The sequence below is a fragment of the Pan troglodytes genome, chromosome 5 (assembly GCF_028858775.2).
Source record: "Pan troglodytes isolate AG18354 chromosome 5, NHGRI_mPanTro3-v2.0_pri, whole genome shotgun sequence".
NCBI classification, from domain to species: Eukaryota; Metazoa; Chordata; class Mammalia; order Primates; family Hominidae; genus Pan; species Pan troglodytes.
In genome coordinates, this window is record NC_072403.2 from 35,751,275 (window position 1) to 35,813,414 (window position 62,140).

The 62,140-nt window shown below is 45.6% G+C and overlaps 1 protein-coding gene, 1 long non-coding RNA gene and 1 pseudogene across 5 annotated transcripts; 2 read left to right on the forward strand and 1 right to left on the reverse strand.

Annotated features, from left to right (window-relative positions):
• The first annotated feature begins 370 nt into the window (after nucleotides 1-370).
• On the forward strand, nucleotides 371-4,571 carry PATR-G (MHC class Ib). Of its 3 annotated transcripts, XM_016954739.4 has the most exons (8): nucleotides 371-469; nucleotides 1,261-1,342; nucleotides 1,472-1,741; nucleotides 1,967-2,242; nucleotides 2,842-3,117; nucleotides 3,240-3,356; nucleotides 3,802-3,834; nucleotides 4,192-4,571. In XM_016954739.4, the coding sequence occupies exons 1-7, from the start codon at nucleotides 464-466 to the stop codon at nucleotides 3,804-3,806; spliced, it is 1,032 nt and encodes a 343-aa protein (XP_016810228.2). In that variant the 5' UTR covers nucleotides 371-463; the 3' UTR covers nucleotides 3,807-3,834; nucleotides 4,192-4,571.
• A 31,846-nt stretch (nucleotides 4,572-36,417) lies between these two features.
• On the reverse strand, nucleotides 36,418-44,311 carry LOC129144397 (uncharacterized). The gene is made up of 2 exons (XR_008548800.2): nucleotides 38,518-44,311; nucleotides 36,418-37,913 (listed from the first exon to the last, which is right to left on the reverse strand). It is a non-coding gene; the product is annotated as an uncharacterized LOC129144397 (long non-coding RNA).
• Nucleotides 44,312-48,422: 4,111 nt separating this feature from the next.
• PATR-H (major histocompatibility complex, class I, H (pseudogene)) lies at nucleotides 48,423-51,329 on the forward strand (annotated as a pseudogene). The gene is made up of 8 exons (NR_024036.1): nucleotides 48,423-48,488; nucleotides 48,613-48,882; nucleotides 49,125-49,400; nucleotides 49,986-50,261; nucleotides 50,364-50,480; nucleotides 50,921-50,953; nucleotides 51,096-51,142; nucleotides 51,310-51,329. The product of NR_024036.1 is annotated as a major histocompatibility complex, class I, H (pseudogene) (transcript).
• The last annotated feature ends 10,811 nt before the right edge of the window (nucleotides 51,330-62,140 follow it).

The following is a 62,140-nucleotide window of genomic DNA, read 5'->3' on the forward strand; positions in this document are numbered from 1 at the left end:
AGAAGAGGGCCTGAGGGATGAGAGGGATGGAGGGAAGGGCTGGAGGAGCAGGAGGTGAGGAAAAGGAGCAGAGGAAAAAATTCCAAAACAGCGGAACTCTTAGGTTTAAACACATTGTTTTATAGATTTTAATACATCCATCTACAGAGCCTCGCTGGGTGTTCTTTGCAGTTGGCCTTTAATATCTTATGTGGGTCTGCCTAGAAACTAATTTTTTTTATGTTAATCAGGTTTAAAAAATACTAAGTATTCCTAAAAAAATACACTCCACTCACATGTGGATACTTCCTAAAAACAGGCAGTGCATGAGCACTAGTGAGGGGCATTGTGACTGCACTGAACACTTACAACTGTGAGGTGAATAAAGTTTGTGCTGGCTCCTGGTTGCAACATATAGTAACATAGTGTGGTACTTTGTCTTGAGGAGATGTCCTGGACTCACACGGAAACTTAGGGCTACGGAATGAAGGTAAATTTAAAATAAAACAAGCGGGAGTCACAGATACATTGTCTGGGAAAGTGAAACTTAAGAGCTTTGTGAGTCCTGTTGTAATGCTTTTAGATGCATTTATATACCAACGGGCCAAAGTCACATTTTTTACCGATTAGATTCCTGATCATTCAGGGGTTACCAAGATTATGCTACCCACTATAGTTAATAAACAAAAAGCAAACTGGTCTCTATTCTATCTCATGCACTCAGGCACAACTTTTCCAGATTTAAGGGGGAAAAAAACCCCTGTCTTTACACCTACAATCCCAGGGCGAGCTCACTCTCTGGCACCAAGCTCCGTGGGGTGATTTTTCTTCTAGAAGAGTACAGGAGGACAGGCAAGGAGTGGGAGGCAGGGAGTCCAGTTCAGGGACAGGGATTCCGGGATGAAAAGTGAAGGGAGAGGGCCAGGGACCTTGCTGAGGGTTTCTCCCTGGTTTCTCAGACAGCTCCTGGGCCAAGACTCAGGGAGACACTGAGACAGAACGCTTGGCACAAGAGTAGCGGGGTCAGGGCGAAGTCCCAGGGCCTCAAGCGTGGCTCTCAGGGTCTCAGGCCCCACAGGCGGTGTATGGATTGGGGAGGCCCCGCGTTGGGGATTCTCTCCTCCTTCTCCTAACCTGTGTCGGGTCCTTCTTCCTGGATACTCACCGGGCGGCCCCAGTTCTCACTCCCATTAGGTGACAGGTTTTTAGAGAAGCCAATCAGCGTCGCCGCGGTCCTGGTTCTAAAGTCCTCGCTCACCCACCCGGACTCATTCTCCCCAGACGCCAAGGATGGTGGTCATGGCGCCCCGAACCCTCTTCCTGCTGCTCTCGGGGGCCCTGACCCTGACCGAGACCTGGGCGGGTGAGTGCGGGGTCAGGAGGGAAACGGCCCCTGCGCGGAGGAGGGAGGGGCCGGCCCGGCGGGGGCGCAGGACCCGGCAGCCGCGCCGGGAGGAGGGTCGGGCGGGTCTCAACCCCTCCTCGCCCCCAGGCTCCCACTCCATGAGGTATTTCAGCGCCGCCGTGTCCCGGCCCGGCCGCGGGGAGCCCCGCTTCATCGCCATGGGCTACGTGGACGACACGCAGTTCGTGTGGTTCGACAGCGACTCGGCGTGTCCGAGGATGGAGCCGCGGGCGCCGTGGGTGGAGCAGGAGGGGCCGGAGTATTGGGAAGAGGAGACACGGAACACCAAGGCCCACGCACAGACTGACAGAATAAACCTGCAGACCCTGCGCGGCTACTACAACCAGAGCGAGGCCAGTGAGTAACCCCGGCCCAGGGCGCAGATCACGACCCCCACCTCCATGCCCCACGGACGGCCCGGGTACTCCCGAGTCTCCGGGTCTGGGATCCACCCCGAGGCCGCGGGACCCGCCCAGACCCTCTACCTGGGAGAACCCCAGGCGCCTTTACCAAAATCCCTGCGGGTGGGTCCGGGCGAGGGCGAGGCTCGGTGGGCGGGGCTGACCGAGGGGGTGGGGCCAGGTTCTCACACCCTCCAGTGGATGATTGGCTGCGACCTGGGGTCCGACGGACGCCTCCTCCGCGGGTATGAACAGTATGCCTACGATGGCAAGGATTACCTCGCCCTGAACGAGGACCTGCGCTCCTGGACCGCAGCGGACACTGCGGCTCAGATCTCCAAGCGCAAGTGTGAGGCGGCCAATGCGGCTGAACAAAGGAGAGCCTACCTGGAGGGCACGTGCGTGGAGTGGCTCCACAGATACCTGGAGAACGGGAAGGAGATGCTGCAGCGCGCGGGTACCAGGGGCAGTGGGGCGCCTCCCTGATCTCCTGTAGACCTCCCAGCCTGGCCTAGCACAAGGAGAGGAGGAAAATGGGACCAACACTAGAATATCGCCCTCCCTCTGGTCCTGAGGGAGAGGAATCCTCCTGGGTTTCCAGATCCTGTACCAGAGAGTGATTCTGAGGGCCCGTCCTGCTCTCTGGGACAATTAAGGGATGAAGTCTCTGAGGGAGTGGAGTGGAAGACAATTCCTGGAAGACTGATCAGGGGTTCCCTTTGACCCCACAGCAGCCTTGGCACCAGGACTTTTCCCCTCAGGCCTTGTTCTCTGCCTCACACTCAATGTGTGTGGGGGTCTGACTCCAGCTCCTCTGAGTCCCTTGGCCTCCACTCAGGTCAGAACCGGAGGTCCCTGCTCCCACGCTCAGAGACTAGAACTTTCCAAGGAATAGGAGATTATCCCAGGTGCCCGTGTCCAGGCTGGTGTCTGGGTTCTGTGCTCCCTTCCCCACCCCAGGTATCTGGTTCATTCTTAGGATGGTCACATCCAGGTGCTGCTGGAGTGTCCCATGAGAGATGCAAAGTGCTTGAGTTTTCTGACTCTTCCTTTCAGACCCCCCCAAGACACACGTGACCCACCACCCTGTCTTTGACTATGAGGCCACCCTGAGGTGCTGGGCCCTGGGCTTCTACCCTGCGGAGATCATACTGACCTGGCAGCGGGATGGGGAGGACCAGACCCAGGACGTGGAGCTCGTGGAGACCAGGCCTGCAGGGGATGGAACCTTCCAGAAGTGGGCAGCTGTGGTGGTGCCTTCTGGAGAGGAGCAGAGATACACGTGCCATGTGCAGCATGAGGGGCTGCCGGAGCCCCTCATGCTGAGATGGAGTAAGGAGGGAGATGGAGGCATCATGTCTGTTAGGGAAAGCAGGAGCCTCTCTGAAGACCTTTAACAGGGTTGGTGGTGAGGCCTGGGGGTCAGAGACCCTCACCTTCACCTCCTTTCCCAGAGCAGTCTTCCCTGCCCACCATCCCCATCATGGGTATCGTTGCTGGCCTGGTTGTCCTTGCAGCTGTAGTCACTGGAGCTGCGGTCGCTGCTGTGCTGTGGAGGAAGAAGAGCTCAGGTAAGGAAGGGGTGACAAGTGGGGTCTGAGTTTTCTTGTCCCACTGGGGGTTTCAAGCCCCAGGTGGAAGTGTGCCCTGCCTGGTTACTGGGAAGCACCATCCACACTCATGGGCCTACCCAGCCTGGGCCCTGTGTGCCAGCACCTTCTCTTTTGTAAAGCACCTGTGACAATGAAGGACAGATTTATTACCTTGATGATTGTAGTGATGGGGACCTGATCCCAGTAATCACAGGTCAGGGGAAGGTCCCTGGCTAAGGACAGACCTTAGAAGGGCAGTTGGTCGAGGACCCACATCTGCTTTCCTTGTTTTTCCTGATCCCGCCCTGGGTCTGCAGTCACACATTTCTGGAAACTTCTCGAGGGTCCAAGACTAGGAGGTTCCTCTAGGACCTCATGGCCCTGCCACCTTTCTGGCCTCTCACAGGACGTTTTCTTCCCACAGATTGAAAAGGAGGGAGCTACTCTCAGGCTGCAAGTAAGTATGAAGGAGGCTGATCCCTGAGATCCTTGGGATCTTGTGTTTGGGAGCCCATGGGGGAGCTCACCCACCCCACAATTCCTCCTCTAGCCACATCTCCTGTGGTCTCTGACCAGGTGCTGTTTTTGTTCTACTCCAGGCAGTGACAGTGCCCAGGGCTCTAATGTGTCTCTCACAGCTTGTAAATGTGACACCCCGGGGGGCCTGATGTGTGTGGGTTGTTGAGGGGAACAGTGGACATAGCTGTGCTATGAGGTTTCTTTGACTTGAATGTATTGAGCATGTGATGGGCTGTTTAAAGTGTCACCCCTCACTGTGACTGATATGAATTTGTTCATGAATATTTTTCTGTAGTGTGAAACAGCTGCCCTGTGTGGGACTGAGTGGCAAGATTTGTTCATGCCTTCCCTTTGTGACTTCAAGAACCCTGACTTCTCTTTCCGCAGAGACCAGCCCACCCCTGTGTCCACCATGACCCTCTTCCTCATGCTGAACTGCATTCCTTCCCCAATCACCTTTCCTGTTCCAGAAAAGGGGCTGGGATGTCTCCGTCTCTGTCTCAAATTTGTGGTGCACTGAGCTATAACTTCTTACTTCTGTATTAAAATTAGAATCTGAGTATAAATTTACTTTTTCAAATTATTTCCAAGAGAGATTGATGGGTTAATTAAAGGAGAAGATTCCTGAAATTTGAGAGACAAAATAAATGGAAGACATGAGAACTTTCCACAGTACACGTGTTTCTTGTGCTGATTTGTTGCAGGAGAGGAGAGTAGATGGGGCTGTGCCCAGTGGGTGCTCAGGCCACCATGAACTTTATGTGGTCACTGCTCAGCTGGGTCATCTTTGCTGCTTCATTGTCCTTGGCCCTTCAGTAGAACCTTGTCCCACCAGGACCTGTGATCACATAGACTTGGATATCACCTAGGGTGGTCCCTACACGTAGAAGTTCCTGTGTTATCAGAAGAAAAATTTTCAGACCCCTACACCTCTTCCCCTCCTTCCAGGTCTCTTTCAATTGTATTTTCCATCTTTTTTTTTTTTTTTTTTTTTTTTTTGAGATGGAGTCTCACTCAGGCTGGAGTGCAGTGGTGCAATCTCGACTCATTGCAACCTCCACCTCCCGGGTTCAAGCAATTCTCCTGTCTCAGCCTCCCTAGTAACTGGGAGTACAGGCACATGCCACAATACCCAGCTAATTTTTTGTATTTTTAGTAAAGACGGGATTTCACCATGTTAGCCAGGATGGTCTTGATCTCCTGACCTTGTGATCTGCCCGTCTCTGCCTCCCAAAGTGCTGGGATTACAGGTGTAAGCCACCATGCCTGGCTTCCCCAACCTTCTTAAAGGAAGCAGATTCTGAAACTTCCCGAGAGGAGAGGTCCCAGAGTTTTTCATTGTAGTTTACTTTCTGTTGGAACTCCTCTTCTGCTCTCTCTCCTACTCTTCTTCCTGCCCTGAGTTGTAGTAATCCTATTGCTGGCTCCAAACCAAACTCATGGATTTGTAAAGCAGAGTCTAATTTAGATTCATATGTGGTTGGATAATTGGAGCCATAAGCCTTGGGTTATCATTCCTGAAGAGACAAATATGGTTGTGTGCTGCAGTGTGCAGGAGGATTGGTGTGGGAGGAGGGAGGGAGGGAGGACACAAAAGCAGCCCTGGTGAGAAAAGCACTGGTGCATTTATATCCACATGAGATAATATTGTTCCACAGCGGCTACAAAATGACATTTGGCCTGAGTCTACATTAATAAAGATATTGCCTTTAGAATAGGGGGGTGCACTACAGTAATCATCCATTCAAGTGGCATTTGTTGTCTGCTAGGTATTTGACTGTTTTTGCATTTAGAAAACATCATTAAAGTAAAAACAGAAAAATTTCTGGCCTTGTGGTGTATACATTCTAGATGCAAGCTTGTCCAACCTGCAGCTCTCGGGATGCATGTGGCCCAGGACAGCTTTAGAATGTGACGATTTTTTTGCTTATCTGTAGTGGCAGATATCATGAAAATTATCCATGCTTTTTTTTTCTTTTTTCTATTTTTTTCTGCTCATCAGCTGTCATTAGTGTATTTTTTGTGTGGCTCAAGACAATTCTTCTTCCTATGTGACCCAGGGAAGCCAAAAGATTGGACACCTCTGCAGGCAGATGATATAGTATAAGCAGAGTAGGAACAGAAAATGCTTGAGTTAGAAGGTGGCAAGTGCTGTGTGGCAGGTGATCCAGAGGGTGGGCTGTGGGTACAGGGAGGTGGCTGTTGTGCTGGGTGGTCAGCATGGGCCTTGTTGCAAATGTGACCTTGGAGTAAAGATTTGAGGGATGTGAGGAGTTGTCTACACGGATGTCTCAGAAAGTTCTTTTCAGGCAGGGAAACCTTCAGTGCAGATGCACTAGGGCAGGAAATTGTCTGTGTTCCCGGAAGGAGGAAGAGGCCAGAAGTGTTGAACAGAGAGAAACTGAAATGAAGTCAGAGGTGTGCCCAGAGCAGGTTGCCCTGGAGGGTGTGGGAAGGATGTTGACCTTTGCTCTGAATGACATGGGGAGTTAGAGGACAGTTTTGGAAAGTGGGACATGGTAGGACTTATCCTTTGAAAGCTTCTCTCTGGCTGCTGTGCTGAGAACAGAATTGAGAGGTGGGGGACTAGTGAGGCAGTGGGGAAAACAGTGGGAAAGGAGTGCAGTATTCCAGGATGGAGACGTCGCTTACCTTGACTGGGGTGTGAGCAGGGGAAATAGTGGGAAGTGATGGGATTCTGGATGAATTCACAGCACTTGCTAATGGATTTATCTGTGGTGTGAGAAAGAAGAATCAAGGACACCCACAGTATTGGACTGAGTGAGCAGAAGGGTGGAGCTGCTGTCAGTGGAGATGGGGAGACTCTGGCAGGAGCATACAGAGGAGAGGGCATTGCAGGCATCCAGTGGAGGTGACATCTACGAGGAATGAAGGTGAGGGGCCCAGATGCCTCTGCAGCTACAGATTCATCATCCAATCACTATCCTACTTCCACCACCCCTGTGTCTCAGAGCCAGAGCATTGATTCTCTCCTGTGCTGTGTGCACAGGTAGGTGAAAGTCAGGGAAGTTATGGTCTGCTGTGGGTTATAATAAGTCACAGATTATTGTGCTTTCTCAGATAATTAAAGAAATAATAAGAGAATTTGTAACTAGAACACTTACTGAGAAGACCACAATAATGCAAAGTTTTTTATTCATCTAAAGAAGGCAACAGAAGAAAAATAGTTGAGCAAGAAAGATAATATTAGAAGGCAGTAAATGAAAATGGACAGACTTAAACCCAACGAGGTCAACAATGACATTAAACGTAATGGACTTAGACACTCCAATTACAAGACAAATAGTGCAGAGGGATAAAAATAAATAAGTAAATAAATAAATAACCGTAGGCTATTTACAAAAGCCATAATTTCAGTAGAAGGTACAGAAAAGTTGAAAGTAAAAAGATAGAAAAGAAATACCAGACAAACATTCATGAAAGACCACATGGAGATGCCGTTTAGAAAAATTACAGCACATGAGTCTCCTGAGACATAGAGTACATGTAGACAGCTCACAGTGTCTTTTTCCTTTTTTTCAGAGACAGGGTCTGTTGCCCAGGTTGAAATGCAATGGTGATATCAGACCTTACTGTAACCTCAAACTCCTGGGCTGAAGCAATTCTCCTGCCTCAGCCTTCTGAGTAGCTAGGACGAGAAGCCTGTGCCGCCACACCTGGCTATAATGTCTCATTTTCTCATTTGCTGTGGTGTGAACAAGGAAACAATACCATGCCATGTATTTGACTTGCAGCAGGTACACAACAAATGTCAGGTGAATGAAGAAATAAAACCACTTAGTAATCCAAGCCATATCCACATTTACATTTTACAGGTGAGGAGCAACATCCCAGACAAGTAAAGTAAAATAAATTGATTTACATCATCCAGAGCAGAATCGAGAACACATTCCCTGTGCTAAAGGAATCAGAGCTCTACTAGGGGTCATAGCAGATATCATGCAAGTCACATATGTTAATTACTAGAACTGGAGTTGATACATTTTGAGATATACTAAACCAAGGGTTTGGAAGGATTAACTGAATGCAGAAATAAAGGAAGAAAATAGATTTGTTTAAAAGATGGTTAGAATCTTTAAAGAAACAACATCTTTTTAAAGTGGCCTTATGTGGACCAAAGCAGAGATGAGCTCAAATGTCAGGTGGGAAAATGCTTGACTAAATGCAGCTCTAGACCCAAGGGAGACCTAAAAATCCTGGGACATTTTCGGTTGTCACGTGGGGATTGGTGGGAGGGGGTGAGTGGGGTGCTGCTGGCAAACCTCCCACAATGCACAGGACAGACCACAAGGGATTCTCTGTCCCAAATTCTTAATAGGGCTACTGTTGAGAAACCCGCCTGAGAGGTAAGTGCTGTAATGTCCTCACCATTTCACAGATTAAGAAACTGAGGCACCAGGAAGAAAAGTGTCAGTAGGACCAGAGCTGAAGGTTGAATCCAGGCCACCTGGCTGCAGGGTCTTGGCTTCCCTGGTTAAGTCAGGGACCCAGGAGCCCACCACAAACAATCCCAGCTGTGCGGTGCCTTCATGGTCTGTGGACGCCCCCTGGTGTTGACACTGGGCCTGTGGCCAAATGAGGCTTGAGGGAAAAGGAAAACGGGTTTAGGTAGCGGGATCTCCTTCAGGCTCTCCAGATTTCAAGCCATGACTTACACTCAGGAAAAATAATGTTCACCTTAATTATCTCCCCAACCCTGTTTTTCCCAGTTCCGGCCAGTTCCCTCCCTCGACTCCATCAACATCAGTACCTGCCAGATGCCCAGCACCCACCATGTGAGGAGTGAAAATGCCCCAGGACTAAAGGACAAGATGACGTTCCACCCCAGCCATCCCGCCCCTCCTAGAGCTCTAGCTCTGTGCCTTTAGTGCTTAGGCTTTTAACCTGGGGTCCGCGAACCCACTTTCCCATGACACTGCGTGCAGAAGTGATGTTACATGCACACATGACTTCATTACAGGACATTGGATATTAATATTCATCCGATCAACTGGGGGCCCAAGATACCACTCTTCCCCCAACAGTTTGTGATCCTCTGAATTAAAGAAAGGGCAGAGATTGAGGGAGGCCCTAACTCCAAATCTTCTACCACTTCTAGGGAAGTGCTGAAAAGAAGTGCAAGGTACCCAACCCGCTCTGGGGATACAGCAGGAAAGCAGAGTGTTCATGGATTTCGAATTCCATCCAAGAAATACAACTTTGGCAAAATATCCAAGTCACTTTTCTAAGCCCCAGGCAGCAGCTCAAAACAAACAACATCAAAAACAAAACAAAATCTCGGCCCAGGTGAAATCATTGAAGACATAAAACTTTGTGAGACCTGTATTTAGAGCAAAGGACAATTCAATTTAGGGCTGCAGCGGAAAACCCCTACATCATATTGGGTTTTTCCTCATCATGAAGGTCTCCTGGAGGGACCTTCTCCCTTCAGCAGTGCATAGTGAGGCCATTTCTGTGTAAAAAGATAGAATCTCCTTGGATTCCTGATGTTTACATTTACTACTCACTTCTTTGACTTTGTAGATGCCAACTTCACATTCAACATCTTTCAATTATTTTCTTTACTTTGTCTAAGCAGAGAATTTAAACTTGTTTCTGAAGCAGAAAACCAGGGACTGGTTATTTGAGCTATCACCCCACTCTGTGGCTCTCTTATGCAATAAGCATAAGAGATTGTGGGCCAACAGAATTTGTAGCAAGATAAACATAAACCCTTCATTTCAGCCTATGTTTCTGTTTGTCTGTTGATGTTCCAGTCTTGCTCCAGTCTTAACATTTTAAAAAGTATAATTTTACTTAAATTTCATTTTATAGGAAGTCATATATATTCATTTCTGTTACGTTTCTCAGTGAAAGCCTCCTCAAAACAACTGTGAAGTAAAGACATGTAAATAAATTCATGGTGCTCCCATGTATTCGTGCTCATTGCATCTTACAAATGTGTCAGCCCCACTGCAACAGATGGTGCATCAACAAATGGTGCTGGAAACCTGGATATCCACATGCAAAAGAATGATGCTGGACAAAATTTATGCCCTTCCATTACACCCTTTTCAAAAATTAAGTCAGAATGCCTTAAAGAACTAATCTTAAGAGTTAAACCTGTAAAACTCTTAAAAGAAAAGACTGCGGGAAAGTCTTATGGTCATTAGAATTGGTAGTGGTTTCTTGGCTGGTGACCAAAAGTACAAGCAATAAAAGGAAAATGACAAATAAGACTTCATCAAAATGTAAAAACTTTTTTGCATCAAAGGACGCTATTAATAGGTGAAAAGAGGCTAGGCGCAGTGGCTCATGCCTATAATCCCAGCACTTTGGGGGCCAAAGTGGGTGGATCACCTGAGGTCAGGAGTTCGAAATTAGCCTGGCCAACATGGCAAAACCCTGTCTCTACTAAAAATACAAAAATTAGCCGGGCGCAGTGGTGGGCACCTGTAATCCCAGCTACTCGGGAGGCTGAGGCAGGAGAATCGCTTGAACCTGGGAGGCAGAGGTTGCAATGAGCTGAGATTGCACCATTGCACTCCAGCCGGGGCATCAGAGAGAGACTCCGTCTCAAAAAAAAAAAAAAAAAAAAGGACAGTGAAAATAAAAGAAACTGCATAGAATAAGATAAAATATTTGCCAATCACATATCTGATAAAGAATTAATATCCAGACTACATACAGAACTACAACTTAACAATAGCAAAACAATCTCATTCAAAAATGGGTAAAAGACATGAATAGACAATTCTCCAGAGAAGATACACAGTAAGGACATAAAAATAAGGAATGCCAATAAGGACATGAAAATATGCTCAGCTTCACTAGTCCAGGTGTTGGTGAGGATGTGGAGAAAATGGAATGCTTGTGCACTGCTGCTGAGAGTGAACAACAGTGCAGCCACCATGGAAACAGGATGATGCTTTCTCAAGAAGGTAAACATAGAATTTCCATATGAAGCAACAATTCCACTTTTGGGTGTATACCCCCCAAAAATTGAAAGCAGGTATGCACACAGATAATTGTACAGTCACGCTCATAGCAGTGCTATTCCCAATAGCCAAAAGGTGGACGCAACCCAAGTGTCCATCAGAGGATGATTGGAAAAACAAAATGTGGTGCATATACACATGGAATATTAATCAGCCTTAAAAGTGAAGAATATTTGGATTGGATGGAACCTTGAAAACATGCTAAATAAAACAAGCCAGAAAAAAGACAAATATGATATTTCACTTATATGAGGCACCTAGAATAAGCAAATTCACAAAAACAGAAAGTAGAATACAGGTTACCAGGGGCTGAGGGCAGGAACAATGGGCAGCTGTCATTTAATGGGTACAGTCTCTGTTGGGATGATGAAAATGTTCTGAAAATGCATATTGGTGTTTGTCTAACCACCATCAATTGTAAATGTGCTTAATGCCAATGAATTGTACACTGAAAAAAATTGTTAGAAGGTAAATCGTATAGTATGTGTGTTTTACCACAATTTAAAAAATATATATCAACACCAAATCCAATCACTTCTCACTCCTCTGCCACCTCCACCCCAGAACCATCCTCACTAGGATAGAAAACCGGAAGGGCCTTCCAGCTGGGCTGCCTGCTGACTCTCATGCCCACTGTCCATCACCCACACAACAGAGAGAGTGTGCCTTTCCAATGGGAATTAGAGCATATCCTATGAACGCTCCAGCTCCTTCCCTTCTTAGGCACAAGGAAACCCCAGTTTCCCACCATTTCCTATGCACTCCTTATCACAGGGTCCCCTCTGGCCACTTTGGCCTCATCCCATTACTCTCAGCCTAGCTCACTCTTCTCCACTCACACCAGTTTCTTGTCTACTCCACCCTGTCTCCACCACCTGCCCCTGCTGTGACTCCCACATGCATGTGCTGCCCAGTGATCCACATGGCTCACTCCTCACAGCATTAAGGTCCCTGCTCAAATGTCCCATGGTCAAGTGTTCAGAAATGTCTTGTCCAGTGACCTCTTCTGAAATCTATCCCCTGCCATTCCCACCACCGCCACCAATCTTCTAAACCAAGCATATTTTTCTTAATGGCAATTATCAGTGATACTATGACAGGTTTTATTTGTTTATTGTCTGTTGATTTATTAAGGTTACCAAGAAAGAAAGAACCAATAGCATAGGTAGATAGATGATAGATAGATAGATAATAGATAGATAGATGATAGATAGATGTTAGATGATAGATAGATAGATAGATAGACAGACAGACAGACAGACAGATAGATAGGTGATTTATTGGGCTAATTGGCTCACACAATTATGGAGGCTGAGAAGTCCCATGATAGACTGTCTGGAAGCTGGAGAACTAGAAAAGCCAGTAGCATGGCTCAGTCCAAAGTCAAAGCCCTGAGGACCCAGAATACAGAACAGGAGGATAAAGGGGCTCACTGGTGCAAAAGTCAGAGTCCAAAGATCATCGAACCTGGAGTTTTGATGTCCAAGGCAGGAGAAGAAGGGTGTCCCAGCCCCAGTTCCAGAGAGAGAGACAGAGACAGAGACAGAGAGAGACAGAGAGACAGAGACAGAGAGAAATTTTACTTCTATCTACCTTTCTGTTCTATCTGGGCCACTAGGTGATTGGACTGTGGCTGCCCACAGTGAGAGAGGATCTTCCCCACCAGTCCACCCACTCACATCCCTTCCAGAAAAACTCTCACAGACACTGGTTTAATACTTACAATTTGAGTAGTCTATAATTTATTTTTTTGAGATTGGGCTTGCTGGCTGGAGTGCAGTGTTGTTCATGGCTCACTGCAGCCTGAATCTTCCAGGCTTAAGCAACCCTCCCACCTCAGACACCCAAGTAGCTGGGACTACAGGCATGTGCCACCAAGCCCAGCTAATTCTTTTGAATTTTTTGTAGAGACAGGGTTTCTCTATGTTGCCTAGGCTGGTCACAAACTCAGGGGCTCAAGCAATCTGCCAGCCTGAGCCTCCCAAAGTGCTGGAAGTACAGGCATGAGCCACCATGTCCATCCTGAGTGTTCTATGAATTTTTAAAATCACAACCATAGAAGAATCTTCATGTACGAACATGCTTGTCAAAATATTCTTTACCAAAAGACAAGATGAAAGCACATGGATCTAAAAGAACCCTGGTGACTTCTCCTTGTTTGAGATGGGATGCAGCTTCTAGAAGTGTGTAAATTTTATGCAGACTTTATGACATGGAAAACTACTTTCATAATAATACATTCAAAAAGCAACTTCAAAATAACCCACAACCACTCTGGGAGGCCAAGGTGGGTGGATCACTTGAGGTCAGGTGTTCAAAACCAGCCTGGCCAACGAGTGTAACCCCATCTATATTAAAAACACAAAATTAGCCAGGCGTGGTAGTGCACATCTGTAATCCCAGCTACTCGAGGGGCTGAGGCAGAAGACTCACTTGCATCCGAGATGCAGAGGTTGCAGTGAGCCAAGATCATGCCACTGCACTCCAGCCCCTGGGGGACAGAGTGAGACTCCATCTTAAAAAAACCCCCAAAACTTATGAATGCAACTTTCTACAATGAAAGCATATATAAAAATATATACATAGAAAACAAAAGAATGGAAGTCAGCACCACTGCAGAAGATAGCTCCAGGGATGACCATTCACACTGCAGTCCAGGAAGTTTCAATAATATGATAACAGTGGTTCTTTGGAGGGGAAGCCTGGGTGATATTTCTTTCTTCTCTGCATTTTTTTTCTTTAAAATTCAACCAGGTGTTGATGTGTGCATTTTAAATTCTTCTATAATTAAATACATTTTCATATTTCTAATGTAGAAACATGTATTTTTAACATTCAAAATAAAACATTTGAAGTAAAATAACAATGAAAAGTGGCTGAACACTGTGGTGGGCACCTGTAGTCCCAGCTACTCAGGAGGCTGAGATAGGAGAATGGCTCGAGCTCACGAATTTGAGGCTGTGGTCACACCTGTGAATAGTCACTGCTCTCCAGCCTGGAGAACATAGTGAGACCTCATATTTAAAATAATAATAATAAAAAGAAGTTCAGATCTCCTTCCAATCTCAACCTAAAACAAATTTCTCATTTGAAATCCATATGGTAGAAATGCCTACTGATGGCTCCTCCAGAGAGTAAAAAAAATATTGTTCCTCTACAATCCATGACTCATCCTTCTGTTACAGTGTTCACCTGGGCAATGAAGTCAACACTAAGAATATCATCAATTTATGGAATACTGATTATCTCTTTTATAGATATATAAATTATAATTATGTATATATACATTATATTATAATATATATAATTACCATCACACCTGAGAGAGTGAGATGGATTCTTTTCTTCCACAGATGAAAATCTGAGTCCCTGAGAACCTAGGGGTTTGGTATGGGTTCACTGAAAATGTTGGCCTTGAGAATTAGGAAACAGCTTCCTGCAGGCCTGCCTGGATGTGAGCCACACCAGTGGAGTCTCCACAACAGCAGGAAGAGCAACTGAGAACCCTGGAAGCTTCACACTTGTAATGTTCCATGTCCAGCGGCATTCAGTTGATGGATGGGCCAAGATAAGAATACAGCTCCTTCCTTCAATTGGGGGTGGCAGAGGGGTGAATCAGTCAGCTACACATAATGTGTGTGGTGTTTCTACAGATATCTTTAATTACTCTGCTGAGAACTCCACCTCAAATGTACAAAAACTCTGTACTCACTGGTAAGCAGGATCCTTTTTAGGAAAGCAAAGGACTTTGCTGACTTAAGCAAAACATTTTCTCTCCAAATGAATTATCCTGATTGGATAATCTCTTACTCCCACCGAAATTAGCCCCAGAGTTGCATTTGAGCATTTGGGTCAAAGACAGAAAGTCATTTTGAGGGTTGGGCCTGGCTGATCTTGGACAATGTTCTGAAAGGGGGCTTTCTACTTGCAGAAGAACAAAGGTTTGCTCTGGGTAGGAGATGATGTCCTGAGAAGAAAAGACAGATAGGCAGATTCTCAAGCAAACTCAGGAGTTTACTGTACAAAAGATTTTGGAATACCTTCCTCAGCCTCTTTTTCATTGTGGTAAAATACACATAAACACAAAGGATACCACCGTAACCATTTAAAGTGCACAATGCAGTGACAATTCGTATGTTCACAATGTTATGTAACCATCATCACTCTCTAGTTCCAGAGTGTTTTTATCACCTCAGGGGAAACTCTGCACCCATTAAGCAGTCACCCTCCATTTCCATCTGCCAGCAGACCCTGTCGCCACAAATCCACTTTCTTTCTCTATCGACTTGCCTCTTATGAATATTTCACAAAAATGGGCTCATAAGTTACGTAGCCTCCTGTGACTGGCTTCCTTCACTTGTCTTGTTTTCAAGATTCAGCAATGTTTTAGCATATACCAGTGCTTTATTCATTTTATGACCAAATAATATTCTATTGTAGGAAAAAACTATATGTTGTTTCTCCATTCATTGGTCGATGGACATTTTCTTTTAAATCAAATAGGAAAAACAAGAGAGGAATTACAAATATATATGTGTGTGTGTGTATATATATATGTCTTGTAGGGTTGAGACAATCTCAGTCAGCTTTTTTTAACCTGTGAATGTCGTGATTTCTCCATCATTTCTGAAGGAGAGTTTTGCAGACATACAATTCTTGGTTGATAGTCCTTTTACTTTCTCAGCTTTAAATTTGTTATCCCAATGCCTCCTGAACCCCATGGTTTCTGATGAAAATTTGTATGTTAATCTTATTGAGGATCCATTGTACCTGAAAAGTTCCTTCTCTGTTATTGCTTTCAAGATGGTCTGTTTGTCATTGGTGTAGACTGGTTGATTATAACGTCTCTCAGTGTGGACTTCTAAAATTCTTGCTGCTTAAAATGTATCAAGTTTGTTGGATGAGTAAAATTATATTTTTCATCAAATTTAGGAGATTTGAAGTTATTATTCCTCCAAATAGCCATTCTTCTTTTTCTCTCTCCTTTCTTTGAGGATTCCCAAAATGCATATGCTTGGTGTTGTCTCACAGTTTTCTTAAGTTCTGTTCATTTTTCTTCATAATTTTTTTTTATTTCTGCACCTCAAACTGGATAATTTCAATTGTCTTACCTTTAAGCTTGCCGATTCTTCATTCTGCATAGTGAAAGTTGCTTTTGTAAAAAAGTAAATAGTAAATTTACTCTAGTAAAATATAGTAAAAAATAGTAAAATTACTCTAGTAAATTTTTCATTTCAGTTATTGCACTTTTCAGCTCCAAAATTTCTATTTGGTTTCTTTTTAAACTTTCTATCTTTTTATTGATGTTCTCTATTTGAGTTAAGATAGTTCTTCTGATTTCCTTTAGTTTTTTGCCCATAGTTTCCTTTAGCTCTGTGAACATATTTAAGCAGTCAATTCAAAGTGTTTGTCCAGTAAGTATGTTCAATGGCCTTTCTCAGGAACAGTTTCTGTCAATTCCTCTTTTTTCTTGAGAATGGGTCTTACTGTCTAGTTTAATTGCATACCTCATTTTTATTTTGAATACTAACATGTGGTGACTTTGAAAATCATGTTTTCTAAACTATTTTTGTATAGACTGTATTCTTTATTGTGTGTCATCACTGAAGTCTCTATTCTGTAAGCTTAGTGGTCAACTCATGATTTGATAGATATTTCCTGAAACATCTTCAGCCAAAAAGAAATAAGAAAAGAAAATTCAATCTTTTTATCTGGGCTCTCTGTGTGTTTTGGGGCATGCCCTCAACACTCTGCTGGGCAGTTTACAATCCTGCTTTGGCCTTCATTTCCTACTTGTGCAGATATTGAAAGTTAGCAAGAGTTGTGAACACAGGGCATTCTCAGGTGCTTTGTGAGTCTGTGCGACATACTGATCATGGAGGAGGCTATACAGATTCCCAGGGATATGGAAGCTTTTCAAAACCCATATTCCCATCTCACTCACCCAGTTTCTCCTCCAGGCTTTTCTGTATGTCTATTACCTTCCTCATGTAATATATTTTTGCCCCAAGGGGGCAGCTGCCGGTTCAGTGGCACTTAAATGGTTTTAGCAGATGCCCTCTGCCTCTGTGACCTAAGAGAGTTCTGAGTAGGGAAAATAAATGCAAACCATTTATTTTCTTTTTCTTTCTTTTTTTCTTTTTTTAGACAAGGTCTTGCTCTGAAGCCCAAGCTGGAGTGCAGTTGCACGATCCTGGCTCACTGTAGCCTCAACCTCCTGGGCTTAAGCAATCCTCCCACCTCAGCCTCTTGAGTAGCTGAGACTACAGGCACATGCCATAATGCCCAGTTAATTTTTGTATTTTTTGTAGAAATGGAGTTTCACCATGTTGTCTAGGCTGGTCTCAAACTCCTGAACTCAAGAAATGCACCCAGCTGAGCTTCCCAAAGTGCTGTGATTACAGGCATGAGTCACCATGCCCAGCCCAATGTAAGCCATTTCTTATCATCCTTCACGGAGTCACCCAACAGGAAAAGGGAGACAACCACAACACTTTGAGAACATGGTCCACTCGGCTCCCACTGGCATTGGAGCCCACACTAAGGAACCAGGCTGCTATCTTCAAGATCACTACTGACTTGAACAGGGAGGAATGGGCCAAGGGTAAGATATGTTGCCACAAAGCTCTGCTCCTGAGTTCCAGTTGATTTTTCTGGACTTGCTAGGTTGCAATAAACCTTTGATGATTTTTCAGGGTTCCAATGCAGTTGATTCTTTATCAACCCAATCAGAATATCTGGTGGTAGGTCCAGGAATTCTTGCTTTAACAGCTCTCCGAGGGAATTTTTTTTTTTTTTTTTTTTGATGGAGTTTTGCTCTTGTTGCCCAGGCTGGAGTGCAATGGCATGATCCCGGCTAACTGCAACCTCTGCCTCCCAGGTTCAAGCGATTCTCCTTCCTCACCTCCCGAGTAGCTGGGACTACAGGTGCGAGCCACCACACCTGGCTAATTTTGTATATTTAGTAGAGACTGGGATTCTCCATGTTGGTCAGTCTGGTCTCGTACTCCTGACCTCAGGTGATCCACCCACCTCGGCCTCCCAAAGTGCTGGGATTACAGGCATGAGCCACCATGCCCAGCCAAGGGATTTTTTTTTATAGTGATGTTTTACAAGCACATTGTCTCTGTGCAGAGGTGGCCCTTGGAGTACTTATGCCACTATGTTCCCTGATGTCACTCCTCAGCCACCTTTGAATTGTGCTTATGCATCAGAATTCCTGATCTGCTAAGTACTTCCAGGAAACTCATTCATATGGTAAACATCATTAAGCACCTACCTTATTCTGGGTACTGTGCTCTATGGAGTTGAGTCTCAGATAAAAGAATCAAACTTCCTTGGACTTCATAGAAGTCAAAGGTGGGGATGGGAAGATAAACAAAGAAATTATAACACAGCATGTTATGGATTTTACATGACTTTTTTCTTTGAAAGCTACATTATTAATATTTTATGACAGTACTGAGTTACATATATCAAAGATTACAAATTAAAATTTCTGCTTTCTTTCTCTCTTTCGTTCTTACATATTTCTCTGTTCTTGTAGATATTTTGAGATTGGGTATTTTGGAGACAGTGCAACAGTTTCATTTATATGATAATGTTTTGTTTTACCTTTATTCATCAAAGAGAGATTTGTCAGCCACAAATTTCTAGTTTGACATTGGTTTTCTCTCAGATCTTTGATGATTATGTTGCTTCTGGCTGCTGCGGCTGACAGGGAATAGTCAGTTACATTTTAACCAGTTGCTTCTTAGAGGATCTGTGTTTCTCCTGTGGCAAATTTTAAGATATCTGTTTCTCTTTAACATCTTCAGTTCCAGTGCAGTATGAGTAAATGTGGATCTCTTTTTATTCACAGTGCTATGATACTGTTAGGTATGAGTTCTAAATTTCTCTTAAAATAATTAACATGTCAGTATGTTCAATTCTTTGCCCTCTACTTTTAAACTTAACTTCCTCATAAAGCAACCTTTTTGATCACCTGCTCCACCCTGACTCATCCTGATTACTTGCTCCAGCCTGACTCATTCTGGTTACCTGCTCCACCCTGACTCATTCCAGTCACCTGCTCCACCCTGACTCATTCTGATTACCTGCTCCACCCTGACTCATCCTGATTACTTGCCCCAGCCTGACTCATTCCAGTTACCTGCTCCACCCTGACTCATTCTGATTACCTGTTTCACTCTCTTTAAATTAGCCAATCTGAATTAGTTTAGCCTGTGCGGTCTAACCCTAGCCAATAGGGGAACAACACAGCAGCAGGGGCCACATGCATCAGGGATAAGAACCCCTTCCCCTTCCTTGTCCAGGGGTGTGCTCACCATTGCTCCATCTATGAGGGCACACCCTTGTATAGAAGTAATTGCCTTGCTGAGAAGAAAAAAAAATTTTATATTCGAGTGCTATTTCTTTGTGGCATTGAGACTTTATTTACAATAATACATTTCCTTAATATTTTAAGATAACCTCTTTCTGGAATGCCTCTTTCCATTTACTCATTTCTCTTCTTCTAGGAATTTAATTAGACTAACGTTAAACCTCATTCAAACACCATATACACTGTGGAATCCAAAATAATGGCCTCACACATATGTCCAAGCCCTAAGACGCAGCCCATTTAGATATGTTACTTTACACAGCAAAAGGGACTTTGCTGATATGATTAAGAGCATGGACCTTTAGATGTGGAGATTATTTTGTATTATTTGAGTGGCCCCAATCTAATTGCATGATTTCTTTAACCTGGAGATGACTGGAGAAATATGGGTCAGATGGAGGGAGTGCTGAATTTCATCTAGAATAATTTCTTAATCTAGTAAAATAAGATCATCTCTGTTTTTATTCTTTAATTAAGTGGCAAAATGCATTAAAAGGTTTAAAGTTTAAATATCCTTGCATTCTTGGGCTATATACCTTGGTCAAGACAGTCTGTTTATAACACATTGGTTAATACAGTCTAATATTTTTCTTAGAATTTTCACATCTAATTAATTAAAAGTGATTTTCCTATAATAGGTAAATAGTAGAAGGGGGTAAATCTCTTATTTTACAAATTATTCAAATAATACATGAAAAGAAATGGAAGACTGAGACTACAACTCTTTGCCATCCGTAATGAATAAACACATCTAGCCACTGAACAGCAATGACAACTTTCATCACCAAAGGGAAATAACCAGTATTAAACTCTTCCCCTTGATGAAAAACATGATATAGTACCACCAAAACTCACGGGAAAAAAAAAATGAATAGATGCAAACCTCTATACCAAACTACACATTTCTAGAAAATGCAGGTAATAGAGATGCATATTAAACCATAGCTTGGGGTGCAATCCACAAAATACAAACAACAGGAAACTCTACCAGACAATATTAATTTCAAAGGGATAACCTATAGAACAAATGAGAACAAAAAACTTATTTTTAAAGGTAAGACTAAACTATCATTTGGGATGATGAAAATATAAAATAGAACAAAGAAGTGAGGACCACAAAAGTCAGGATGTGATTGATTTTTATTTGAAAAAATAAAAATTTACTATTGAACTGGGTCAATTGATGGGGCTTCTAGGTCAGCTGACAAACTTCTCTCTTTCTGATGGTTAAAGAGTGTTTACTCTTGATTAAAGGTCACCATTTTAAGATTTTTTTTCTTTTATGTCACCTGTGTTTTATGACAAAAAGGCGAACGCAGAATAAAATGAGTTATGGGGCACGGTTCCTGTTCTGCACAAAGCCTCCTCCCCATCCTCCTCTCTGGACACTGAGCACCCAGAACAACCGGCAGCCCCAGGACCCCTGGCAGGGCTGTCTCATTACTGAGTGTGCATTCAGCTCCACGTCGCTGGAGACAATGTCCACAGTTTATTCCTTGAGTCCTGGATGAACCTGACAGGACATAGCTGAGGGGAAGCCTGGCCCAGTCTGCAGGCTTTGGCCATCAGTGTAGAGGGAGGAGGTCCTCACCTCTCCACTGGCGCAGTTACAGCCAGAGCCTCCTCTCTGCGTGGGAGTGAGGCTTGGTCCTTCCCCTGAACACGGTGACAGGGATCTCTCCACAGGTAGAGATGACACCATTCCTCCTGTAACATGGTCCAATCTCACGCTTGTTCTGCTTTACAAGAAAGTTGACCCACGCTGGTGTCCCCTGAAGAAATCACAGGCACAGAGGAGGGACAGGTGGATTTCAGGGCTGTGCTTGATCTGGGAAAGGAAGAGTGCAGACCGCCAGGTGGCGCCACTGCACTGCTTCTGCGCCCAGGAGGTGGCTGCTGGGGCTGAGATTGAAGGTGGGGAGAAGGATGGCACAGCTCATCGCACAGGTTCCCGGTAAAAATCCTCCTGCCCAGCCTAGCGGGCTCTCTAGCGAAAACTGTCTCCTTCTCACGTTCCTGGAAGGTGCTTTTTGACACAAGAAAGAGGATGTGATTGCTAGGGTCATCATGTCATTGTTTATTGTCCATGATTCACAGATGAATCAAAGAGGTCCCAGGAGCAGAGAGCTTCTCCTGAGGTCACACAGCACGTAAGCGGTGGAACAATGGCAGGCACATGATTCTCTAGGCCCCTAGTCCAGTTTTCTGGGTTCTATGAGAATTGTAGCCCTTGGTTTCTGTTACATGTGGTTCTCTTTTGAGCCAGAGAAGGAGGACGCACAGTGAGAAGAAAGTGCCAGAGCCCCAAGTCCTGGCTTAGATTTACTGGGCTGGGGCATGGAGAGAGAGGCTGCCACTGATTCTCTTAACTCCAGCTTCTACTACCAGTCACTAAGCTGAAAGCAGGAAAGTTTATCTTCTGCACTTGGCCCATCAGAACCAAGATGGCAGAAAGCCCCACTATCTACCACGGAAAAGACAAGGGTCCCTCTTACCTTGAACCATGACCCAGCTTTCTAACTACATATGTTTTTCTGCACATGTAGCTATTTTTCTTCTCATCAAGCTCCAGTACTCACAGTGCAAACACAGGAGCTACTGAGCCTGATGCTCTGATGGAAGCTCTGAGTTGAGATTTTATTTTATACTTAGGTGCCTCTGAATCATTAGAGTTTTTTGCGTGACTCCACTCTGGCCCCATTTCAATCAAGGTCTATATGCTCTGGGACCTCTCCAGGTTCTCATCAGAAATGAAAAAAAAAAAAAGCCATGTCCAGCTCCTGGGTCCTCCCTGATAGCAGTGAGAGGCAGCTCCTAATGGGAGAGAGCCTTGGGGTGACCAAGGCCTCACAGACTTCATTATTCCTGGACTACATGGCTCCAGCCTCCTGATCACAATGGATCAGTGGTCTTAGATTCCGCTCCAATATTTGAAGTCTTTTGTTCTTCGGCCTCGGCAAATGCTCTCTGGTTGAGATGAAGGGAAAAGACACAGAGACGCAAAAGCTGTGACTGCATGGAACTCTGTCCAAGGTACCTCCCGGCGTTCTCTTACTTATGTTGGCCATGTCCTCATGAATTTAGTGAAATAGGCATGTTGTCTCTGAGTGGAAGTGAGGGGACGCCACTGGGCAGAGCTCCATCGAAGGGTGGCTGGTGTCCTCTATACCATTTATCTACACATGTTGGGGTTTTTCTAGCATGAAATGTCCCAGAGGCAGCCAAACCCGAAGCTTGGTTCCTCTAAGGAATGAGTGTGAGTATCGTAGCCCTGGCCAATGAGCACTGAACTCTAGAGAGACCAAGAGACCTTCTAAATATTGGGACACTTTAGTTCTGAATCCCAGAAGTTGGCTTCTTGCCTGGGAGGCAGGTGTCACTGCATCTGATCCAAAAAAGCAGCCCCATAGCTCAAGGTGCTCTTCTGGATTTCTGCCTCTTCCTGGTTCCTGGCCAGGCAAATCTTGACTGCTTTGCTAGCCCATCTATAAATTCTACCAGACTTTTCAAATACGTATTTTCCTCCCATTTTTCCAGTTGTAGTCAATGGGAGAAGTGGTCCAAATGACCTAATCAGCAATTGCTGGAAACCAAAGTAACAGTATACAATTCTATGTGTTAATATCATATACCAAGAGAGAAAATGTATAGATATCAGTAGTAGCCATTTAAGCACTGTAATAATATCTATCTGTATCCCATGAGTATAATATATATAAATAAATGATAACAAGAAAATAATCTTTATGTGTAATACATGACTATGACTCTGACAAACAAACCTGAGAGCATAGTACGATGACACTTATCACCTTCACTCATGAGCCAGATAGTGTAAAATGAGAAGCAGAGATTTGAAATGTGTTGCAAAACTCTCTCAAAGAAAGTAGAGTAATATTTTTCATGAGCAAATCAAAGCAATCTCCTCACAAATCACATTGGACTTATAATGTGTGGGATGTGTCTTTATTAAAATGGAGGTAATCCTAGGTATGTGGTCTTTTTTACATGAACCGTACTGTCACTGGCTCACTAGCTTTCACTTCACCAACAATCGTTCCATTTAATAAAAGGGAGATTCCCCCCATGGGCCAGCATTTCCCAGGTGGAGGCCTCTTGCAGACATAATCTTCCAACAGAGAATTTCCCTGGGAACCTAGAAAGAAGAGAAGAGGCTCAAGCAAAAAGGATGAAAGAAATAGCAACAACGGCCGGGCATGGTGGCTCACACCTGTAATCCCAGCACTTTGGGAGGCCGAAGAGGGTGGATCACCTGAGGTCAGGAGTTCAAGACCAGACTGCCTAACATGGGGAAACTCCGTTTCTACTAAAAATACAAAAACTTAGCTGGGCGTAGCAGCGGGCGCCTGTAATCCCAGCTACTCTGGAGGCTGAGGCAGGAGAATCGCTTGTACTCAGGAGGTGGAGGTTGCAGTGAGCCGAGATGGTGCCACTGCACTCCAGCATGGGCAACGAGAGCAAAACTCCATCTAAAAAAAAAAAAAAAACCAACAGCGATAATATCATACACTGTCATGGTGCTATGTGTTAATCTGTGTCCTTAGCACTTTCAAAATATGAATTCATTTAATTGTCACGATACATCTATGGGGTGTGCCTGCTAATTTTCCGTTTTCAGGTGATACAATAGGAAAGAAGCTCGCCTACAAGTCGTGGTGGAGCTGGGCTTGCACGCAGACAATCCTGCCCCAGGGCCATGCTCACATCGCTGCACTATCCAGAATGTGAGGGTGGGTGGAGAGTCCAGCTCAGGGAGAGTGATTGGAGAGACAGAATAATAAGAAGAGTGGGCACACTGGATCACTCTGATGGTTCTGGGGCTTCTCTTCCAGGAGAGAAGAAGACAAAAATTACGTCACCATCAAGGAAAGTATCCAAAGTCTCTGGCTTAAACCTGGGCGTCTCCAGCTCTGGGACAGGTGGCTGGGCAGGGAAGACAAACTAAGCCAAGGGCCCAGCTCGGAAGAGTTTCCTTTCCCGAGAATTCTGCAGGAGTTTCCCTGACCTCATGGCCACCTCTCATACTTTGCTCTTGTTTTTTCCCCAGGGCCGATGAGGGCGTCGTATCTGGTTTCCAGTGGGGTCTAAAGACGCCATCACAGTGAGTGGAGATTGGGCTTCATAAAGTGGGAGATCTCCAGGATCCTTCCTGGAATCCAAGATTCCCAGAGAAGCCGGATCCCGCGTCCCGGAACCCAACTCCTGCTGCTCTATGAGCCCTGACCTTGGGGAGACCTGGGCTAGTGAGGAGAGGATCAAGATGAACTGGGCTGGGGAGGCAGGAGGTAAAGGGCGGCCTGGAGAGCTCAGCAGGTCCTCCCACGGAGCTTCTGCCCCGGTCTGGGGTCTGCAGACTCCTCAGGTCATATCTCCAAGTACGCCGCCCCACGCCACCTTCCCGTGGTCCCTGTCCCTCTGTCCCCTCCCCAGCTCCCCCTACACCGTAAGAAGCTCCCAGGTAAGCGGCTCCAGGGCCGGGCGGTAGGCAGGAGGGAGCCCGAGAGGCTGGGTCCCCGCGGGGAGGCGGAGAGAGCGCGTCGGGGAGGCGGAGAGAGCGCGTCGGGGAGGCGGAGAGAGCGCGTCGGGGAGACAGGGAGCGGGCGGGGTCCCTCTCCCGCCCTCAAGGTGCCGGTTCCCGGGGCCCAGGCTCGCACTCCCGGGTACTTGGAGGCCAGGGGAGAGGGAGGACTGTGGCAGGTGAGGCAAGGAGCTGTCTGAGCCGCTCAGCAGCCTCCAGGAGTCAGCTATCTCCAGGCCTGTCTTCACTCCAGTGCCTGGCCCTACACAGGCCCCCACTCCTACTCTGCTCTCAACCTGGCCCCAGACAGGATCCCAAACAACTCCTGTTCCTAATGTGAAAAATGTTTCTGCCGCTTTAGGCAGAACTTGCTTTAGAGCACTGGCGCAGCCTTCCGCAGGTCTTGTGTCTGAATTTCTTGGCACTGTGTCTTTTCTCACTTATTCTTCTGCAAGGAAGGAATTATATCACTGGTTGGATGAGACAATTGGCTCAGATGGGTTCATTCAGCACTCACCCACTGGGCAAGTGTCTGTTGGGGCCAGCTCTGGGCCAGATGTGCCCAAGGCTCTATAGCTAGCTGGTGGAAAGGCCTGGAGGGTTCATATTCAAGTCCACCTGACTTGAAAACTCATATTGATCTTACTTAAGTACTGATTCCCCCTTTATAATCCATGCCATAAACTTCATTGTCTTATTTTAAGAAATTGCCACAGCAGCCTTTAGCAACCACCCTCTTGAACAGCCGGCAGTCATCAACATTGAGGCAAGACCCTCCCCCAGCAAAAAGATTAAAATTAGCTGAAGCCTCAGATGACTGTTAGCATTTTTTAGCAATAGAATAATTTTAAATTAAGGTATGTACATAGTTCTTTCATACATAATGCTATTGTACACTTAATAGGCTACAGTAGAGTGTGAATATAACTTTTATATGTACTGGAAAAACAAAAATTTGTGTGACTTGTTTGTTGCCATGGTCTGAAACCAAATCTGCAGTATCTCTGAGGTATGTCTATAATTTCCCTTTCCCTCTTTTGAACTTGTTTCTTGTCCTTGTCTAGTCCTGCAAGCTGTATGAGTTTGCCTTGTCTGGTAGGTCTGGGGACATTGTATCCCTTATAACCTTGGTTCCTGGCATATGACACTGGTACCAAGCTCTGTTGGACTAGTGAGGCTCCCCACACACCTCCTGAACTAGAGCAAAAGCTCTGTGCACACACCATGCATGTGTGAGCCTGTGAGGAGACGGTGCCTTCCTGCAGGCTGTTCTGAAGGGGTGTTCTGTTGTGACTGGAGGAAATAGCCATGGGCCCCTGGGCAGAAGTGGCTCAGAATGGAATGGATGGCCCCAGTTTTGATCATCTGGGAACAGGAAGATTCTCAGATAAAAACCCATGTTTTAGAAGACAAAACTGCCCAAGAGTGGACAGCAGCTAATCAGTAAGCTATCTGGGATATCACTGTACACTGGGAGGGAAGATGGCCTCTGCCATGGTGTAGGGTGCCTGACCCAGACAAGGAGGCCTTCCTAGGGGTCAGTGCTTCTGAAGCACCTTTAAATGAGGACAAATACCTCATGTTCATGATTAGCCGACTTGTGCCCACTCAGTGGAAAAAGAACCCAGAACTTTGCAAAATTTTCAGAGAGAGGTATTCCCCTCTTGTCTCTTAGTGCTAGGGTTATGCATGACTCGTGCTTGAATTACAGTGTGTACACAGCTGAAAGTCTTAATTATTAGAATATAAGAGGCCCAAACTACTGCTGTTACAGATATGTAAAACTACACAGTATAAGTTTAAACAACCCACAACCAATTAACAGTGAAGATAAATTAACAACCTTTGTAAATTTAAAACAAGATTGGCAGCCCTTTAGAAAAAAAATGAGACTTTTGCAAGACAACCTAAATGATACACTAATAACAAACCTTCATGAAAATGACATTTCAACCATCTGAATTTCTGCTTTAAGTTACAAACGCCAAAATGAACTAACTCCCAATAATTTACAGTAGGGAGCTCTAAGCCACAAATAAAGGTGTCAGGACAGACCTGAGACCTGGAGTGAGCCCATCCCCTCCCTCAGGGTCACGAGTCAATCCTGTAAGACCCCTCCTCCCTCAGACACTCCATCCAGTCATCAGGAGGTCAAGAAAAGTTCCCCACAGCACTAAGACCCAACCACCTCACTGTCCTCACCTCCATGGACAGAGCCCAGGTGAAAGCCACCCCTGCTCCTCCTCCCGCATCTCTCACAGGCTCAGCACCATCGTCGGCCTGGAGTCCACCTGGACTGAGCTCATCATGCTCTGTCCCTGTTTGTGTCAGTCACACTGGGTCCCCCACATACTCTGCACTTGCATCCCCACAAGGCTCTGCACACCTCTATTCTGTCTCCCCGACCTCCCCAGCCACAGAAATCCTCCCAGTGCACCCCCTGGATTTCTCAGTCCACATCAGCCTCTCTCAGGATGTTCCTGCATCTCGCAGCTCCAGCAGCAACCTGGGTCTCCCTGAGGACATGACCCCCTCTGAAGTCCTCCCACATGGGGGAGTTTCCCCAGGGACTTCTACCCCTGGGTTCAGAGGTGAGGTGGGGTCCTTGCTCCTCATTGTGGTTCTCAGAACTTTCTGCCTCCCTCCTCCCTAAAACCCCTAGGCTGTCATCAGATTAGGGCCCCATTTGCCTCACTGTAACCATTCCCTGTGGGCCCCAGGGTGTTCTTCTCAATCCTGAGTCTTGTAGCTCCTGGTTCACTGTCACCCTCTCCAGCAGTGCTGTCTCCTTGACTCTCGGTGACTTCAACATACGCAGATGTGGTGGGCTGAGTAATGGTCCCCAAAGATGTCCAGTCTTAATCGTTGGAACCTGCGAACAGGTTGCATTGCGTGGCAAAAGGGACATTACTCATGTAATGAAGATTAAGGACCTTAAAATAGGGAGATTCTGCTGGACTCTCTGTGTGGCCCCAATCAAATCACAAGAGCCATTAAAAGCAGAGAGCCTGCCCTGGTTGGAGTCAGATTCTGCAGAGGAGGAAGGCAGAGGAGAAGCTGGAGAGGGGAGGTCAGAAGTTCCAAGCAGGAGGATTGAATGTGCCTTAGGCACCATGTGTGAGTATCTGAGAGAAGGCTCTAGGAGCTAAGGGTGGCTCTTAACAAGGAAGTGGAAACCTCTTTTCTATCTGCAAGGAAGTGAATTCAGGCAAGAACCTGAATGAGCTTGGAAGTGGATTCTTCCCCAGAATCTATGGAAAGGAATGCAGACCTTCCCGTATGTTGATCTTAGCCCCATGAGACTGGGTGGACTTGCAATACACACGACTGTGCCATGATACATAGGTGCTGTTTAAAGCCATTTGGTTTGTGGTAATTTTTATGGCAGCAATACACACCCACACAGCAGAGAAGATGCCCTCGCTTCCTGGCTTCTCAGATCCTGGAACTCCTCTCCTCCATGATCTTCTCCTGTCTGCCTGAATCTCGTGCCCTTGTTATCCCCTAGGCCTCATCATGGCTAAGAACCCCAGCCCTTCCATACTCTCAATCTCACACTTCCCACTCTCTGACCATCTTTCCACTCATCCCCTTGCAAGGTGGCCACAGGCTCTGAGGACACAGATACTATCATTTTATCATATGCTGTGATGTAATATCAGTGGACCACTCATTGCATATGTGCTTGCTTTCCACGCTTGGAGTCTACCCTGTAGTACATCAATTCCAACAATCATTCCACCCTCCTGGGATTCCCAATCCAGTGATCCTGCCATCTACTCACTGTCCCTCACCCTGGGTGTCCTGTCCTCCTTCCTCACCCATTTTGAATTCTATGGTAAATAATTTCCATCCCTCCCTTCCCTCTCCCTTGAGTTGTCACACTCACCTGGCAAAACTACGCAGCTGGTGGGTTCCACCTCTGCCTATGCTGAGCCTGCCCCCATGAGCTGCAGGAGGCTGGAGAACAGCACACAGTACGCCGACTGGTCTCTTAAAATTTAGGATTCCAAACCACATGGGAAGTCCCTACCATGGCCAGCAATCACCCTCTCCCTGCATGACTCACCCTCAGCCTCCTCCTGGCCCGGGTGACTCTTACACACCTTTTCTTTGTGCTCACACATCCAACCTGCCTTCCCCATTCTTACTTCAGCTGATGACCTTGCTTCCCACTTCACTGAGAAAACTGAACACATTAGAAGAGAACTTCACAGATTCCACCACTGTCTGCTCATGCATTTGCAGCTGCACCACATGTCAGGTGTTTTACCATGTGAGGGACTGTTGTGGGTTAACCATTCTGCTCCCAGCCAGAGCCAGACCCTCTTCTGGTGCCCCAATTGCCATCCCTTATCATCTACTTAAAGGTGTCAGTTCATCAATTAATATCTTTTTTTATCTTTATCATCAAACTTTTTCCTCTCTCCCCACTGGATCATTGTGGCAGTCATGAGAATGCACATTCCAGCCCCTCATCTAGAGGAAGCAGAATTGATGATGGCCCCAGCTCTTGAAGTCTGAAATCTATTGCCACATTTGCTCTGAGACTATGCCCACCCCTGGCTTTTTCCAGCCAATGATTGAGGAAAGTAGGGCAGAAACTAAGGCAGGACATTTCTCTTCTGAAGGCTGACTGAAGCTCCAGGGCTCCCTGCCACCCTTACTGAACTTCCCTTAGCCTGCACAGGGTCTAGGATGCTTCCAGCTGACCTTCCTGCACTCTGTACATCACTGAGGCTCAGAGTTGCTTTGTGGTCCAGTGGCTTTCCCAGCATTTTCTATCTCATGAATTTCTCTCACAAGTATTTCCCCTAATAAATCCTTACATGTTTACTACTGTATTGGGGTCTGCTTCTCAGGGGACCCTAACTAACACAAGTGACATGAAGGGTGACCCAAGAAAACAGTCAAAAATGGGAATTTGAAATAAGCTTCCCACTGCCTGGCAGGCCAAGAGGATGCAACCCGGGTTGGTGGCAGACACAGAAAGTCCATGGCACAAGGTGCAGCTGAGCAGCTGGGGGTCTCACCAGTGCTGAGCTGAGAAGTTGCCTTGGTTAGGGAGTGCTATGGCAGATGCAGTGATAGAATGCCCTGCATAATAAGGACAGGGTTGGAAGAAACCTACAAAGACAGTGGCTTTGGCTGGTTACTGCTCGGCTGCATCGATGCTGTGTAAAAGGATAATGAGAATCTGCGGATTGTTGACAGCTATGACTGGCTACATTTGACACCCTCGGCAGTGTCTCATGGACAGGTCTTTATCTCCTGTAGCAAAAGGGCAGATAGCAAGGAATGGTAGCTCAACATCATTATGAGGGCCACAGTGCTCCAGAGATGTTTGACACTCAGCCAAGGCAGGCCTGTTACAGGAAAGTCAGGGCTTTGGTGGGGAAACCTGAGATTCTGCAGACTGGAACAGGATTATGCGATGGGTGCCCTCCAGGATCTTCTGGGCATGCAGAGGAGGCTCACCTTTCTCTAGTAATGGTTCCCACTTTCAATGCTGGAAGATGCTACACAATCCTCACCCCTATGATGCCGCGGGAATCCCACTCAGGAGGTTTGCAGGAACTAGCCAGCACGTCCCCATAGGAGCCCAGGGACCACTTCTGGGATTGGAATTTGAGGGTGTTTGATCAAGGAACCAGAATTTCAGGCTGGATGAATATAATCCTTTGGCTTGAAGACACTTTCTCAGGGCATGGGTTTATCAAACACTCCAGGACTTTGATAAATGGAGTAAACCCACTGCTGGGGGGTATTCACATAGTCTAGAAAAAAACATGCCCAACTCTCAACAAGGTAGACATGTCTTAGTTGCCCTGGAACATGTAGAGGATGGAATAACAAGCTGAGGGGAGTGTGCTTGGTGAAGGCCTACCAAAACCATGCTCCACAAGAGGGCCCAGAGGACACGCCTTCCACCAGAGCCTCAGGAACTTGATGGTGAGAGGGACCTGCATCACTAAGAAGTGTCGGGGTATTGTCCTTTGTAGGCTGGGGGTGATGGTAGTAAAGATAGTCCCAGAGTTTCATTTCTAATATCACTGGGGAGAGTGTGGCCCTGAAGAGACAAAGACCAAGTGGTGGCAGTGACTTGCAAAAGCCAGAGGGCACGGTTACTATGGCAACCTCAGAGGAGAAGCCAAGAAGACTCAAGCTGCAGGGAATGTGGGGAAGGATAATAGAGGGTGGTGTCCCAGGGTTAGGACAGGCAGCTGGTTGATATCTATGATAAGAAAGCAAGAATTGAGAAGCAGAAGGGTGAAGGTGTTTGACCCAATACAAAATCATGATCCCATCCTCAGTGCCTAGACCTCAGCCAAGATGCAGATTCAGATCTCAGTGACAGAGGAGGAGTCCATATCTCTAGGCGAAATACCCTGCAACCCCATGGAAGTATATGCTGGGACAATTCCCTCAGTCCTTCGGCAAAGGAACATATAGCCATTTACGCAGGAGATTGTACACTGGGGAAAGGAAACAGGCAGAACTGGGGGGATTATTGACACTGGGTGTGAACTGACATTGATGCTCAGATGCCCACAGCACTATCATGTCTCCCATCACAGTGGGGCTTACGGAGGTCAGGGAGTAAACCTGGACACATTATGACCCACAATGGAACTACTGGATCCATAGACCCAGCCCTGGTTATCTTCCTATACCCTGAGTGCATAATTGACACTGATGCACTGCTAAGTGGAGTCACTCCCACACTGGGTCCCTAGTCTGTGGAGTAAGGACTTTCATTGTGCTGAAAGCCAAAGGGAAACCTCTGACACTGCCCCCATCCTGGCCAAATCAAAAATCATAGTGGGTCCCAGGGTGGGTCTTGTGGAAGACACTTCAAGTATTGTGGGGGTCACATCACCATTACAGAGCTGAAGGATGTGGGATGGTGTTGGGGCTGTCTATTGTCTCTACGTAATCCACCAGCCTGTCCCTGAAGAAGCCTGATGAAGCCTAAAGAATGAACTAGATTACTCCAGGTCTGGCCAAGTAGGAGTTATAATTGCAGCTTTTGTGCTGTCTGGATATCACTGGTAGAGCAGATTAATAAACCCTTGGACACAGAGCATGCAGCTGTGGATTTGGTGACTGCATTTCTTTCCACTCCAATTAGAAAGTGGATATGGAGTGATTCACATTGATTTGGGATCCTCAAAACATTGATTTATCATTTGTCTCAGGGCTATTGTAACTCCCCTGACCTCTATAGTGTAGTCTTAAGACTATACTAGACATACTGGATATCCAATAGGATATTAAATCAGCTCATATCATTGACAACTTCCTATTGACCTGGGTGGATGAGCAGCAGGTAGAAAGTGCACTGTAGTCCTTGGCAAAACACGGGCACTCCAGAAGGTGAAGATAAACCTTACAAAGCTTCAAGAGTGGCCACTCGGCCAGGCGCAGTGGCTCACGCCTGTAATCCCAGCACTTTGGAAGGCCGAGGTGGGTGGATCACCTGAGGTTGGGAGTTGGAGACTAGCCTGACCAACACAGAGAGACCCCGTCTCTACTAAAAATACAAAATTATCCAGGCATGGTGGCGCATGCCGGTAATCCCAGCTACTCGGGAGGCTGAAGCAGGAGAATCACTTGAACCCAGGAGGCAGAGATTGCAGTGAGCCAAGATCGTGCCATTGCACTCCAGAGTGGGCAACAAGAGCAAAATTCCATCTCAAAAAGAAAAAAATAGTGGGCATTGAAGTAAAGTTTTATGGGTGAACAATGGCCAAGTGTTTAGGGGAATGCAGCTGTGTCCCCTCCAAGGTAACAGACAAACTGTTTCATCTTGCATCCTCACCAGAAAGAAGGAAGCACACTGCCTGATGAGCCTCTTTCAGTTCTGACAACACCACTTTCCACATCTAGGTGTGTTGCTTTGGCCCACACTCTAGGTGACATAGGAGGAGGCCAGCTTCAAGTGGGGCCCACACAGAAAAGGACCCTGCAGCAGATCCAGGCCATGGTGCAAGCAGCCACCATCTCTCAGACCCCCTGGTGCTGGTGATGCCATTGGTGGGGAAAGATGCAGGATGGAGCTGAACCAAGCACCAGTGGGAAAGTCACAGTGAAAGCCCTGGGATTCTGGAGTAAGGTCATGTCATTCACAGCAGAGACATATGCCACCTATTAGAAGCAACTTCTAGTGCCCCTTGTCCTGATTAGATAGAATGCTTGACCACGGGACACCAAGCAACTATGTGGTTCCAAGTGCCTGTGTGACCCACAGAGTCATAGATTGGACAGGCCCAACAGCATCCATCATGAGGTGAAAATGGTCCACCTGGGTTGAGCTTGAATCCCATGTTGACACCCACAGAAAATACCCAAGTCTGAAGTGACACTGAACAACCAAACAGACAAATGGAAGTTAGCCAGCCTTCACCATGGGTCAGCCCTGGTCTGGTAGGATGAGTTCATGAATGGAGCAACCACAGTGGCAAGCATGAGGCTATGTATGGGGCCAACAGCACTGACTCCCCCCTACCAAGGCAGATCCAGCTGCCGACACCTCTGAATGTCCAACTCATCAGCAATTGAGGTCCATGATGTGCCCCAGTGGGGCACTATTTCTTTAGGTGACTAACTAGCCACTAAGTAACAAGTTGACTACATTTAGCTACTTCCATCCTGGAAGGGCCAGAGGTTCATCTTCACAGGGATAGGCTCCTATTCCATGGGTGTTTTCATGTCCTGCTCTCAGAAACTCAGCCAGCACCACTCTCCGGGTGCTGTTGACATTCCTGATCTGCAGGCTAGGCGGTGCTCCTAGCCCATTATCTGCCTGAAAGACCCACTTGGCTGGGAAAGTTTCAGTGTTTCTATGGCTGTGGGTTCCACTAATCCTATCACCATCTGCACCATCCAGAGGCTGCCAGCCACAAGGAATGCTGGACAGGTCTTCTATAGGCAAAACTCAGTGCCAGCCTGGAGGAAGCACTCTGAGAGGTGGGTGCCATCTTTCAGGACACGGTGCATTGTTTGAATCAGAGATGTCTCTAGAGTGCTGTGTTCTCAATAGGAAGAACATGTGTGCCCAGGAATCAAAAGATGGAAGCAGGTTTGGCTCCACGTCCAATCCCTTAGATTCACCCAATGGGGTATTTTGCATGTTTTATCTTCCAACACTGGGCTGTGCAGGGTACGAGGTCCTGGTTTCCAAGGAGAGTACCCTTAAAAGGAGACAAAAGACAGCCCACTGAACTACACATTACGGTTGTCACGAGAGAAGTTTTGATAGTATGTGCCCAGAGGCCACCTGGTGAAAAGAGGATTCTCCTCCTCTCCAGGCCCAGGTAATAGATCCTCATCTTCAGGAGAAGGCATGGCTACTCTCACACAATGAGGGCATAAGTGTGTGTGGAAACCAGAGATCCACCTGGGGGCCTTCTGGTTTCCCTTACCTCATTGTAAGTGTGAGCAGAATCATCCAGCAATTCAGCCTGAGATAGCTTGATTTCCAAGGACCCAGATCCATCAGGGCAGAAGGTTTGAGTAATGCTGGGTAATCTCCCAAGGCCCTGCTCCTGTGCTCTGACATCCTCAGAAGCATTGGTGCTGAGGCCCTGCTTCCAATGGGCTGTTCCCAACCAGTGACAGATCACACCAGTGACACGAAAACAGGACATTCCTGGGAGACCAGGGACTCCTCTGATAGCCAACTGTAGCTCAAGGACTCCTCCATGGCCTTGCTTAACTCTCCTTAGATTGCCTGTGGTCTAGGGCGCATCCAGTAAACTTTCTCTCCTTCTGCCCATCACTGGGGATCACCTTTGCATCTTGTTGCCTTTCCCACGGTAACCTACCTCCCTTGCCATATCGCCTGACAGGTGTGTCCCCTAATAAAATGCTATAACTTTAATCCCATGATGGAACTTGCTTTTTGGAGCATTTGGACTATAAAATCATTTTCATCTGCTCACTAGTGATCTCTTACTTATTCCAATGTGTAAAATCTTTTTGTTTATTCAACTTCTACCTGCACTGGCTCCATTTTGCTGGTATTTGTATTATGCTTTTCAGTTCCTCAATGTTTGTTGTTTAATCACTAAATTTGGGGGTAGTTTGTTACACAGCAATGGATAACTAATGAAGCCCTCTTACATTTGCATTATTCTATAGAAGTTAACTACATCTGTTTTATTTTCTCCTATTTTGATAATATTAGCCACACATAGGGTTTCTAGTTTCTCAACACTTATTCTTTTCTTTATTTTAGTTTCTTTTCTCCTTTGTTCCTTCCCTTTTTTTTTTTTTTTTTTTTTTGAGACGGAGTCTCACTCTCTCGCTTAGGCTAAAGTGCAGTGGCTCAATCTCAGCTGACTGAAAGCTCTGCCTCCTGGGTTCATGCCATTCTCCTACCTCAGCTTCCCAAGTAGCTGGGACTACAGGCACCTGCCACCACGCCCAGCTAATTTTTCTGTATTTTTAGTAGAGACGGGGTTTCACCATGTTAGCCAGGAAGGTCTCTATCTCCTGACCTCATGATCTGCCTGCCTCAGCCTCCCAAAGTGCTGGGATTACAGACATGAGCCACCACACCTGGCCTCTTCCTTCCCTTTCTCCTTCCTTCTAGCCCTCCCTCCCTCTCTTTCTTCTCTATTTCCATTCAACCTATCACCTTCCCTCCTTCTTGCTCCCTTTCCTTCCCCTTCCCCTTCCTTCTTTTCTTCTTTCACTTTTTCCTCCATTCCTCCTTCTTTCCCTCCCTTCCTCCATTTTTTCCTTTTTATTATAAAATTTTCCTAATATATAAAATAACCCTATGTGATTGGGCTGTAAGTAAGCATTTTCTGAATCTATATGTCAAAAGCATAATGTCTTTTATATGAGAAACAAGTAAACAACAGGAAGTTATTAACAGAATAAAAATGCTTGCTATAATTCTACCACCAAGACAGTGACTTTTAACACAATTCCTTCAACTCAGTGTTTTCAGAACACATCATCAACATCAAGTATTACACATTTATTGTAAAAGTTTAAGTAGCCAAAATCACTTTGGAAATCATATTATCATTATCTAGTATGGTTAAAGTCCATACAATGTATCATGCAACCAACCCATTCCTAATCATCCACTCTGGGGGTTTTGGGGCTTTCTTGCCTATGTGCACAGGAGACATGCACACTAATATTTATGGCAAAAACTGGGATCAGCCACATGTACATCAATAGGAAACTGGTGAAATTGTGGTAAAACGATATGTAAGCCTTCAGCAGTAAAAATGAATGAATGACAGCCTCCCACACCACAGATAACTCCTACACATAATGTACATCATGGGAAAATACATGCAGTAGGAATTTGCTGTACAGGAAGCTTAAAAACCAGCAAAACTAACAGGTTTGTTTTGGGGAGATATATATATGTGTATGTGTGTGTGTGTGTGTGTGTGTGTGTGTATATATATATATATATATATATATATATATATATACTTATTGCACAAATCTTTGAAGGAATACAAAGGAATATGTATCAGAAGACTCAGGATGGAGTCTCCTGCCGAGACCAGCTGGTCAGGGAGACCCTAACCCAGTGGTGCTAGAGGAATTAAAGACACACACACAGAAATATAGAGGTGTGAAGTGGAAAATCAGGGGTCTCACAGCCTTCAGAGCTGAGAGCCCCTAACAGAGATTTACCCACATATTTATTAACAGCAAACCAGTCATTAGCATTGTTTCTATGGATATTAAATTAGCTAAAAGTATCCCTTATAGGAAACGAAGGGATGGGCCAAATTAAAGGAATAGATTGGGCTAGTTAACTGCAGCAGGAACACACTCTTAAGACACAGATTGTTCATGCTATTGTTTGTGGCTTAAGAATGCCTTTAAGTGGTTTTCCACCCTGGGCAGGCCAGGTATTCCTTGCCCTCATTCCCTAAACCTGCAACCTTCCAGCTTGGGCGCTAGGGCCATTATGAACATGTTACAGTGCTGCAGAGATTTTGTTTATGGCCAGTCTTGGGGCCAGTTTATGGCCAGATTTTGGGGGGCTTGCTCCCAACATGTCTCCCTTCTTTGATTTGTAAAGAGATAAAAGCAAGGGCAGCTTTGTCACGGTGAGCTACTTCTTGCAGGAATCGGGATCTGCATCTGCAAACTATATGAAGATAAACAACATAGATTAAAAGCACAGTCATCATTGAAATCACAGAGCGTCCAAGTGTTTTTATCCATTTTAATAGGTTACTAGCTGCTAATTTGTCGGCAGCTCCTTTAAGCACTCCAGTTTCTGGCATTAAGTACAGGTGTTCCTGAGATGCTTTAAATATTTGTTCTTTTAATTTTAAATCCTTATGTTAAGCTCCTACAGTGGGCCATATCATTTGAGGTTGAGGTGCCACTATACCGCCATGGTTCCAGATAATAGGAACTTTTGCCATACTTCTTATCATTTCTACCATCTGACCATTTTGTTCAGATCATCTGAATATAGTGTGACCATGGCATGCAGACTGAGAGGTGCAATTCAAGCTAAACATCCCCTTAGAGAACCAATTAATGATTCCATAGGAATTATTGTGCAGCACCTCTGCCTGTTCTGCAAAGCAATCTTCCTAAACAAGTATGTTCATTTTTTCTAACTGCGTCCAATTTTGTTTCCAAATAGGTTTTTGAGGGTGGTATGCCTCAATTATAGGAGCAGATTTATTATAATAAATACTGAGATCAGAAAGCGTGTGTAACCGTGTCATAGAGTGATTGCATCCAGGCATTATTACAAACCCTTATTGAAGGAATACTCATGGCAGTGGTGATAACCACTATCATAGCTACCATTAAATTATTCATTGTGACTGGTTGTCCTGCTTTCCTCAGGTTTTCTTCCGCCATCTGTGACAGCTTCTTGATCTGTCCCCAGGTAGGTGGCTGTGTTCAATGGGTGTTGCTCATGACAGTTGGGGTCCTCCTCAGCATCAGTCTCAACATGGCTGCAACCGGGGGGTCCTCGGGATCCTCCTGGAGTCTCTTCCTTGGCATCTGGCTCATGATAAGGTTTCAGGTATCTTGATGGTATCCAAATTGGCTGTTGATTTTGGCCTGGAGAAATACAAGCATAACCCCTACCCCAAGTTATTATTTTACCTATTTTCCAATTTTTGTTATCGGATCTCTCCACCAAATCAGTTGTTCTGTTTCTGTCTTTGCAGCTGATTTCTGTAGATGCTGTTCAGCTGCTGATAACATCTGGCCTTTGGGCAGGCTCAAAAAATTTAAAGTTAATAATGCTAGGTTCAGTTGCATTTGTGGGGTTCCATATTCTCTGTCTCTCCCTTTCTGCTTTTGCAACTGCTGTTTTAGGGAGAGATTCATTCTTTCCACTATGGCTTGTACTTGAGAATTGCATGGGATACCACTAATGTGTTTAATATTCCACATAGAGAAAAATGTAGCTAAAGCTTGGCTAGTAGAGCCTTGGGCATTATCTGTTATAATAGAAGCTGGAATGCCCATCACTGCAAAACACTGCAAAAGATGACGTTTAACACAGGCAGAAGACTCTCCTGTTAGGCATGTAGCCCAGACAAAGTGAGAAAAGGTGTCCACACATACATGTACATAAGCTAGTCTCCCAAACCAGGGAACATGTGTGACATCCATTTGCCAAACAGAGTTAGGTTCCAGTCCTCAAGGATTAACTCCTCCTGTAAAAGATGAGGAACGTACCATTTGGTAAGATGGGCATCGCTGGATAATAGCTTTAGCTTCTTTCCAGGTAATGCTGTATCTGCGTTTGAGACCAGAGGCATTAACATGGGTTAAATTGTGAAAGTGTCTAGCATTAAATATTGCAGTAGCAACTAGGCAATCAGCCATTTGATTCCCTTCAGTCAAAGGTCCTGGAAGAGGTGTATGAGCCCTAATGTGAGTGATGTAAAAAGGATGCATTCTACTCCTAACTGCTGTTTGCAATTGGGTAAATAAAGTCATCAGTTGTTCATCTGTATGAAATTGTGAGAATTTTAAATTAACTGTGTGGAGTGAACCATCCATGAAGAATCAGAAATCACATTAATAGGCATATCAAAAGCGTCAATACCTCAATTACAGCTACAAGCTCTGCTTTTTGAGCTGTAGGGCGTCTGAAAAACTTTACTTTTTGAGCCAGAATAAGAAGCTTTACCATTACTAGACCCATCTGTAAAAACATTCTCAGCACCTTCAATTGGTTTAGGTTTAGTTATTTTAGGGAGAATCCAATTAGTTAATTTGAAAAACTGAAACAGCTTCATTTTAGGAAAATGATTATCGAGAATACCCACAAAGTAAGCTAAAATGGGTTTGCCAAGTAAGACTATAAAAGCTTGCATATTTGTGCCTTCATGAGAGGGACAAGAATTTTTCCAGGATCATATCCATGTAATTTAATAATCCGAGTTCTCCCAATCCCTATCATAGTAGCGATTTGATCTAAATAAGGAGTTAGAGTCCATAAATTAGTATGTGAAAGAAAAAGCCACTCCACTAAGTCCTGTTCTTGGACAATAACACCAGTAGGTGAATGCTGAGTTGAAAAAATTAGCAAATCTAGAGTCTTCTCTGGATCTATTCTATTTAACTGAGCTTTATGGACTTGCTCCTCAATCAGTTGTAACTCTGCCTCTGCCTCCTTTATTAATTGCTGAGGGCTAGTGAGACTAGGATTTCCTCTAAGGATAGAAAACAGATTACTCATGGCATAGGTAGGAATGCTTAGAGCAGGTCGTATCCAATTAATATCCCCTAGTAATTTTTGAAAGTCATTTAATATTTTTAGTTGATCCCTACGTATGGTTACTGTCTGTGGCACAATGGTAGTGTCATTTACTAAGGTCCCCAAGTAGGAGTAGGGAGTAGTGGTCTGAATTTTGTCAGGAGCTATAATTAAATCAGCACGAGAAATCAAATTTTGCAAGTGATCATAACATTGAAGTAATATTTCTTGAGTGGGGGCAGCACAAACTACAGTGAATAATGTAACACTGTGAAAATTTTTTACAAGTAGGTTCAATTGCTTGCCCCACATATGTCTGGCAAATTGTGGGACTGTTTAACATGCCCTGTGGCAACACTTTCCAATGATAACGCTTAGCAGGCTGCAGGTTGTTTACTGCAGGAATTGTAAATGCAAACCGGTCACAGTCTTGCTCAGCTAAAGGGATAGTAAAGAAACAGTCTTTTAAATCTGTGACTATTAAAGGCCAATTTTTTGGAATTATAGCAGGAGAAGGTAATCCTGGCTGTAATGCTCCCATAGGTTGTATAACTGAATTGATGGCTCTTAAGTCAGTTAACATTCTCCATTTACCTGATTTTTTCTTAATTAAAAAAACTGGAGAATTCTAAGGGGAAAATATTGGAGCTATGTGCCCATTTTCTAATTGTTCAACAACTAATTTCTCTAAAGCCTCCAGTTTTCCTTTACTTAGCGGCCATTGTTCTATCCAAATTGGCTTATCCATTAACCATTTTAAAGGTATAGGTTCGGAAGGCTTAACAATAGCCACCATCAAAAATGATATCTTAATCTTTGGTGGGAATGTTTTAAACCTTGCAAATTTTTTTCTAGTCCCATACCAGGGACATACCCCATTTCATGCATTGTTTGTTGATTTTGAGGGATATATAATTGACCTGGAATTAGAACTTGTGCTCTCCATTGTTGTAATAAATCTCTTCCCCATAAATGTATAGGTACAGAAGTGATAATTGGTTGAATAGTCCCAGGTTGTCCATCAGGCCCCTCACAATGCAAAATGTAACTACTTTGATATACTTCAGCAGCTTTACCAACTCCAACTATGTTAAATTGAGCAGGTTGATTTGGCCACATGGACGGCCAGTGCTGTAGAGAAATGATTGAAATGTCTGCTCCTGTATCTACCAAACCTTTACATTTCTTTCCCTGAATAGTTATTTCACAGGTAGGATGTTTATTAGTAATTTGATTCACCCAATAAGCTGCTTTGCCTTGTTTATTTGTGCTTCCAAATCTTCCTGTTCATTTAATTTCACTTTTTCCCATTCCCACATATGGCACAATCAGGAGCTGTGCTATATGCTCTCCTGGCTCTGCTTTCCAGGGAACAGAAGTAGATACAAGAATTTGAATTTCCCCATTGTAATCTGAATCAATGACTCCTGTATGTATTTGTACGCCTTTTAAACTTAAACTAGGCCTTCCTAAAAGTAATCCTATTTTCCCTGCTGGCAAGGGTCCACAGACTCCTGTTGGGACCTTTTGCTGGGGTTCCTCAGGCAGAAGGCTCACAGATTTTGTGCAGCATAAATCTAATGCAGCACTACCAGCTGTGGCTGGGGAAGGACATTGTACAGGGGTGAGGGAATGGCCTGAGCTGGAAATGCCCTGGTTTAGAATGGGGCCCGGGACGGGCCCCTCATGGTGTTTCCTGAGAACGAGTTCCCTTGTTTATCAAACTTAGAGTGACACTGACTAGCCCAATGTTTTCCTTTTTTACATTTTGGACATATTTCAGGCTCAACAGTTTTCTTTTTTCCTCTGTCTGGCGGCCTGACTCACTGACTTTTTCTACATTCTTTTTCAGTATGAATAGCTTGTTTAAATTCTTTGAGTAATTTAAAAGGGAAAGGCTCAAATGTAGCTATAATATTTCCCTGTTGATCTAGGGGGTGTATTCTAACAGGGAACTGCCAAGCCTCTAAATCACCCTCTTGTCTAGCTTGCTGAATTCCTGCCTGAATAGAACTAAGAGCTGTCACTCGAGGCGCTGCTCGAACAGTTACTAGGGCAATTACTTTTTGCCCAGTGTCCTCCGGAAAAGAAAGATCTGGGGGCTCATTTTCATCAAAATAATAAGGAGGGGGTGCAGAAGGGTAGGGATGAATCTCTCCTTCCTTTGCTGCTTTAGCTTTAGCTGGCAAATAAACATGCTCTGTAACCTCTTCTGTTACTTCGCTATACTCTTGTTCCTCCTCATTACCAGCGTGAAAAAGTTCCAAGGTGAAACGAACCAGACCCCATACCTGTCCCATTGTTACCCTGACACTTCCGAGCTCCCCTTCTTACGCACGACAGGGATTGCTTTAAGAGTACTCGGGTGTCCTCCAGCTAGTTTCCCATTCCAACCATTGCTCTGGCGACCCTTCGACCTGGATATGAGCCCCCACAAATGGACACCACTTGCCAAGACCAGCTCAGTCAGAGAGACCCTAACCCAGTGGTGCTAGAGGAATTAAAGACACACACAGAAATATAGAGGTGTGAAGTGGGAAATCGGGGGTCTCACAGTCTTCAGAGCTGAGAGCCCCAAACAGATATTTACCCACATATTTATTAACAGCAAACCAGTCATTAGCATTGTTTCTATAGATATTAAATTAACTAAAAGTATCCCTTATGCGAAACAAAGGGATGGGCCGAATTAAAGGAATAGGTTGGGCTGGTTAACTGCAGCTGGAACACACCCTTAAGACACAGATCGCTCATGCTATTGTTTGTGGCTTAAGAATGCCTTTAAGTGGTTTTCTGCCCTGGGCAGGCCAGGTGTTCCTTCCCCTCATTCTCGTAAACCCGCAACCTTCCAGCTTGGACGTTAGGGCCATTATGAACATGTTACAGTGCTGGAGAGATTTTGTTTATGGCCAGTCTTGGGGCCAGTTTATGGCCAGATTTTGGGGGACTTGCTCCCAATGGTCTCCTTCTAGGGGGTGACTGGGTAGCAGCCCAGGGTAGCTTTACAGATTTGTGTTTTACACCAGTGCTGGGCACCCTGGTAGATACTTGATTATAATTCCCTAAACAGAGTTTTCCAAATTAAAATATACCTGTTTTTAATAGAAATGAAAAAGAAAAAAATTTCAAAGTTCATTGCAAAGATTCTTAACAAGAACTACTTACATTGGAAGAAAACCACAGAGAATTGTAAGGAGCCATGTGACAGAGAGGACCAGGATGCCATGAAAATGGCCTTGGCTACAAATAGGTCATTTGATCCTTGTCTCCCTGGCATCTCTCTAGATTTTCAATGATACAATGTTCAATCTGCTGTGCAAGATAATTTCATGTTGCAAAGATTTGATGTTACATTTTACCACACATTAAACTGAAATAAACTTTTACAGATTGGAAATGCACATCATTGATCAAAATAAATGAAACATGAAAAGAGTAGGAAGGAATACCCACTGATGGAATAGCAAATATGAATGGAAAACAGAATAGGACTGCTAAAAAGAAAAAAAAATTCAGAAGCATGTAATAGCAGTGCTATTTAGAATCGTAGTTGTGTCCAAATCACTTCTATCACATCTCATTCAATACCACAACAAAAGATGTTAAGTTTATTATAGAATGCCCATCAAATAGCCAGTTTTTGAAAAAAACTTGTTTCTCAATTAGAACTAACTATTTCGGGCTACAGCATCAAGCCAAAATTATTGGCATCATGCTAAGCTAGATGTGTTTATTGAAGTATGAGATTCACATTTTTGTAAATGAAAAGAATTTGATTAGGCATTTTTTTCTGCACAGCAAAAGAAACTATCATCAATCACAGTGAACAGACATCCTACAGAATGGGAGAAAAATTTTGCAGTCTATCCATCTGACAAAAGTCTAGTAATCAGAATCCACAAAGAACTTAAGCAAATTTACATGAAAAAATTCATTAAAAAGTAGACAAAGAACTTGAACAGACACTTCTAAAGAAGACATACATGTGGCCAACAAAAATATGAAAAAAAGCTCAACATCGCTGATCATTAGAGAAATGCAAATCAAAACCACAAATGAGATACCATCTCATGCCAGTCAGAATGGCAATTATTAAAAAGTCAAGAAACAACAGATGCTGGCGAGGTTGCAGAGAAATAGGAATGCTTTTACACTGTTGGTGGAAAAGTAAATTGGTTAATCCATTGTGGAAGACAGTGACAGTGTGGTGATTCCTCAGAGATTTAGAATCAGAAATACCATTTGATCCAGCAATCGTATTACAGGGTATATACCCAAAGGAATATAAATCATTCTATTATAAAGATATATGCATGTTTACATTCATGGCAGCACTATTCACAATAGCAAAGACATGGAATCAATCCAAATGCCCATCAATGATGGACTGGATAAAGAAAATGTGGTACATATACACCATGGAATATTATGCAGCCATAAAAAGGAATGAGATCAAGTCCTTTGCAGGGATATGGATGAAGGTGGAAGCCATTATCCTCAGCAAACTCACACAGGAACGGAAAACCAAACACCACATGTTCTCATTTATAATTGGGAACTGAGTAATGAGAACACATGGACACAGGGAGAGGAACAACACACACTGGGGCCTATTGGGGCAGGGTGGTGGTGGGAGGAACATTAGCAAAAATAGCTAATGCATGCCAGGGTTAATACCTAGGTGATGAGTTGACAGGTGCAGCAAACCAACATGGCACATGTTTACCTATGTAACAAACCTGCACATCCTGCACGTGTACCCTGGAACTTAAAAAAAAATTAAATTAAAAGACAAGCTTAAAGAAAAAGACAAGCTTAAAGAGTTAATGAAAAATAATTAGATAAAAGAAGCCTTTGATTTTCAAAAACCTGAAACAATAGTTATAATTTTGCTTTTAACATATATTCAAAATATTTGATACTGTTCCCTTCCAGAGGTGCATCTTAATTCCCTCTCTTGAGTGTGGCTTGGACTTAATGAGACACTTCTGATATGGCCTGGTTCTGTGTTCCCATCCAAATCTCATCTTGAATTGTTATGCGAATTGTAATCCCTACCTATTGGGGGAGGGACCACATGGGAGGTGATTGGATAATGGGGGCGGTGCCCGCATGCTGTTCTCGTGATACTGAGGGAATTCTCATGAGATCTGATGGTTTTATAAGGGGCTTTTCCCTGCTTCATTCTGCATTTCTCTCTCCTGTCATCATGTGAAGAAGGATGTGTTTGCTTCCACTTCTGCCATGACTGTAAGTTTCCTGGGGCAGGCTCCTCAGCCATGCAGAGCTGTGAGTCAATTAAACCTCTTTCCTTTATAAATTACTCAGTCTCAGTTATTTCTTTATAGCAGTGTGAGAATGGACTAATATAACTTCTAACTTATAGAATAATGCTGACATAATGGTTTGTGACTCTGGGTGTAGAACCTAAAACTCACTGCGGCTTCCACCTTCTCTCTCTCTGTCTCTGGGATCATGAGCTCTGGGGGAAGCCAGCTGCTGTGCCACAAGCAGCCCTGCAGGAAGGTCCATGTGGCTGAGAACTGAGGCCTTCTGGGACCAGACAACAAAGAACTAGGCCTTTTCCAACAGCCATGTGACTGATCCATGTTTCATGTGAATCCTCAGCCCCAGTGAAGCTCTCAGATGATGCAGCCCTTGGCTGACAACTGGACTGCAACCTTGTGAGAGGCCCCGAGCAAGAAGCACTCAGGGAAACCTCTCCTGGACTCCTGACCATTGGAAACTGCGGCAGATGAGGAATATTTGTTGTTTTGAGCTAAGTTTTACATAATTTGTTATGCAATAGTAAATAAATAATACATTTTCACAAGAGAGGATGTATTATTACACATTAAATTGCATTTGCTTTAAATGGATCATCATCATCATTATTATTTTTGAGACACGGTCTCGCTCTGTCACCCAGGCTGGAGTGCAGTGGCATGATCACCATGCACTGAAGTGTCGACCTCCTGGGGTCAAGGGACCCACTGATCTCAGCCTCCTGAGTAGCTGGGACTACCGTCATGAACTACTATGCCTGGCTAATTTTCTAATTTTTTGTATAGATGGGGGTTTTGCCCAGGCTGATCTTGAACTTCTGGAGTCAACAAATCTGCCTTCCTCTGCCTTCCACAGTGCTAGGATGGCAGGCGTGAGCCACCATACCTGGCGTAAATTAATTATAAGATATTAAACATGTAACTTAGTTTTAAAAGGTAAGGAGAATTTCCATGGCTGAAGAGGATGTATTTTATGACCATTCACAATGATCACTTTACTTGAACTTCAATTTCCAACTGTGTCCGAAGTAAACACAAAAGGAAGATCCAACCCTTGCTAGGCTGATTCTATTATGCCCTCAACAACCAGCTCCTGGTCATTCACCATCCTCCAGTTATTCAATCAACTCTAATGTAGGTGCTGCTGTGAAGGGAGTTAGTGGATATAATTAAGGGTCTCAATTAGTTGACTTTAGGCTGGGTTTATCCTGCTTGGACTGTCCTAATCAGGTGAGACCTTGAAAGGACTGGGTTCTTCCTGAGCATAGAGACTCACAGTGTGAGAGGGACTCAGCATGAGGGGTTTCCTCCAGCATGGGCTTTGAAAATGAAAGGGCTGTGGGCCGGGTGTGGTGGCTCACGCCTGTAATCCCAGCACTTTGGGAGGGTGAGGCGGGAGGATCACGAGGTCAGGAGATCGAGACCATCCTGGCTAACACGGTGAAACCCTGTCTCTACTAAGAATACAAAAAAAAAAAAAATTAGCCAAGCGTAGTAGCAGGTGCCTGTAGTCCCAGCTGCTTGGGAGGCTGAGACAGGAGAATGGCGTGAACCCGGGAGCCATAGCTGGCAGTGAGCCGAGATCCGGCCACTGCACCCAAGCCTGGGCTACAGAGCGAGACTCCATCTCCAAAAAATAAATAAATAAAATAAAAAATGAAGGGGCTGTGTAGGAAAGAATGCTGGTGAGGACCAGGAATCGAGCACAGCCCTCCCTGTTCTCTACATTGACAGCCAGCAAGGAACAGGGACCTCAGTCTTACAACTGCCAGAAACTGCATTCTGCCACCTCTGTATAAGTCTGAAGGAGGATTCAAAATGAAAACACAGCTTTTGGAAGCCCAGAAGAGAGATTCCATCCACATTTTGCCCAGATTTCTGATCAAGGAACTATAAGCAGATAAATGGGTGTTGTTTCACCAGGCATGGTAGTGCATGAATGAATTGATGAATTGATATGCACACTAGTTACATAAAATAAAATTTTTCTGAACTTTTTCTGTGTTTTGCACTTTATAATTATCTGTAATGCAATTTAATACACTCATATTTCATTCATTCAGTCGACAAAAATTAATTTAGTCCCTATGATAAACCAGATATCCCCTCATATGCTCACGTGCCTGACACTCCAGAAGTTTCTCAAGACCAAGGTGGAGACACTGGAGTGTTTTAAGTGGAGAGATGACACACTCTGACTCCCAGGAGCAGGACCACTGTGAAAAGAACAGTCGCGTAACAGGTCATGGGACAGTGCTAGTGTCACAATTCACAAGTGACAGTGTGGTGGGGACTAAGGGGACAGGAGGGCCTGAAGGATGAGAAGGATGGAGGGAAGGGCTGGAGAAGCAGGAGGTGAAGAAAAGGAGCAGAGGAAAGAATTCGAAAGCAGCAGAATTCTTAGGTTTAAATACATTGTTTTATGGATTTTAATACATCCATCTACAGAGCCTAGCAGGATGTCCTTGGCAGTTGGCCTTTAATACTTTATGTGAGTCTGCCTAAAAACTAACTTTTTAATGTTAATCAGGTTTAAAAATTACTAAGTGTTCCTATAAAATATACACAACACTTAGCAGTGGATACTTCCTAAAAACATGCAGTGCATGAGCACTAGTGAGGGGCATTGTGACTACATTGAACAGTTGCAACTTTGAGGTGAATAAAGCCTGTACTGACTCCTGGTTGCAACGTACCTGGTTGCAAAGTACACGGTGTGCTACTTTGTATTGAGGAAATATCCTGGACTCACACAGAAACTCAGAGCTATGGAATGATGGCAAATTTAAAATATGACAAGCGGGAGTCACAGGTACACCGCAAAAGTGAAACTTACAAGCTTTGTGAGTCCTGTTGTAACGCTTTTGGGCACATTTATACATCATGGGGCCAAAGTCACATTTTTTACCGATTAGATTCCTGATCATTCAGGGGTTACCAAGGTTCTGCTATCCAATGTATTTAATAAACAAATAAATAAATAAACTGGTCTCTATTCTGTCTCATGCACTCAGGCACAACTTTTCCCAATAAAAAAAAAACAAAAAGGAAAACAAAAACAGTTTCTACACCTCCATTCCCAGAGCAAGCTCACTCTCTGTCACCAAACTCCGTGGGTGAGTTTTCTTCTAGAAGAGTCCAGGTGGACAGGGAGTCCAGTTCAGGGACGGAGATTCCGGGATGAAAAGTGAAGGGAAAGGGACAGGGCCCATGCCGAGGGTTTCTCCCTGGTTTCTCAGACAGCTCCTGGGCCAAGACTCAGGGAAACACTGAGACAGAGCGCTTGGCACAGGAGGAGCGGGGTCAGGGCGAAGTCCCAGGGCCCCAGGCGTGGCTCTCAGGGTCTCAGGCCCCGAAGGCGGTGTATGGATTGGGGATGCCCCGCCTTGGGGATTCGCCACCTCCGCAGTTTCTCTTATTCTCACCACCTGAGACGGGTCCTTCTTCCTCCATACTCACGAAGCGGACACAGTTCTCATTCCCACTAGGTGTCGGGTTTCTAGAGAAGCCAATCGGTGCCGCCGCGGTCCCGGTTCTAAAGTCCCCACGCACCCACCGGGACTCAGATTCTCCCCAGACGCCGAAGATGGTGCTCATGGCGCCCCGAACCCTCCTCCTGCTGCTCTCAGGGACCCTGGCCCTGACCCAGACTTGGGCGCGTGAGTGCAGGGTCTGCAGGGAAATGGTCGGGAGGAGCGAGGGGCCCGCCCAGCGGGGGCGCAGGACCCGGGGAGCCGCGCAGGGAGGAGGGTCGGGCGGGTCTCAGCTCCTCCTCGCTCCCAGGCTCCCACTCCATGAGGTATTTCTACACCACCATGTCCCGGCCCGGCCGCGGGGAGCCCCGCTTCATCTCCGTCGGCTACGTGGACGATACGCAGTTCGTGCGGTTTGACAGCGACGACGCGAGTCCGAGAGAGGAGCCGCGGGCGCCGTGGATGGAGCGGGAGGGGCCGGAGTATTGGGACCGGAACACACAGATCTGCAAGGCCCAGGCACAGACTGAACGAGAGAACCTGCGGATGGCGCTCCGCTACTACAACCAGAGCGAGGGCTGTGAGTGACCCCGGCCCGGGGCGCAGGTCACGACCCCTCCCCATCCCCCACGGAGGGCCGGGTCGCCTCGAGTCTCTGGGTCCGAGATCCACCCCGAAACCGCGGGACCCCGAGACCCTTGACCTGGGAGAGGCCCAGGCGCCTTTACCCGGTTTCATTTTCAGTTTAGGCCAAAATCCCCGCGGGTTGGTAGGGGCAGGGCGGGGCTCGGGGGACCGGGCTGACCGCGGGGGCGGGGCCAGGTTCTCACACCATGCAGGTGATGTATGGCTGCGACGTGGGGCCCGACGGGCGCTTCCTCCGCGGGTATGAACAGCACGCCTACGACGGCAAGGATTACATCGCTCTGAACGAGGACCTGAGCTCCTGGACCGCGGCGGACATGGCAGCTCAGATCACCAAGCGCAAGTGGGAGGCGGCCCGTCGGCCGGAGCAGTTGAGAGCCTACCTGGAGGGCGAGTTCGTGGAGTGGCTCCGCAGATACCTGGAGAACGGGAAGGAGACGCTGCAGCGCGCGGGTACCAGGGGCCACAGGGCGCCTCCCGGATCGCCTGTAGATCTCCGGGGCTGGCCTCCCACAAGAAAGGGAGACAAATGGGACCAACACTATAATATCGCCCTCCCTCTGGTCCTGAGGGAGAAGAATCCTCCTGGGTTTCCAGAGAGTGACTCTGAGGGTCCGCCCTGCTCTCTGACACAATTAAGGGATGAAATCTGTGAGGAAATGAAGGGAAGACAATCCCTGGAATACTGATGAGTGGTTCCCTTTGACACTGGCAGCAGCCTTGGGCCCCGTGACTTTTCCTCTCAGGCCTTGTTCTCTGCTTCACACTCAATGTGTGTGGGAGTCTGAGTCCAGCTCTTCTGAGTCCCTCAGCTTCCACTCAGGTCAGGACCAGAAGTCGCTGTTCCCTCTTCAGGGACTAGAATTTTCCACGGAATAGGAGATTATCCCAGGTGCCTGTGTCCAGGCTGTTGTCTGGGTTCTGTGCTCCCTTCCCCACCCCAGGCGTCCTGTCCATTCTCAAGATGGCCACATGCGTGCTGGTGGAGTGTCCCATGACAGATGCAAAATGCCTGAATTTTCTGACTCTTCCCGTCAGACCCCCCCAAGACACATATGACCCACCACCCCATCTCTGACCATGAGGCCACCCTGAGGTGCTGGGCCCTGGGCTTCTACCCTGCGGAGATCACACTGACCTGGCAGCGGGATGGGGAGGACCAGACCCAGGACACGGAGCTCGTGGAGACCAGGCCTGCAGGGGATGGAACCTTCCAGAAGTGGGCGGCTGTGGTGGTGCCTTCTGGAGAGGAGCAGAGATACACCTGCCATGTGCAGCATGAGGGTCTGCCCGAGCCCCTCACTCTGAGATGGGGTAAGGAGGGAGATGGGGGTGTCATGTCTCTTAGGGAAAGCCGGAGCCTCTCTGGAGACCTTTAGCAGGGTCAGGGTCCCTCACCTTCCCCCCTTTTCCCAGAGCCATCTTCCCAGCCCACCGTCCCCATCGTGGGCATCGTTGCTGGCCTGGTTCTACTTGTAGCTGTGGTCACTGGAGCTGTGGTCGCTGCTGTAATGTGGAGGAAGAAGAGCTCAGGTAAGGAAGGGGTGAGGAGTGTGGTCTGAGATTTCTTGTCTCACTGAGAGTTCCAAGCCCCAGGTAGAAGTGCCCTGCCTGGTTACTGGGAAGCACCATCCACACTCATGGGCCTACCCAGCCTGGGCCCTGTGTGCCAGCACTTACTCTTTTGTAAAGCACCTGTTACAATGAGGGACAGATTTATCACCTTGATGACTGTGGTGATGGGACCTGATCCCAGCAGTCACAAGTCACAGGGGAAGGTCCCCGAGGACAGACCTCAGAAGGGCGGTTGGTCCAGGACCCACATCTGCTTTCCTCATGTTTCCTGATCCCGCCCTGGGTCTGCAGTTGCACATTTCTGGAAACTTCTCTGGGGTCCAAGACTTGGAGGTTCCTCTAGGACCTTAAGGCCCTGGCTTCTTTCTGGCATCTCACAGGACATTTTCTTCCCACAGATAGAAAAGGAGGGAGCTACTCTCAGGCTGCAAGTAAGTATGAAGGAGGCTGATCCCTGAAATCCTTTGGATATTGTGTTTGGGAGCCCATGGGGGAGCTCACCCACCCCACAATTCTTCCTCTAGCCACATCTACTGTGGGATCTGACCAGGTCCTGTTTTTATTCTACTCCAGGCAGCAACAGTGCCCAGGGCTCTGATGTGTCTCTCATGGCTTGAAAGGTGAGACCTTGGGGGGCCTGATGTGTGGGGGGTGTTGGGGGGGAACAGTGGACACAGCTGTGCTATGGGGTTCTTTGAATTTGATGTTTTGAGCATGCGATGGGCTGCCAAAGTGTCATCCATTACTGTGACAGATATGAATTTGTTCATGAATATTTTTTCTATAGTGTGAGACAGCTGCCTTGTGTGGGACTGAGAGGCAAGAGTTGTTCACACCTTCCCTTTGTGACTTGAAGAACCCTGACTTTCTTTCTGCAAAGGCACCTGAATGTGTCTGTGTTCCTGTAGGCATAATGTGTGGAGGAGGGGAGACCAACCCACCCTCATGTCCACCATGACCCTCTTCCCCACGCTGATCTGTGTTCCCTCCCCAATCATCTTTCCTGTTCCAGAGAGGCGGGGCTGAGATGTCTCCATCTTTTTCTCAACTTTATGTGCACTGAGCTGTAACTTCTTACTTCCCTCTTAAAATTAGAATCTGAGTAAACATTTACTTTTTCAAATTCTTGCCATGAGAGGTTGATGACTTAATTAAAGGAGAAGATTCCTAAAATTTGAGAGACAAAGTAAATGGAACACATGAGAACCTTCCAGAGTCCATGTGTTTCTTGTGCTGATTTGTTGCAGGGGAGGAGAATAGATGGGGCTGTGCCTAGTGGGTGCTCAGGCCAGTATGGACTTTATGTGGTCACTGCTCAGCTGGGTCATCTTTGCTCCTTCATTCTCCTTGGTCCTTCAGTAGAACCTTGTCCCCCCACCACCTGTGATCACAGGGACTTGGATGTCACCTACGGTGGTCCCTGCATACAAATCTCATTGTGGTATCGAGACTAATTTTCAGACCTGTCCAGTTTTTGCCCTCCTCCCAGGGCTCTTTCCTGGGCTGTATTTTTCATCTTGCCTCCAATCTTTTTAAAGGAAGCAGATTCTGAAATTTGCAGAGAGGAGGGGTCCCATAGTTTCTCATCATAGGGAACTTTCTGTTGGAGCTCCTCTTCGGCTCTCCTACTCTTCTTCCTGCCCTGAGTTGTAGTAATCCTAGTGCTGGCTCCAATCCGAACTCATGGATTTACAAAGCAGAGTCTAATTTAGATTCATACGTGGTTGGAAAATTGTACCCATAAGCCTAGGGTTATCTTTCCTGAAGAGAAAAATATGGTTGTGTGCTGCAGTGTGCAGGAGGGTTGGTGTGGGAGGAGGTAGGGAGGGAGGACACACAAGCAGTCCTAGTGAGAAAAGCACTGGCGGCATCAATGTCCACATGAGATGATGTTGTTCTTTAGCTGCCATAAAGCAGCATTTGCCCTGAGGCTACCTTAACAAAGATATTGGCTTCAGAATAGAGAAGTGCTTTACAGTGATCATTCATTCAACTGACATTTGTTGTCTGCTAGGGATATGACTGCTTTTGCATTTAGAAAGCATCATTAAGGTGAAAACAGAAAAATTTCTGGCGTTGTGGTACATATGTTCTAGATGCTAGCTTGTCCAACCCATAGCTCGCAGGCTGAATGTGGCCCAGGACAGTTTTGAATGTGAGGAGTTTTTGCTTTTCTGTGGCGGACCTGAGACCTGGAGTGAGTGCACCCACCTCCCTCAGGATCAGGAGTGAATGCTTTAGGAACCCTCCTTTGCAGTGACCTGCAAAAGATAGAGGGCACGGTTACTGTGAGAACCCAGAGTAGCAGCCAAAGGGGCTCAACCTTCATGGAGTTTTGGGAAAGGTTAGTAAAAGGTGGTGTCCCAGCATCAGAACAGATGGGCAGCCAGCGAGGGCACTGCTTCATATCTATGATGGGAATGCAAGAATTGAGGAGCAGGAGACTGAGGGTGTTTGACTAAATACGAAGTCATGATCCCAGTCTCAATTCCTAGACTTCAGCCAAGCTTCAGATTCAGAATCCACAGTGGGGCTTAAGGAGGCCAGGAAATAAACCTGGACACATTATGGCCCACTGTGGGACCACTGGGTTCATAAACCGAGTCCTGGTTATCTCCCCATTCTCCACATGCATAATTGGCCTTGATGCACTGGCAAAGAGGGTCACCCCCACACTACATCCCTAGTCTGGAGAGTAAGGGCTATCATTGTGCTGAAGCTCAAAGGGAATCATCTAAAACTTCCCTCATCCCAGCCAAGCCAGAAGCAATATTGTGCCCCAGGTGGGACTTCAGGAGGGTACTGCAGGTATTGTAGGGGTGGCACTGCCATTAGAGAGCTGAAGGATGGGGGGTGATGTTGGGATTGCCTATTATCTCCATATAATTCAGCAGTCTGTCCCTGAAGAAGCCTGATAAAGAATGAATGGAATTACTCCAGACTTGACCAAGTAGGAGTCCTGATTGCAGCTGCCATGCTGGCTGGATATCACTGCTTGGGGAGATGAATAAGGCCTCAGGCACATGGCAAACAGCCATGCATTTGGTGAGTGCATTCTTTCCCATTCCATTTAGAAAATGGATATGGAATGATCACATTCACATGGGATTTATAATACATTTATTGATAGCTTGCCTCAGGGCTACTTTAACTCCTCAACCTTCTATAAATATCACCTTAAGAGATCTGGACAAATCAGACATCTCACAGAATACTAAATCTCTTCATTTCATTGGCAATATCACATAGATTGGGATGGATGAGCAAGAGGAGGAGGAAAGTATGCTGAATTCTTTGGCAAAACGTGTGCACTACAGAAGGTGAAGATTAACCTTACAGAGCTTCAAGAGTGGCCACTGCAGTGAAGTGTTATGGGTCCAGTGGTTAGGGGCATGCAGGGCTGTCCCCTCCAAAGTAAAAGACAAACTTGCATCTTGCATCCTCAACAGAAGGAAGGAAGCACACTACCTGGTGAGCTTCTCTGGGTCCTGGCAACACCACATTCCACATCTAAGTATATTGTTTGGCCCACTGTCTGGGTATAATATAGGAAGAGGTCAGCTTTGAGTGCAGACTAGACAGGAAAGGACACTGCAGCAGACCCAGGCGGTGGTGTACCAGGTCATCAACCCTCAGTCCCCTGGTGCTGGGGGTGACAGTGTGGGGAAAGATGCTAGATGGAGCTGAACCAAGCAGCTGAGATCAAGTGAGCTGAGATCCCGCCCCTACACTCCAGCCTGAGCAACAAGAGTGAAACTCCATCTCAAAAAGAAAAAAAAAAAATTAAAAGGATAAGCACCCTCCCACATCAGAGATAACCCTCCAACACATAATGTACATGCGGTGTGAGTTCTCTGTATGGGGAAGTTAAAAAAAAAAACAGGTCAAACTGTGATTTGGGTATATATATACTTATTGTAAAAATCTTCAGTGACAATGCCAAGGAATCGCAAATACAAGACTCAAGACATAGGTTCCTTTTAGGGGATAGGATTGGACAACAGCCTAGGGTGGCTTCATAGGTTCTGTTTCTTATGCCAGGAGGGGATATCCAGGTAGTTAGTTACTTGATCATAAAACTTTATTTATTTATTTATATATTTTGAGTCTCGCTCTTGTTGCCCAGGCTGGAGTACAGTGGCGTGATCTCAGTTCACTGCAACCTCCGCCTCCCAGGTTCAAGGGATTCTCCTGCCTCAGCCTCCTGAGCAGCTGGGATTGCAGGCAAATGCCACCACTCCCAGCTAATTTTTGTATTTTTAGTAGAGACGGGCTTCACCATGTTGACCAGGTTGGTCTGGAACTCCTGACCTCAGGTGATCCACCCACTTCAGCCTACCAAATTGCTGAGATTACAGGCATGAGCCACCACTCCTGGCCCACAAATCTTTAAGTGGTATTTTTCAAAATGCACCTTGTGTGCCATTCCTGATTGATTATTTGGAAATGAAAGAGAAAAGAAAATGCCAAAGTTCATCACAAGCATCCTTTGCGATAACTACTCATAGTAAAACAAAGCCGCAGCTGGCTCACTTCTGTGATCCTAGCACTTTGGGAAGTCGAGGCCTGTGGATCACGAGATCAGGAGTTCAAGACCAGCCTGACCAACATGGTGAAACCTCGTCTTTACTAAAAACACAAAAATTAGCTGGGCGTGTTGGTGTGTGTCTGTAATCCAAGCTACTCAGAAGGCTGATGCAGGAGAATCGCTTGAACCTGGAAGGCAGAAGTTGCAGTGAGCTGAGATCCTGCCATCGCACTCCAGCCTGGGTGACAGAGCCATACTCCATCTCAAAACGAACAAACAAACAACCACAAAAAACAAGCCACAGCCAATTTTAAGGAGCCATGTGAGAGGACCAGGATGCCATGAAAAACAGCCTTGGCTACAAATAGGTCATTTGATCCTTGGCTAGTTGGCGACTCTCTACATTTTCTGATACACAGTGTTCAATCTGATAGGCAAGGCAATAGTATCTTGCAAAGAATTTGAGAATTTGATATGTTGCTCACATTTTACCACACATACAAGTGAATTAAACTTTTACAGAATAGAAAAAAAGCATTGTTGAGCAAAATAAATTAAATGAAAAGACATAAATGAATAACTAGTGACGAAATAGCAATAAGAATGGAAAACACGAAAGAGCTGCTTTTAAAGCAACATTAGAAGCACAAAATAACAGTGTTTTTCAGAATCATACTGGAGTCCAAATCACTTCTACCACATCTAATTAAAAACCACAGTGAAAGATGTTAAACTGATCACAGGATGCCCACTGAATAGCCAGTTACTGAAAAATCTTGTTCCTAGATTGAAGTTAACCATTTCCACCTATCACATCAAACCAAATCATTGTCATGACGCTAAGCTAGTTGTACAGACAAAGATGTGAGACTCACATTTTTCTAATTCCAAAGCACCCTGATTAGGCAAATATTTTTGTAGATGCTTGAGTCAGAAAATTGTCATTTTGGGCATTCTTTTTTTTTTTTTTTTTTTTTTGCCTTCAAGCATCTGTTTAACAAAGCACATCTTGCACCACCCTTAATCCATTTAACCCTGAGTGGACACAGCACATGTCTCAGAGAGCACGGGGTTAGGGGTAAGGTTATAGATCAACAGCATCCCAAGGCAGAAGAATTTTTCTTAGTACAGAACAAAATGGAGTCTCCCATGTCTGCTTCTTTCTACACAGACACAGCAACAATCTGATTTCTCTGTCTTTTCCCCACATTTCCCCCCTTTCTATTCGACAAAACCGCCATCGTCATCATGGCCCGTTCTCAATGAGCTGTTGGGTACACCTCCCAGACGGGGTGGCGGCCGGGCAGAGGGGCTCCTCACTTCCCAGACGGGGTGGCCGGGCAGAGGCGCCCCCCACTTCCTGGATGGGGCAGCTGGCCGGGCGGAGGCTGCCCCCCACCTACCTCCCGGACAGGACGGCTGGCCGGGCGGGGGCTGCCCCCCACCTCCCGGACGGGGTGGCTGCCGGGCGGAGACGCTCCTCACTTCCCAGACTGGGTGGGCGGGGCAGAGGCGCTCCCCCCATCTCAGATGATGGGCGGCCGGGCAGAGATGCTCCTCACTTCCTAGATGGGATGGCGGCCAGGCAGAGGCTGCAATCTTGGCACTTTGGGAGGCCAAGGCAGGCGGCTGGGAGGCAGAGGTTGTAGTGAGCCGAGATCACGCCACTGCACTCCAGCCTGGGCAACATTGAGCACTGAGTGAGCGAGACTCCATCTGCAATCCCAGCACCTCAGGAGGCCGAGGCTGGCAGATCACTCGCAGTTAGGAGCTGGAGACCAGCCTGGCCAACACAGCGAAACCCCGTCTCCACCAAAAAAATATGAAAACCAGTCAGGCGTGGTGGCGCGTGCCTGCAATCCCAGGCACTCGGCAGACTCTAAATTATTCAACGCCTCAGACGCTAACTTTCCAAGGAATAGGAGATTATCCCAGGTGCCTGTGGCCAGGAGGTGTCTGGGTTCTGTGCTCCCTTCCCCATCCCAGATGTCCTATCCATTCTCAGGATGGTCACATGGGTGCTGCTGGAGTGTCCCATGAGGAATGCAAAGTGCCTGAATTTTCTTACTCTTCCCCTCAGAATCCCAGAATACATGTGTGATCCACTACCCCATCTCAGACCCTGAGGCCACCCTGAGGTGCTGGGTCCCGGGCTTCTACCATGTGGAAATCACAGTGACCCAACTGTGGGATGGGGAGGACCAAATTTAGGACGCAGAGCTTGTGGGGACCAGACCTGCAGGGTATAGAACCTTCCAGAAGTGGGCAGCTGTGGTGCTGTCTTCTAGAGACAAGTAGAGATACACATGCCATGTGCAGCAGGAGGCACTGCCAGAGCCCCTCACACTGAGATGGGCTAAGGAGATGAATGAGGGGCCATGTCTCTTCTCAGGGAAAGCAGGAGCCCTTCTGGAGGCCTTCAGCAGGGTCAGGGCTGAGGCCTGGGGGTCAGGACCCCTCATGTTCCCCTCCTTTCTTAGGGCCATCTTCCCAGCCCACATTCCCCATCGTGGGCATCGTTACTGTCCTGGTTGTTCTAGGTGCTGTGGTCACTGCTGTGATGTGGAAGAATAAGACCACAGGTAGGAAAGGGGTGAGTTCCAAGATTTCTTCTTCCATTCGTGGATTTCAAGCTCCAGATGGAAGTTGGCTCATTTCCTGCCTAGTTGTGAGACACCATCTCCACACACATTTACCCTGTTCAGATGCCCTGTCAACTCTCACTCTTTTGTAAAGCACCTGTGAAATTGAAGGACAAATTTATCACCTTGATTGTGATCATGGGAACCTGACTCCCAGCAGTCACAAATCAGGAGAATGTTCCTGCTGAGGACAGATGTCAAAAGGACATTTGGTTCAGCTTCAACACATCCTCTTCCCTCGGGTTTCCTGATCCTGACCTGGGTCTGCATTCACAGTTCTGGAAACTCCTCTAGGATCTCATGGCCCTGCCTCTTCCCTGGCTTCTCACAGTTTGTTTTCTTTCCTCATATGGAAAAGGAGTCAGCTATGCTCAGGCTTCAAGTAAGTGTGGTAGGGGTGGGAGAGTGATTCCTGAGATCCTTGGAATAGTGTAGACAGGAGCCCATGGGGGAGCACAGCCACCCCAAAATTCCTCCTTTAGTCACATCATCTGTGGGCTCTGACCAGACTTTGTTTTTGTTTCACCCCAAACAGGAACAGTACCCAGGGCTCTGATGTGTCTCTCAAGTCTTGTAAAAGTGACACCTTAGAGGGCCTGAAGTGAAGGAGGAGTTGGGGCAGATGGGACACAACTAGGCTCTAGAGTCTTTGATTTGGAATTTTTCAATGTGTGGTGGGCTGTTCAGTGTCACCACTTACCATGACTGACTTGAATTTGTTCATGACTATTTTTTTTCTAAGACTGCCTTGTGAGGGACTGAGATGCAAGATTTGTTCATGGCTCCACTTTGAGACTTCAAGGGCCTCTGTCTTCTCTTTCTGCCAAGGCATCTGAATGTGTCTATGTCCCTGGTAACATGTGAGAAGTGGAGAGACCAGCCCACCCTCATGTCCACCATGACCCCTGATATTGTTTGGATATGTGTCCCCACCCAAATCTCATGCTCACTTGTAATCCCTAATGTTGGAGGTGGTGCTTGGTGGGACATGATTGGCTCATGAGGATGGATCATTCATGAATGGTTTAGAATCATCTCTTTCATGCTGTTCTTGTGATAGTTCTTGGAGGCATTGTGCCACCTCCCTAGGGATCTGTGGAACTTTAAACTTGAGAGTGATGATTAAGGGTATCTGATGGAAGAAATTTCTCAGTAGCATAGAATTCAGGATTTGGTCTGGCTGCCTGTAATAGCCTATGTGCATATGTGTGAGCAAAGAAACGACCCAAAACTGGAACTGATATTTAAATGGGGAAATTTAATACCCAGGACAATTCTTAGCAGAGCTGCAGCAGCAGGACCCCTGCCAGGACTACTAAATGGTAGAGCCACTGGCTATGTGCAACCTCAGCCTGGAAAAGCCATAGGCATTCAATTTTCTCCCATGACAGCAGCTATATGGGTTATGTTCAGCAAAGCCATAAATGTGGAGCTGCAAATGACATTAGGAGCCCAGCAGTTGCACCAGCCACTGTGCTCTGGATTCAAAATATAGAGTCAAAGGAGATTCTTTTAGACCTTTAAGTTTTAATGTCTTCCATGATGAGTTTCAATCTTGTGAGGAAACTGCATTCATTTCTTTTGGCCCATTTATATACCTTTTGGAATGGAAATGTACAAGAAATGTCTCTTCCACTGTTGTATTAATATTTTAGATGTAAATAACATTTTTAAAAAAAATTTTACAGGCTCAAAGCTATAAGAATTTACCTTGAGTCTCAGATGAGACTCTGGAATTTTGAGTTGATGCTGGAACAACCTAATACATTTGGGACAATTGGGAGAAGATTATTATATTTTGCAATGTGAGAAGAACATGACCTTTGGCTGGCTAGGGAGGGGATGCAATGATATAAACATTTATCCCCTGATACCTCATGTTAAAATCTGACACCCACTGTGGGACGTGGGGCCTAATGGCCACCATTTGAGTCATGGTGACCAATCTTTTATGAATAGAGAGATAACTGCCCTCTCTCGGGAATGAATGAATTGTTGCTCTATTATTTTCCAAGACAGCTAGTTGTTAAAAACACCCTGGCAACTTCCTACTCTCTCTGTTCCTCTGTTACCATGTGATCTCTGCATATACCAGCTCCCCTTTGTCTTCTGCCATGAGTGGAAGCAGCCTGAGGCCCTCACTAAATGCGCAAACATTTCCAGACATCAGAATCTTGAGCCACGTGAACCTTGTTTATATAAATTAGTCAGTCTCAGACATTTCTTTATAGCAACACAAAATGGAAAAAGATAACCCTCGCATCACAGGTATGTGTCTCTGGCAGCTAGCCACCGTTCTTAAGATATCCAGGATCCACTCAGCCAAGAATCTTCTCATCAGTACTCTAAAGACACTCTTATCACTCAAGAGAGTCTAAGGTTTTTAGGAGAAACCAGGGACAAAGACTAAATGTTTTTGTGATAACTCAGATTGCCCACTTTTCTTTGACCACATATCTTTTACAGGAAAAAGGATTGTAACAGTAAAGAGGTATTGGCATATTATCAGAATCTCATCCATTCATTCAAAATTAGGCCAGTTTATCATCCTCTTGTATGAATATGTCTCCCAGAATGAAATCACTCAGCTTTGCTGACAACACTCAATCTTACCAGGTTCCAAAAACAAGAATGGTCTCAGGGACATACGGCTTTACTCTTTTAGGCATCCAGTATAATTGACCTAAGTGACAATATCTTCTCTTGCTCACACCACCTTTGAGGAGTTAAGCTAATATTGAATTTTTCTCATTATATAACCCTTTGATTTATTCACTTACCCTCAGCCACTATTCCTCCCTCTGTCCCTTTATATCAGTTGTTTCCAGGTTTGGGAGTGACATTAGGTTTGTCTGCTGGGCTGGCCTAGACTGCAGGCAGCAATAGTATTCTAGCATGTCTTCCCTCAGTCTAGTCTTGATCATAGAGGGTAGGTTATATAGGTAAGGAACTAGTGGGGGCTATCAGACCACCAGGCTATATAACTCTACTTACTGTTAATCCTAACTTTTCCAGATGAAATGAATACTTGAGAATTCTTACATAAAGGTGTAAAAATACAGTTATGGTTTTTCGCTTAGGGATAATTCCTGTTTCTGGCACTTTTATTTACATCCCTATTCCTGGTACTATGGCATAACATATGAAAAAATAAATTTGAGGTGAAGTGTAGTCTTTATTCCAGCATCCTCTCCCCTTCAGAAGAATTGTATGTATCGTCGTAACAGCATCGTCCTGATCCATCAGGTAAAAGAGAGGATGCTACCTAGTGGAGTTATTCTTGCAGCCCCACTCATGTTGACAGCGAGCACATTCATGAAGATATAAAAGCCAGTCCTTCATGTTTATATTGCCCAACAATTAGATTGGCAGTTTTTAGACAAACAATGTTTCAATTGACCATTTCAATTTTCTATCAAATTTTCCCCTGAGGAGGACATGTCCCTCTGCATTGTTGGCCGTTTGAGGCTGTAAAGTGTGTTTTCTTGTGTAAAAAAGTGTGACTCGGCAGTCCAAATTGGTGCAACCTCTTCTTTTCTGGTTCTTGTATAGCCCTTGAAGCATTGACATCTACCCCTGGTTGAGCATAGCCCAATCCAGAGTCAGTGATTTTCCTGTCAAGATCCATTGGCAGCTCCTTTGGGGTTGCTGGCATCATTCTGGCTTGCCAGGTATTATGATCAAAGCCTTCCCACTAGAGAATCTGTCACATCTCCATCTGCTGCCTCTGTCTGTTTTCTTGACCAACAGTGAAAAAAGAGATTATGAGAAATAAGATAAATTACCAAAATTGTGAACAAAAGAGAGATTATCACTAATGACCCTTAGGAAGTTAAAAAACATTATAAGTGAATACTCTGAAAAACCTGAAGCCAATAAGTTAGACCACTTAGATAAAAAGGACCAATTCGTGCAGAGATAGAAATTGCCAAAACTGACCCAAATTAACTGGAAAACCTGAAGAGAACTGTGAACTAAGTCAGAAATTGAAAAACCTTCTCACAAAGAAATGCCAAAGCCCAGATATCTTCACTGGTGAATTCTATCAAATATTTTGAAAGCTATTTCAGACAAGAAGAGAGGAGGGAAGACTTTCCAGCCCATTTACAGAACTGGCATTACCCTCATATCAAAGTCACAGCAAGACTCACAGGAAAAGAGTGCCATACACCAGTGTCACCAATAAACATAAATGAAAACATCCTTAACAAACATTGGCAGATAATACAAAGCCACATAAAAAAGGATTACACTCCATGACCAATGGGATTCATCCCAGGAACATATGGTTGGATTAACATTTGAAAATCAATTCATGGAATGCACTGTATTAATGGAAAAAAAGACATAATTATCTCAAAAGATGCAGAAGAAACAGTTGACAAAAATGTTAACATCACTTATGTTCATAAGTTTCAACAAAATAGGAATGGAGGAGACCTTCTTCA

What these genes read in the sequence shown, in the direction of transcription:
- PATR-G (XM_016954739.4), top strand. An exon ending in GGAGATGCTGCAGCGCGCGG is followed by an intron (nt 2,243 to 2,841) that starts GTACCAGGGGCA and finishes TCTTCCTTTCAG; the next exon opens with ACCCCCCCAAGACACACGTG. An exon ending in GCCCCTCATGCTGAGATGGA is followed by an intron (nt 3,118 to 3,239) that starts GTAAGGAGGGAG and finishes CTCCTTTCCCAG; the next exon opens with AGCAGTCTTCCCTGCCCACC.